A 72,089-nucleotide genomic window follows, 5' to 3' on the forward strand; every position below is an offset into this window, starting at 1 on the left:
TCGGTGGCTGATAGAAATTCTCATTCATTGCCATTTGCCAAGCCAGTGTGTGAATAAGCTTTTAGAAGGGGCTCATCCCCGTTGCATGGGTTAACATAACAAGCCAACTTGCAATACAGGCAGCCTTTGTAGTACTACAACGCCCAGCATTCCCTGAGTGCACCGTCCGTGGCTGATAGAAATTCTCATTCATTGCCATTTGCCAAGCCAGTGTGTGAATAAGCTTTTAGAAGGGGCTCATCCCCGTTGCATGGGTTAAGATAACAATCCAACTTGCAATACAGGCAGCCTTTGTAGTACTACAACGCCCAGCATTCCCTGAGTGCACAGTGGCTGATAGAAATTCTCATTCATTGCCATTTGCCAAGCCAGTGTGTGAATAAGCTTTTAGAAGGGGCTCATCCCCATTGCATGGGTTAACATCCAACTTGCAATCCAGGCAGCCTTTGTAGTACTATAACGCCCAGCATTCCCCGACTGACTGGCACCTTATGAGTCACTGATTTTCCGCCAGTCCGAATAACAATTTAAAAGGGCCTAATTTCTGTCTAAGGGTTTAACCCTTTCAAGACCGAGCTCATTTTGACCTTCATGACCAGCCCCATTTTCTCAAATCTGACATGTGTCAATTTATGCGTTAATAACTCTGGAATGCTTTTGCCTATCCAAGCCATTCTGAGACTGTTTTCTCGTGACATATTGTACTTTATGTTAGTGGAAAAATTTGATCAATAAATTCATTGCTTATTTGTGAAAAACACCAAAATTTAGAGAAAATTTGCAAAAATTATGATTTTTCTCATTTTAAATGTATCTGCTTGTAAAACAGATAGTAATACCATACAAAATATTTACTATTTTACATATTCCATATGTCTACTTTATATTTGCATTGTTTTTTGAACATTATTTTATTTTTCTAGGACGTTACAAGGCTTAGAACTTTAGCAGCAATTTCTCACATTTTCAAGAAAATTTCAAAAGGCTATTTTTACAGGGGCCAGTTCAGTTCTGAAGTGGCTTTGAGGGCCTTATGTACTAGGTAGACCCCATAAATCACCCCATATTAAAAACTGCACCCCTCAAAGTATTCATAACCGCATTCAGAAAGTTTCTTAACCCTTTAGGCGCTTCACAGGAATTAAAGCAAAGTACAGGTGAAATTTACAATTTTTTTTTTTTTTGCAGAAATTCATTTGTAATTCATTTTTTTTTCTGTAACACAGAAGGTTTTACCCAAGAAATGCAACTCAATATTTATTGCCCAGATTCTGCAGTTTTTAGAAATATCCCACATGTGGCCCTAGTGCGCTAATTTACTGAAACCCTGGCCTTAGAAGCAAAGGAGCACCTAGTGGATTTTGGGGCCTCCTTTTTTTAGAATAGATTTTAGGCACCATGTCAGGTTTGAAGAGGTCTTGTGGTGCCAAAACAGTGGAAATACCACAAAAGTGAGACGGTTTTGGAAACTACACACCTCAAGGAATTTATCTAGGGGTATAGTTAGCATCTTGACCCCACAGGTCTTTTGCTATATTTATTGGAGTATGTCTGTGAAAGTAAAAATCTACTTTTTTTCTGAAAAAATATTAAAAAAAATAATATTTGCAAGGAATAAAGATTAAAAAGCACCCCAAAACTTGTAAAGCTACTTCTCCCGATTACGCCAATACCCCATATGTGGTACTAAACTGCTGTTTGAACCCACGGCAGAGCTCAGAAGGGAAGGAGCGCCATTTGGATTTTGAAGCGCAGATTTTGCTGGATTGTTTTTCAGTGCCATGTCGCGTTTGCAACGCCCTGGAGGGAGCAAAACAGTGGAATCCCCCCAAAACTGACCCCATTTTGAAAACTACACCCCTCAAGGAATTTTTCTAGGGGCATAGTTAGCATTTTGACCCCACAGTTTTTTTGCTGAATTTAGTGGAATTAGGCCGTGAAAATTAAAATCTATTTTTTTCTGAAAAAACATAGAAATGTTTAATTTTTACAATGAATAAAGTAGAAAAATCACACCAAAATTTGTAAAACAATTTGTCCTGATTTCAGCAATACACCATATGTGGTAATAAACGGCTGTTTGGACCCACGGCAGGACTCAGAAGGGAAGGAACAATATTTGGCTTTTGGAGCTCAAATTTAGCTGGAATGGTTTTCGGGTGTCATGTCGCATATGCAAAGCCCCTGAGGTACCAAAACAGTGGAAACCTCCCAAAAGTCCCTTTAGGGGACTGGAACGAGCGATCATTAGGTCGCTTGTACAATACACTGCAATACTAATGTATTGCAGTATAATGTCATTTTACAGGCTCCTGTAACAGCGCGATCGCTGTTCCTGTCCGTTAGTCCTGGGTGTCAGCTGTAATACACAGCTGACACCTGCAGCGTGTGAGCCCGCTCCATATATAATATAGATGAAAGAAATGAAAATGCGGCACTCACCCGTTTGCAAATCTTCTTTCAGAAGAAGCGCGATCTCCAGCGCGAAACAGGCTGTAACCTACAACTAGCTGTCCTCCCTGTAATGCTTTTACCCTCGCCAAGGTGACACAATAAAGTTAAGAAGATTTGCAAACGGGTGAGTGCCGCATTTTCATTTCTTTCATCTATATTATACTACAAGACCGTCTGTTTTTATGCTGAGCACCGCCCGAAGTTTGCTTAAATGGAGGAAACCCTGACTCCACTTGCATCTATCTGCCTGTTCCATGCTGTGAAGATTGAGAGTGGTGCCGACTTCCTTCTACTGTGCTTGATCCGCTCCATATATAACCCCTCGCACCACGACATGCTATTAAGTCGTGGTGCGCGAAGACATTAATGCGCAGCGGATGGTGCAAATTGAAAATTAAAATTTTCCACTGATATGCCATTTTAATGCACAATACGTTGTGCCCAGTTTGTGCCACTGAAGACAAATAACTCATACAATGTTGAGCGGGTTCTCCCGGATATAAAATATCATATATGTGGACGTAAGCTGGTGCTTGGGCACGCTGTGGGGCTCAGAAGGGAGGGAACGCCATTTGGCTTTTGGAGCGCGGATTTTGCTTGGTAACTGTTCTGTTTGGGGTTTTGCTGGTATTTCAATTTATAATGTGGGGGTATATGTAACCTGTGCGGAGAACATCAGGACATAATAAGAGGGTATAATAATGGGGTACATAAATAATAATCCGCAGATATGTGGCCGGTGTCGCACTGATAAATGGTCGCCCGATCTCATCTGCTTTTGGAACACTCTGCACATTTTGCATCGCCATATTCTGAGAGCCAGAACTGTTTTATTTTTTTCTCCAACGGAGCTGTGTAAGGGTTTATTTGTTGCGGGACAATCTGTACTTTTCATTGGTAACATTTTAGGGTATATGTGATTTTTGTTTTATCACTTTTTATTAGATTTTTTTGGCAAGCAAAGTGACAAAGAAACATAAATTCTGACAATGTTTTTTGTATTTTTTTTTTTACAGTGTTCACCGTGCGGTATAAATTAAATTTTACTTTATTCTGCGGGTCGGTACGATTACGGCGATACCATATGTATATAGGTTTTTTATGTTTTGCGGCGATTGCGCAATAAAATCACTTTTCTATAAAATTATTTATTTTTGGGGTCCCCATATTCTGAGAGCCATAATTTTTTATTTTTCTGTCAAAAAAGCGGTGTAAGGGCTTGTTTTTTGCGGGACGGGTTGTAGTTTTTATTGGTATTATTTTGGGCTACATGCGACTTTTTGATCACTTTTTATTCTATATTTTTGGAGGGTTGATGACCAAAAAATAGTGATTCTGACATAGTTTTTTAATTATTTTTTTTGCGGTGTTCACCGTGCGGGAAAAATAATATTATAGTTTTATAGTTTGGGTCGTTATGAATGCGGTGATACCAAATATGTGTACTTTTTTTAACATTTTCATTTTTTTCCAATAATAAAAGACTTATTGTAGGAAAAAAAGCATTTTTTGTTTTTGTAACTTTTATAACTTGTTTTTACACTTTTATATAAAATTTTTATTACTTTATTTTTTACTTTTTACTTTTTACTTGAAGACTGGCAGCACTGATCGCTGCTATAATACATTACACTACCTACTAGATAGTGTAACGTATTATAAACTGAGAGTCACACTGACAGGAAGCTTATGAGGACCTGCCTCCGGCTGGTTCTCATAGGCTGTCGTGCATGGCAGACCGGTTCTGCCTTATAACCGACTGCAGCACCCGCAATCGGTCCCCAGGAAAGTTTGTTGTAGCAACAAACTTTCCAGTTTGTTGCTACAACACACTTTCCCTGCGATCACATGACCGTGACCTGAATTAATCAGGTCCTGATCATATCTCCGGGACCAGAGGCAGGTGATAACAGAGCGATCCGGGTGTCAGCGCTACTCTGAGACACCTGGATCGTGCTTTTAACACCCACCGTGAATTCACGTCGGCACTGCACAGAGCCCAGCAAGTGCCGACGTGAATATACAGTGGGCGGTCGGGAAGCGGTTAATTCAACGTGCTAATTAAGTACAGCCGGTGCCTTTGGTGCTATTATACAAGTCACAGCATACACTGACTGCCACCTATTCACAGTCACTCATTTTCAGCCAGTCCAATAATATTTTATAAGGGCCTCATTCCTCTAGTAGGGGAAGGGGTTTTGATTAAACTTGCTGCACTCCAGCACAGCAGTGAAATGTCTGGTAAAAAAAAGGTTGTGAAAGGACGGTGTAGAGGAAAAAACACCCATGCCATGTCCTCTTCCAGTCCAAATGTTGGATCTGTTGGTGCCAGATTCAGTACCAGCATTTGTGGCACAAGACATGTGCCCAGTTCTACTAGTAGCAGCAGCCATGTGCCTGCTAGTAGTAGTAGCAGTATCAGCAAGCCAGACTTGTCCATCTCCTCCGGTGGGCGGGTTACTTTAGACAATACGGCCATTGTGGACTGGTTGGCTGGCTCGCGGTCATCTCAGCAGGAAAACTCTGACCATCTGGCTTCAAGCCAGGTTTCGTTGGATTCCAGATCCTCTACAGTTCCTTGGCACAGTGACAGTAGTAATATGGGTATTTCTAGCGTTCCCATTCCATCATCTATATCTTCACTCCCCCCTTCCTAGCGGGAAGCCATCTTTCCTGAGAGTCCTAAGAGACATCTCCTCGGGTGCGAAGGAAGATACTGAACGTGGTACTACCTCTTTACGGTACTCTGCTGTGTGTCAATTTTTCTGTAGCTTCCCGGAGGACGAAAACATGGCACAGTTCCGTATCTGCAAGCAGAAAGTAAGGCGTGGGCAGGGCAGCAATGTAGGAACAACCGCTCTACGTAAACACATGGAGCGGCATCACAAGGCCATGTGGGACAATCGACATGCCCCACCATCATGTACATCTAATGAAGACCCCTCTGCCGCTGCTGCTCCGAGTCCCTGTCATCTAAGTAGTAGCCAGGCCTTATCCACCATGTCGTTGTCATCATCATCATCACTGTCATCTAGTGCTCCTCCTACGTCCCGTCAGTTATCCATTACGGAATCGTTGTCCAATAAGCAAAAATATATACCCAGTCATCCACTTGTCGTGCGGCTTAATTCACACCTGGCTAAGTTGTTGGTGGTGCAGTCGCTGCCGTACCACCTGGTCGACTCCGCCGGCTTCAAGCAATTGATGGCGTGCGCTCAGCCTAGGTGGCGAATACCTAGCCGCCATTACTTCTCCAAAACAGCTGTCCCTGCCTTGCACAAGCACGTGGAGGAAAAGGTGGGCCAGTCCTTGCAATTATCTGTGTGCAGCAGGGTACATGCCACCATCGACACGTGGAGCAGCAACTATGGGCAGGGACAGTACATGTCTTTCACGGCCCACTGGGTCAATATTTTGCAGTCCGATGCACCACCGCAGCAATGCCAGGCATTACCACCTCCACGCTTGTATCTTTCTGGTTCAACTCCGGACACCAGGCGCCTACCATCCTCCTCCTCCTACTCCTCCTCCTTGCCCTCCTCAATGGAGGTCTTCCCGTCCCCGACAGGACACAGCGTATCTTCCACTCCTCCTCCCTCCTCTTTTCATAGGTGCAAGGTGAAGCGCCACAACGCTGTCTTACACCTGCTGAGCCTGGGCGATAAAAGCCACACAGGGCAGGAGCTGCTGCTGTGCATCAAGGAGGAAATTACACGCTGGCTGTCTCCTCTGAAACTCACACTAGGCAATGTTGTCTCTGATAACGGGAAGAACGTTGTGGCAGCACTGCGTCTAGGTCACCTGACACACGCTCCTTGCATGGCACATGTGATCAATCTGGTCATAACACGCTTCTTAAAGTCATATGAGGGTTTGAAGGGTGTGCTGGCCATGTCCAGGAGGGTTTGCGTTCGCTTTAGACGTTCGTATGCATTTAAGCACGCCCTCCTGGACTTGCAGCGTCAAAACAATCTCCCAGAACACAGCCTGATTTGCGACGTTCCAACATGCTGGAATTCCACCCTGCACATGTTGGACCATCTGTATGAACAGCGGAAAGCCGTGAATGATTTCCTGATGCAGCAGACGGGCAGCGTTTGGAGCCAGTGTAATTTCGAGCTCAGGCACTGGCAGCTGGTTAGAGACGCATGTTGCGTTTTGAGGCCCTTTGAAGAGGCCACACGATTTGTGAGCCGTGACGCTAGCGGAATGAACGATGTTATGCCGCTGATATTCATTATGGAGCAAACGCTCACAGCGATGATTCAGCAAAGGATGGAGGAAGGATCACATCTGGCTATGGATGTTGAGGAGGAGGAGGAGGATGAGGAAACAGGACCTGAAGAGGAGCTGGATTTGGAGATGGAATCACAGGAAGGGATAGGGGACGAGGCAGCCGCACAACATGACAGTGATGGTGATGACGAGTCTGACGACGACCTTGATAATGGACAACCATGGCAGTATGGGGCGGAGATGGAACCAACCGGGCCCTCTGAAACGCTGGCCAGGATGGCGAGCTGTATGCTTCGTTACTTGCGCGCTGACTGCCGTATTGTTAGCATGAAGCAAAGAGATGAGTACTGGATAGCCACACTTTTAGACCCTCGGTATAAAGCCAGAATGGGGGAGTTTTTTGCGCCTTCCGAGAGGGAGGCAAAATTGGCTTATTATCGAGAGAAGCTATGCAGCCAGCTTGTCACGGCTTTCAAACTGCAAACACCTGCTGCAAGCATGTCTGACCAGGGGGCCACTCTCCGCTCCCCACTGTCTCATCGTTCCACCGCCTCTGGCAGAGCTACTTCTGCAATAGGCGGCAGCAGCAGCAGCAGCAGCAGCAGCAGCAGCCAATTCAGTTTGGAAAATATGATGACAACATTTTTACATCCAATACCCCGACCTGACAGACATCGTAGTCACCAAAGGGATGTTCACCATCACCAGCACGGTGCACCTCAACAACCAGGTTCACTCGTACCTGGACTGTGCCCTTTCTCCATCAGAAATCCTGATCCCAGACCCCATGGACTTCTGGGTCAGCAGATTGGATCATTGGCAAGAACTGGCCCAGTTTGCCATGGGTGTACTGTCTTGTCCACCCTCCAGTGTAGCGTCAGAGAGGGTATTCAGCGCGGCAGGGGGCTTCGTCACCCCTAAGCGAACAAGATTGTCCGCCAACAGTTTGGAAAATCTCACGTTTATGAAAATGAATCAAGCGTGGATCGGTGAGGATTTTAAAACCCCTGTGCCTGATGCCACTGATTAGATCTGATATTGCTGCTGCTGCTGCCGCTGCCGCCTGCTACTGCCGCCTGCTACTACGGGATTCTGTCCTGTCCACTCTTTTTTTAATGTGCCGCTGTTGCTGCTGCTACTACTTCTACCACCAATCCACCCCCAGTGCCGTCTGCTACAAGCAGGCCTGCCCCACCACAGGGCTTTGTCCTGTGACTGTCCAGTGTCTTTTAATGTGCTGCTACTACTACTACTACCACCACCAGTGCTGTCCGTTGGCTACCTCTACTACCAATACACCTCCACTCCCGCCTGCTACAAGCAGGCCTGGAGGGCTTGTGAAAAGCCATTGCTTGTTGCTTTTACATCCATGTATGGATGAACCCCGGCAGGCATCTGCCAATAAAAAGGGTACATTTTTGGAGGGCTTGTGAAAAGCCATTGCTTGTTGCTTTTACATCCATGTATGGATGAACCCCGGCAGGCATCTGCCAATAAAAAGAGTACATTTTTGGAGGGCTTGTGAAAAGCCATTGCTTGTTGCTTTTACATCCATGTATGGATGAACCCCGGCAGGCATCTGCCAATAAAAATGGTTAATTTTTGTACCTTTTTTTAACAATGCATTAAGCATACAACATGCACAAGTGCAGTGGTTTCTGTTAGTTATCACCGTGTCCCATCCGTTTTCCTATAGCCATACATGTTGGCGTAACTTTGACACTAACTTTGCCTTAAAGACAGCTCAAAAGTACTTGGATACACTCATGGGTGACCTAAGAATGTTATACAGGGCTTCTAGGGCTTTTAAACAGTGTTATACACGGTTTTTAGGGGCTTTCTTGAATTACAGGTTCGGTCAAAACTAGTTCGCTCCGAATTGAACTTTTTCATGAAATTCGGCGAACCAGCCGAACCGAAGTTCATAAGTTCGCTCATCTCTAATCTTAATCATACAGACTACGCTATAGACATCCCGATAAATCAGATTAAATTGAACCTCCTTGCAGAAGAAAATACCCAATATGTATGGGAAATGGAGTCGACACCCACTGTTATACAGAATGATAAGTTAGAGTAGAAGCCATAGTTCAAAACTATTTTATTTAGGCTAGGGCTACCACAGCAACTTTGGCCGTGACACAGGTCGTGTGATTGAATATCGCTGTTTGCCCCTGAGTGCATCGCACGTAATGAAAGTCAATGTCGCCACGTTGCGACCTGCGGGCTGCTGCGACACAACAGTCACAAGAAATCCTGAATTTAATTTATATGCGATGCACGCAGAGGCAAGAAGCGTTCTTTGTCAACGGGTCCTGTGTCACGGCCAAAGTGGCTGTGTAACCCTAGCTTTATTCACATAGATACAGTCATTTCTCTGTTTTGTTATGGTGGCCATTTTTGAAACATGAAGTTCAGCCATATTAGTTGTCACTTTTGAATCAACTTCTCTGAAACTGATTGCAGTTTAGGAAAGATTTTCCTACAATCCTGTCCTTGGCTCTAAATATTCACTGAACCATAAAACGCTGGTGCAATTAAGTCCTACACTGTCAGCATAGACACGAGTGAGAGCAGTGTTCAAGGTGTTGGGGTTAGGATTGTCCAAGTTCGTAAATAAATAAGGATATTTTGTCAACTGTATCCTAATATTGAATCTTTTAGCTGTTTACACTCAGAACAGTTTACAGATATTATTACTTTTGTATCTGTTGCAATCTGTTTACAAATTAGTATTTGCAAATCAAATATTTTTTTTCTTTACAGCAACATATTCCAACTTTGAAAAATAAAAGACTGAAACACAATAAACACTGTGAGATTTGGATGACTTTACACAATGTCTCACTTTATGGCGTGCTGGAGCACCGCTAATTGATGTGTTTAAACTTTTCTTGCAAATGTCTATGGGTTTCCAAATGTAATTGGAAGGAATAAAGATATTTATGCCCCGGGGATTCTGGTATTTTAAAACTGTACATACTTGTCCTACTTAAGGTAATCAGTTCTGAATGCTGAAACCTCTACTTTCAAAGCCAACAAAAATATTAACATTGCTGCTTTCTTTTGGCTTTCTCTCCAATGGCAGGTTAGAAGTTCAGCGTAGAAGGTCAAGAAATAGGGCAATATAATTTGTAGTCTCTCTAGTTATATGATGTCCTGCAAATCTTATTTTCTATATTGTGGGTGAGTAATGTGAACCACTTTTAGATGGAAACTGGCTATTTACAACTTATATATGCCAACAAGAATATTCGTAGTAGTGAACCCACTTGGAACCAGTCCCTACATTGACTATAAACAGACTATTTTCTTGGTTTTAAATTCAACCAGAGCTTTTATTCCCTCCAGACTGAGACTCGTCAAATGAGGAGAGGTTAAGGCTAATCTATTTAAGTGTTTGTAAACTTTATTCCAACCATGTTTAACTTTGATGGTTGATCGATTTTATTAAAGTAGAGGCTGTGCCAGGTCACATTTGGTCATTCACCGACAACAGTTTAATTGTTATGTTTTGCATTTTTAAGTATGAAGTAATGGAATCTAGTCCTTGATTTCTCACTGATTAAACCTTTAGGGATATGGTTGCTCCCAGTTACCATGTAACCATTTATATTTGGTTCATAGGCTGTATCTGCATGAATTAAGTGATGGTACAAATGCAATATTCACTTCTAGTGCTATCGCACTTACATTGACACTATTAATTAAAGTAATTTGGTAGGCTAATATATGTGCTCCTCAGATAGAAAATTGCCTCTCTAGTTTTTATTTCTGTTTTTTGATAATTTTTTATTTTTATATTATTATTTTATATGTTTTAATATTTTATTTCTCTTAGCTAGAGATTTTATTAAACAGGCAATAGTACGGGTAGAGGTATATTTCCCCACTCATATGTACTGGTATATATTAATAGTGCAGGTAGAGATCTTTATCCCTAATCATTAACGTTCAGGACACTGAACTGCTTGCGTAGCTCTGCAGTCCTTGTCAGCTGCACCACATTCAGAGTGCACAGTGGCAGTATTATTAAAGCACAGTTGCAAATGTAACTACCAAGTGGCAGCCCTATTGGAGCCCACGTATCTATTAAGCCATCAAGTATCAGCCCTAATCTAGTCCATGCTATAAAAACCATACTTCCTTTTTGGCTAAGTTGAGTTAAAACTAAGTTGAAGCGGATCTGTCAGATATTTATGCTGCCCTATCTGAGAGCAGCATAAAGAAGTGACACGCTGATTTCAGCATGCTGTCACTTATATGTTAATATTAAGTAGTAATTAATTACAAAAAAGGTAGGTAAACTTTCGGCCAGGGGTGGGATTCAAATTTTTAGCAAAAGTTTCTTTGTTTTGTCTACAAAGATATACGTACCGGGGGGGGGGGGGATCACGGTGTGCCATGCCATGGGATTGGTCTAATATTCCACTGCAATATTCCAGATATATTATATATTAAAATTAACTCAATAAATATTTTTTCTATTTATCTATAATATCCTACAAACTTTCCATGCTTGTGTGACTCCCTGTCCAGAATGTTTAACTGGATTGCTACACTATGTATAACACATAAGGGAAAATGACCCGAGCGGTTGGTAGGAATCAAGGACAATATATTTACAAAAAACTGCTACCAGCAGAATAATTCCTTTAAATCCAACTGCCAATGAATAGATAAGTGTATGAGCACTCCCCCTGTCAAATTCACTCATAAGCAGTACTCACAATATACTGCATGTTGTTTATATCTAGCAATGCAATAAGAGATAGGCAGTCAGACATATAAGGTATACAAAATCCATTGAAAATTTTTCTCATATAGTCAATACATCAAATACATAGAGGGAAAGGGGGAGTGACAGGGGGAGTGCACGGGGGGGGGGGGGAGCACATATGCTGCGGCTCCGCCGTTAGTCCCCCTCAATTGGCTGCCTCTAGCGTCCGTCAGAGGGGGAGGGAGCGGTGTCCCTCCTCTCTGTGTGGTATTGGACGGAGGCGTAGTATCTTCATGATCCTCGATGGATGCAGTTACACACAGGGGGCGGACACAAGTCCTAACCCCACTGTGATGCCTCCTATGTCTGTCAGAGGGGATGGGCGACTATCTCCCTCCCCTGTAACATATCTGACAGATCGTATGATCTTAAATACACTCTGGCACAACTATGCAGTAGGGACCTGGCCGCCTGTTATATATGGCTTAGTCAGATATAGATAACTTTAATGTCAATACAAGGTGTGTGACGTGGTGGAATACACAGGGGGCGGACACATGTTGCAGCTCCGCCATTGGTACCTGCTGATTGGCTGCCTCCGGCGTCCGTCAGAGGGGATGGGAACTGAGTCTCTCCCCTCTATGTAACATTGGACGGAGGCCTGATGCGTCTCTTATTGGTCCTCGGTGTTGAGTCACCGATTGGCCTATTGAGATGTCGATCAGGCCATCCTGGGGGCCTGACCGCAATGAGGGCATACGATTGGCTGACATGATGTTCTCAACTGTTCCTCCCGGACAGCTTAAAATAGCCCAGCATTTTCGGCGCGATATCATTAAGCCCCTGAACCCCTGAGGACGCTGTATAGCACAGCGAAACATGTCGGGGGGGCTCTGATATAACCCTTTTAATCTAATATGTACCTCTGTTGCTCTCCACATATGCTAAGTGTTTGACTCGTTGGTCTGCAGCCACGAGCAACACTGGATACAATACACACACGTGGTCTAATGTGCACAGTCAGTTCTAATTCAAACGGCGGTGATGTTATTTATTTTAATTAATCAGTGTAGTCAGTCTTTTGCTCTTTAGTGGCATAATAAAATTTATTTATTTTTTTGCACATACATTTATCCATTCATTGGCAGTTGGATTTAAAGGAATTATTCTGCTGGTAGCAGTTTTTTGTAAATATACTACACTATGTATAGAATTACATAAGCATACATACCTACCTACCCACACTTGTTATATTAAACCCATTACCTATAGACCTGTACATTGAGTATCCTAAGCATGCTGAGCTCATTTAGTTACACTGTGCTCTGTCAGAAGTGCAGCATTCGCAGTTTGCCGCAAAAAATCTCCCGCCTAAAGCAGAGATACTGTGACAGTACCAAGCTCAGTACATATATACGGAACCAGAACCATGCTTAGTACAAATATACAGCACCAAAACCAAGCTCAGTACATAAATACAGCACTACAACCAAGCTTGGTAGATAACAACACAGGGAGTAGTAGAAAATGAGTCACTCACCCAAGTGGTAAAAAAATGTTTCTTTATTGTGGCATAACAAAATCAAGGAATGCTCTCCAGGGAGGACATAGCAGACAACACAGAGTTTACAGCCTGTTTCACTCTATACAGCACTTTTTCTGACCTACAAAACATGGCGCTACTAGCGTGCTTTAAATACCCAGCCTGATGCCGTTACTATGGTAACACAAACAAACACAACAGACAATACCCACTAAGCTGACCAATCAAGAGACGGTTGTCTCTTGGATCATGTGATGGCACTCTGACGTGGTGACGCCGATATGTCCATCGCACATCATTTGACGTGAGAGGAAGACGCAACACACAGATTTGCAAAGAACTCCACCCCTTGAAGCATCACCACAAAATAGCATATCTTTTATCCAATCAACCCCTAATAGTGTGAAACGAAGTCTCAGTGAAATAGGTTATAAAAGTCTCTCTGCAAGGTGGGACAAGCAGAGAAGTACATTTTTTAAAAAGTGGAGTGCTTCTTTAATAAACTGATGTATCTTGTGTGATAGCCTTCCAAAATTCAATGTTTTTGCCTGAATATTAAATTTACAATGAATACAGTTACCGCACCGGTGGTTTCCCTTTGGAATCCATTTTTCTAACCAAGTACTTTTGACTCTTTAATAGTGTGACTTGTCTGAAGGAGACGAGGGGTTTTCTGATCGCAATCTCTTTTGAGGTTGGATCCTCTTCTGTTAAGTGCCATTGTTAAGTCTAAAAATGGCATTCTTGATAGCTTGAGCCTGTGGGTTGTAGTGAAAGTGAATCTACGTTCTTTTTTCTTCTTTTTAGAAGCCCTGCTATTTGCCGAGTTTAAGATTTATTTTTGATTCTTTTTAAAGGCTCTCTCCACAGCCTTGTCTAACAGGGCGTCCAGATACCCTCTTTCTAACAACCGATTTTTAAAAACCGTAGCCTGTTCCAGGAAGATTTTGTCTGTGTCATTTATCCTACTAAGTCTTATAAACTGCTCATAAGGTATAGCTTTTTTAAGCTGTATACAATCTTTGTAGATATATACAGAAGCAGAACCAATCTCAGTACATAATACTGCTCCAGAACCAAGCTCAGTACATAAATACAGTACCAGAACCAAGCTCTGTACGTAAATAGAGCACCAGAACCAAGCTTGGTAGATATATACAGCACCAGAACAAAGCTCAGTACATAAATACAGCACCAGAACAAAGCTCAGTACATAAATACAGTACTAGAACAAAGCTCAGTACATAAATACAGTTCTAGAACCAAACTCAGTGTCACGATCACAGGGTATGTGGACCCACTAGGCTGCTTCACCGTAGCGGAGAAGCAGCTGGCATAGTCACAATCTATATAAAGTTTATAGCAGTTCGTAACACACGGGTACCTGAACTAGTCCAGACAGTGGCTGTGGCTTCAGCACGGATGGAAGTAGGTGCAGCAGGTTGCGCCAGATGTGGCGGACAGTACTAGATGTGGCAGACGACACTGGACATGGCAGAAGACACGACGTGGCAAACGACAGCAGGTGCAGTAGGGCCCAACTCCAAGACTAAAAGGCTCAGAAACGAAAACAGCACGGGATACAGGATACGGGGAACAGGGCACGGGTAACAACTGGAACGGGAAAACACTAAGGGACCATTTGCAAGACAGACTTGGGATACACTAACAACGCTCAGGCAAAGGGCAGGTCCCTTCTTATAGTCCAGGAATTTTGTGTCGTTGATAATTCTTTCACATCTTCGCACACTGGCCCTTTAAGACGGGGCACGAGCGTGCGTGCGGACCCTACGGGACACAGCGGACTGGAGCGGAAGTGAGCGCTGGCGTCTCCTAGGAAGGAGATGCGAGCCAGCGCTCACAGATCCATGGCTGCGGGTGTCGGGAGGTGAGTAAACCCAATGGCCCACATCCATACAGAATCCCCCATCTTACGCCCTCTCTTCTTGGGACCAGAGCGAGAGAGAAATACTTTAATGAGAGCAGGGGCACTGACGTTCTCTTCCGGCTCCCAGGACCTCTCCTCAGGACCAAACCCTCTGCAGTTCACCAAATAGAAAGTCCTTCCTCCTACCCTTTTGCAGTCCAGGATCTCCCTCACCTCAAATACATCAGAAGAACCACTGGGAGCAACTGTGGAACTGGAAGTCTTACTGTAGCACTTCAGGACCACTGGTTTCAGGAGGGACACATGAAAGGAGTTGGGGATTCTGAGGGTAAGAGGCAGCCGCAGCTTATAGGAGACAGGGTTTATCTGTCGCAGAATCTCAAAAGGACCGAGGAACCTGGGAGAAAACTTGTATGAAGGCACCTTCAAACGAATGTTCCGTGAGGACAGGCAGACTTTGGTACCTGGAAGATACTGAGGTGGCTCTCTTCTCTTTGTATCCACTTTTCGCTTTATGCGATTGACTGCCAGAGGACCGGGTCTGTTGCCAGATTTGCAGAAAGTCCCCAAATTCAGAGTCAGCAGCGGGTACCTGACATGTAGTCGATACAGGAAGAGGGGCTCTAGGATGTTGACTGTACACAATGTAAAACGGAGTGGAAGTGGTGGACTCGCTTGTGTGGTTGTTATACGAGAACTCGGCCCTTAGAAGAAGCTGTACCCAGTTATCATGCTGCAAGGAGATAAAGTGGCGGAGATAATTCTCCATGATCTGGTTGATCCTCTCGACTTGCCCATTGGACTGGGGGTGATAGGCTGAGGAAAAATCCAATCTCACATCCAGGAGTTGACAGAGGGCTCTCCAGAACTTTGAGGTAAATTGAACCCCCCGATCGGACACAATGTGAAGGGGCAAGCCATGCAAACGGAAGATGTGCTGGGAGCAGAAGGTAGGCCGGTCAGTGAGATAAAATGTGCCATCTTCGAGAACCGGTCCACCACCATCCAGACAGTGTGGCATCCTGCTGAGTGAGGAAGGTCTGTGACAAAGTCCATCACAATGTGCTGCCAGGGGGCATTGGGTACAGACAGAGGTTGGAGCAGGCCGGCAGGCTTGGAGTGAGTAACCTTGTTAGAAGCACACACCGTGCAGGAAGTCCACAACATCTTTGGGTAGCGTGGGCCACCAGAAAAGACGAGCAATCAGGTCCCGGGTCTTACGAACACCAGCGTGCCCAGCCAGTTTAGAGCTGTGTCCCCAGCGGAAAATTCTTCTCCTGTCTGCCAATCAAACAAAAGTCCTCCCCAAAGGGATGTCTCTAACCTGCAAAGGGTTGGCAGTGACAATGCAGGATGGGTCTATGATACTTTGAAGGGGCTCCACCGTGTCATCCATCTCAAATGACCTGGTCAGGGCATCGGCCCTCACATTCTTGTCAGCGGGACGGTAGTCGAGCACGAATTGGAAACAGGTGAAGAACAGCGACCACCTGGCTTAACGGGGATTTAGTAGTTGAGTGGACTGGAGATAGGTGAGGTTCTTGTGGTCGGTGTAGATCAAGATGGGCTTAGCTGTGCCCTCTAGAAAATTTCTCCACTTCTCCAGAGCCAATTTGATGGGCAGTAGCTCCCGATCCCCAATAGAGTAATTGCACTATGCATAAGAAAAAAGTCTAGAGTAATTGCCACATACTACTGCCTTTCCTTTGGGTCTCCCCTGGAACAGAAGTGCACCTGCACCAACATAAGTAGCGTCCACGTCCAATGAAAACTGCCGAGATACGTCTGGATGATGGAGGATCGAGGCTGAAGTGAAGGCTTTCTTGAGGCTAATAAATGTGGACTCTGCCTCTGGAGTCCACACCTTGGCGTTCACACCCTTCTTGGTAAGGGTAGAGATGGGAACTGTCAGAGATGAGAAGTTTAGAATAAACTGCCGGTAGAAATTGGCGAATCCCAGGAAATACTGTATGACACTCAGGCCTTGAAGATTTGGCCATTCCAGGACAGACTTTAGTTTCTCAGGATCCATCTTGAGACCTTGATTTGAGATTATGTAGCCCAGGTAGGGCAAAGACTTCTTTTCAAAGACGCACTTCTCCAACTTGGCATATACGCGATTCTCCCTTAGTCGCAGTAGAACCTGACGGACATGCCTCCGATGGGTCGTCAGATCTGGGGAGAAAATCATAATACCATTGAGGTATTGAACACCATCTTCCACTCGTCCCCTTGACGGGTTTGAATCAAATTATAAGCCCCATGCAAGTCTAATTTTGAAAAAATTCTGGCTCCTCGTATACGGTGAAACAGCTTGGATATAAGTGGCAACAGGTATTTGTTCTTGACCGTGATCTGGTTGAGACCACTGTAGTCAATGCAGGGTCGAAAAGATCCGTCTCTCTACTTAACGAAGAAGAACCCGGCCCCGGCCGGGGAGGAAGATTTTCATGTGAAACCCCTCTCCAAGTTCTACTTGATATAGACTGTCATGGATAAAGTCTCTGGCAAGGAGAGAGGATATACCTGTCCACGGGGAAGAGAAGCATTTGGAACCAGTTCAATGGGACAGTCATAACTCCGATGTGGAGGCAACGTCTCAGCCTCTCGCTTGCTGAAGACATCCGCAAAACTGACATACTGAGATGGTAGATCGGAGAGTGACTGAGGCAGAGGGGGCATAACAGGAGGAACTTGTGACAGGCAATGGCTATGGCATCTGGGAACCCATTGAAGAATTTCTCCGGAACTCCAGTCAAGAATCGGGGCGTGTAGGCGAAGCCATGGCAGACCCAGCAGGATAGGATTGATAGCCTTGGGTAGTAGAAGGAAGGCGATCTGCTCCGAGGAGTGAAGAGCTCTGACCCGTAGAGTCAACGGCTCCGTGATGAACATAATCGGATAGGGCAATGGTAGACCATTCACAGAGGCAACAGCCAGGGGTCTCTCCAGGAGAACTGTGGGTAGATGTAAACGATCCACTAGATCCTGCTGGATGAAATTAGCAACTGCACCGGAGTCAAGATAGGCAGAGGAGGAATATGACGTCTCCCCGGAGACGAAGGCCACAGGAATCGATAATTTGGAAGAAGTTTTAATGTTTAGGGATGTCCCACCTAGAGTTGCCTCTCCAACCAACCCTAGGTGCTGGAGTTTCCCGGTTTATGTGGGTATTGGCGCACAAAATGACCCTTAAGGCCACAATACATACACAGTCCAGAGGAGCGTCTGCGCTGCTTCTCTTGTTCGGACAACCGGACTCTGTCTATCTGCATGGGTTCTTCAGGTAGCGCACTAGGGGAAGGCAATAGTGGTCTCTGGAGTGAGGGTGCTGGTCTGTGACTCCGGCTCTCCTGTCGAATCTCTTGAGTGCGCTGCAGGATTCTCATCCAAGGTAGAAGGAAGGTCGCAGGACGCCAGTTCGTCCTTGATGTGAGAGGATATAGCATACTCCCCTACTGTGGAGCCTTCTTGCTTGAGGGTCAACAGAGTGGCTGCGGCAGAGGATGTTCGCCCCAGCTCCTCGAACATGGCACGAAAGGACTGCAAGAACAAGGCTAGACCCGAGGATACAGGTCCTTGTTGTTCCAAGATTGAGTTCGCCCATGTGAGGACCTTGCCAGCGAGGAGGGAGATGATAAACGCTACATTGGCCTCCTCGAAAGGGGAAGAGATGAGCCCGTAGCCTAAAATGAAACGTACATTGGTTAATAAATTCTCTACAGGCTCTGGGATCACGGTCATAGCGAGGAGGAAGAGGCAGAGGAACTGTGGACCTGGAACAAACAGGGAGAGCAACGGGCAGTGGCACAGCAACAGCCTCTGGAGGAACCGGAGTTGGAACAGTGAGTTGATCCAGACGGACCATGATAGTATTTACGACCTCAAGGAATTGATCCTGACATGTGCGCAGGTCATGCATCTCCGTGTGTAACTTCTAGACTGCAGTCTTGGGCTGCCCAGCGGGTTCCATGGCCTGAGCGTACTGTCACGAACATGTATGGGTGTAGCGTCAATGGCCGCGGGCCATCGGGTTTACTCACCTCCAGACGCCCGCAGCCATAGATCCGTGAGCGCTGGTCCCCCTCTCCTTCCTAGGAGAAGCCAGCGCTCACTTCCGCTCCGTTCTGATGTTGCCCGTAGGGTGCGCACTCACGCTCGTGCCTGGCCTTAAAGGGCCAGTGCGCGCACAAAGGAAATCAACTGCCATGATTTCCTGGTCTATAAGAAGGCCCCAGGCCTTCTGATCCTTGCCTAAGTATGGTTAGTGTATCCCAGTCTGTCTTGCAAATGGTCCCTTAGTGTTTCCCCGTTCCAGTTGTTACCCGTGCCCTGTTACCCGTTCCTGTATCCCGTATTGTTCTTGTTCCTGTGCCTACCAGTGTTGGAGTCGTATCTACTGCACCTGCTGTAGTTTGCCACATCCAGTGTTGTTTGCCACGTCCAGTATCGTTTGCCACGTCCAGTGTCTTCTGCCACATCCAGTTTTGTTGTGCCATGTCCAGTGTCTTCTGCCACATCGGGTACTGCCCGCCACGTCTGGCGCTACCTGCCGCACCGGCCTCCATCCGTGCTGAAGCCACAGCCACCGTCTGGATTAGTTCAGGTACCCAAGCGTTGCTATCTGCTATTGACTTTCGTGAAGACTGTGACCTGGTCAGCAGCCTCCCCGCTACGGCTGAGCGGCCTAGTGGGTTCACATACCCTGTGATCGTGACAGTACGCTCAGGCCATGGAACCCTCTGGCCAGCCCAAGACCGCAGTCCAGAAGATACAGACAGAGATGCATGACCTACGCACATTTCAGGATCAACTCCTTGAGGCTGTGAATTCTATCCTGGTCCGTCTGGATTTACTCACTGTTCCACCCCCGGTTCTTCCTCCTGAAGCGGTTGCTGTGCCACTGCCCGTTGCTCCTCCTGTTTGTTCCGGATCCACAGTTCCTCTGCCTCTTCCTCCTTGCTACGACGGTGATCCCAGAGCATGTGGAGGATTTCTTAATCAATGCACGTTTCATTTTAGGCTGCGGCCTCATCTCTTCCCCTCCGAGGAGGCCAAAGTGGAGTTTATTATCTCCCTCCTCGCTGGCAAGGCCCTCGCATGGGCGAACCCAATCTTGGCGCCACAAGGACCTGTAGCCTCGGACCTAGCCTTGTTCTTGCAGTCCTTTCGTGCAGTGTTCAAGGAGCCGGGTCGAACATCCTCTGCCGCAGCCACTCTGTTGACCCTCAAGCAAGAGGGCTCCACAGTAGGGGAGTATGCTATCTCCTTCCGTACCCTAGCAGCCGAGCTCGCATGGAACAATGAGGCACTGGTGGCGACCTTCTGGCAGGGACTGTCCTCTCACATCAAGGACAAACTGGCGGCCCCTGATCTTCCTTCTACCTTGGAAGCCCACATCCTGTTAGCCACCCGGGTTGATATGAGAATCCGGGAGCGCACTCAAGAGGTTCGACAGGAGAGCCGGGCCCACAGACCAGCACCCTCAGTCCAGAGACCACTATTGTCTTCCCCTAGTGTGCTACCTGAAGAACCCATGCAGGTAGACAGAGTCCGGTTATCTGAAGAGGAGAATCAGCGCAGACGCTCCTCTGGACTATGTATGTATTGTGGCCTTAAGGGTCATTTTGTGCGCCAATGCCCACAGAAACTGGGAAACTCCAGTACCTAGGGTGGGTTGGAGAGGCAACTCTAGGTGGAACGTCTCCAAATGTTAAAAGCTCTTCCAGATTATAGATTCTTGTGGCCATTGTCTCCGGAGAAACGTCATCCTTCCTCCACCTATCTTGACTCTGGAGCGGCTGCTAATTTCATCCAGCAGGATCTAGTGGATCGTTTACGTCTACCCACAGTCCATCTGGAGAGACCTCTGGCTGTTGCCTCTGTGAATGGTCTACCATTGCCTGATCCGATTATGCTCATCACGGAGCCGTTGACACTACGGGTCGGAGCTCTTTACTTAGAACAGATCACCTTCCTGGTACTACCTAAAGCTATCAATCCTATCCTGCTGGGTCTGCCATGGCTCCGCCTACATGCCCCGGTCCTTGACTGGAATTCCGGAGAGGTTCTTCAATGGGATCCCAGATGCCATAGCCATTGACTGTCACAAGTCCGTCCTGTTATGCCCCCTCTGCCTCAATCACTCTCCGGTCTACCATCTCAGTATGCCAGTTTTGCGGATGTCCTCTGCAAACGAGAGGCTGAGACGTTGCCTCCACATCGGAATTATGACTGTCCCATTGAACTGGTTCCTAATGCTTCTCTTCCCCCGTGGACGAGTATATCCTCTCTCCTTGCCAGAGACTTTATCCTTGTCAGCCTATATCAAGGAGAACTTGGAGAGGGGTTTTATTTGAAAATCTTACTCCCTGGCTGGGGCAGGCTTCTTCTTCGTTAAGAAGAGAGATGGATCTCTTCGACCCTGCATGCATTACCATGGTCTCAACCAGATCACGGTCAAGAACAAATACCCGTTGCCACTTATATCCGAGCTGTTTGATCGCATACGAGGAGCCAAAATTTTTTCCAAGCTAGATCTGTGGGGGGCTTATAATCTAACCCTGATTCGCCAGGGTGACGAATGGAAGGCGGCATTTAACACCCGCGATGGGCACTACGAATACTTAGTGATACCCTTACTTACCTAGTGATACCCTTACTGTGTAACGCTCCCGCAGTATTTCAGGAATTCGTCAATGATATTTTCCGAGATCTCCTCTATATGTGTGTTGTAGTTTATCTCGATGATATTTCGATTTTCTCCCCAGATCCGATGACCCATTGGAGGCATGTCCGTCAAGTTCTTCTGCGACTAGGAGAGAATCGCTTATATGCCAAGTTGGAGAAATGAGTCTTTGAAAATAAGTTTTTGCCCTTCCTGGGCTACGTCATCTCGGATCAAGGTCTTAAGATGGACCCTGAGAAACTAAAGTCTGTCCTGGAGTGCCCACGTCCTCAAGGCCTAAGGGCCATACAACGGTTCCTGGGATTCGCCAATTTCTAGCGGCAGTTTATTTTCCGAACTTTTCATCTCTGACGGCTCCCATCTCTACCCTTACCAAGAAGGGTGTGAACGCCAAGGTGTGGACTCCAGAGGCAGAGTCCGCATTCATTAGCCTCAAGAAAGCCTTCACTTTAGCTTCGATCCTCCATCACCCTGACATATCTCGGCAGTTCTCACTGGAAGTGGATGCTTCCTCTATTGGTGCAGGTGCACTTCTGTTCCAGGGGAGCTCCAAAGGAAAGGCAGTAGTATGTGGCTACTACTCAAGACTTTTTTCTTCTGCTGAGCGCAATTACCCTATTGGAGATCGGGAGCTACTGGTCATCAAATTGGCTCTGGAGGAGTGGAGACATTTTCTAGAAGGCGCAGCTCACCCCAACTTGATCTACACCGACCACAAGAACCTTACCTACCTTCAGTCCGCTCAAAGACTGAATTCTCGTCAAGCCAGGTGGTCGCTGTTCTTCACCCGTTTCCAGTTTCTGCTCCACTACCGTCCCGCTGACAAGAATGTGATGGCCGATGCCCTGTCTAGATCGTTTGAGACGAAAGACATGGTGGAGTCCCTTCAGACTATCATAGACCCATCCTGCATTGTCACCGCTAATCCTCTGCAGATTAGAGACATCTCTCAGGGGAGAACTTTTGTTCGGTTGGCAGACAAGAGAAGAATTCTCCGCTGGGGACACAGTTCTAAACTGGCTGGGCACGCTGGTGTCCGTAAAACCCAAGACCTGATTGCTCGTCACTACTCTTGACCCACGCTACCTAAAGATGTTCTGGACTTTGTCTCTTCTTGCACGATGTGTGCCTCTAACAAAGTTACTCACTCTAAGCCTGCCGGCCTGCTTTAACCTCTGCCTGTACCCAATGCCCCTTGGCAGCACATTGTAATGGACTTTGTCACAGACCTTCCTCCCTGAGCAGGATGCAACACCATCTGGGTGGTGGTGGAACGGTTCTCTAAGTTGGCACATTTTATCCCGCTGACCGGCCTACCTTCTGCTCCCCGACTGGCGAGTCTCTTCATTCAACACATCTTTCGCTTGCATGGCTTGCCTCTTCACATTGTGTCCGACCGTGGGGTTAAGTTTACCTCTAAGTTCTGGAGAGCCCTCTGTAAACTCCTGGAGGTGAGTTTGGACTTTTCCTCAGCCTATCACCCCCAGTCCAATGGGCAAGTTGAGAGAAACAACCAGATCATGGAGAATTATCTCCACCACTTCATCTCTTCACAGCACAATAACAGGGTACAGCTTCTTCCATGTGCCGAGTTCTCATACAACAACCACACAAGTGAGTCCACCACTTCCACTCCATTTCATATTGTATACAGTCAACATCCTAGAGTCCCTCTTCCTGTGTTGACTTCATCTCAGGTACCCACTGCTGACTCTGCATATGGGGACTTCCTGCAAATCTGGCAACAGACCCGGTCCTCTATTTTGCTGGCAGTAGATCGCATGAAGCGAAATGCAGTACCTCAGTATCTTCCGGGGACTAAAGTCTGGCTGTCCTCTCGAAACATTTGCTTGAAGGTACCCTCATACAAGTTTGCTCCTAGGTTTCTTGGTCCTTTGTGAGATTCTGCAACAAATTAACCCTGTCTCCTATAAGCTGCGGCTGCCTCCTACCCTCAGAATCCCCAACTCCTTCCATGTGTCCCTCCTGAAACCAGTGGTCCTGAACCGCTACAGCAAGACTTCTAGTTCCCTAGTTGCTCCCAGCGGTCCTTCTGCTGTATTCGAGGTAAAGGAGATCCTGGACTGCAAAAGGGTAGGAGGAAGGACTTTCTATTTGGTGGACTGGAGAGGGTTTGGTCCTGAGGAGAGGTCCTGGGAGCCAGAAGAGAACCTCAGTGCTCCTGCTCTTATTAAAAAGTTCCTCTCTCGCTCTGGCCCCAAGAAGAGGGGGCGTAAACTGTAGCATCCATGGCTGCGGGCCGTCGGGTTTACTCACCTCCCGACACCCGCAGCCATGGATCCGTGAGCGCTGGTCCCCATCTCCTTCCTAGGAGACGCCAGCGCTCACTTTCGCTCTGTTCTGCTGTGTCCCATAGGGTGCCCGCGCACGCTCGTCCCCGACCTTAAAGGGCCAGCGCGCGCACAAAGGAAATCGTCATCATCAACTGCCATGATTTCCTGGTCTGTAAGAAGGCCCCAGGCCTTCTGATCCTTGCCTGAGCATTGTTAGTCTATCCCAGTCTGTCTTGCAAATGGTCCCTTAGTGTTTCCCCATTCCAGTTGCCCTGTATCCCGTATTGTTCTTGTTCCTGTGCCTACCAGTGTTGGAGTTTTGTCTACTGCACCTGCTGTCGTTTGCCACGTCCAGTGTTGTTTGCCACGTCCAGTGTTGTTCTGCCACGTCCAGTGTTGTTCTGCCACTTCCAGTGTTGTTCTGCCACGTCCAGTGTCTTCTGCCACATCGGATACTGCCCGCCACTTCTGGCGCTACCTGCCGCACCGGCCTCCATCCGTGCTGAAGCCACAGCCACCGTTTGGAATAGTTCAGGTACCCAAGCGTTGCTATCTGCTATTGACTTTCATGTAGACTGTGACCTGGTCAGCTGCCTCCCCGCTACGGCGGAGCGGCCTAGTGGGTCCACATACCCTGTGATCGTGACAATGGGTATGTGGACCCACTAGGCCGCTCCGCTGTAGCAGAGTGGCAGCTGGCCTAATTATAGTCTATATAAAAGTCTATAGCAGTTCGTAACACACGAGTACCTGAACTAGTCCAGACAGCGGCTGTGGCTTCAGCACAGATGGAGGTAGGCGCAGCAGGTTGCACCAGACGTGGCGGACAGTACTATATGTGGCAGATGACACTGGACAAGTCCAGGAATAATGTGTAGTTGTTGATGATCATTGTTTCACATGTGCGCGCGCTGGCCCTTTAAGACCGGGCACTAGTGTGCGCGAGCACCCTACGGGACACCGCGCACCGGAGCGGAAGTGAGCGCTGGTGTCTCCTATGAAGGAGATGCGAGCCAGCACTCACAGATCCATGGCTGCGGGCGTTGGGAGGTGAGTAAACTCAGTACATAAATACAGTACTAGAACAAAGCTCAGTACAAAAATACAGCACCAGAACAAAGCACAGTATACAAATACTCACCAGAGCAGGGCTCAGTAAATAAATAGAACACCAAAACCAAGCTCAGTACATAAATACAGCACCAGAACAAATCACAATACATAAAAACAGCACCAGAACCAAGCTTAGTACATAAATACAGTACTAGAACCAAGCGCAGTACAAAAATACAGCACCAGAACAAAGAACAGTATATAAATACTCACCAGAGCAGGGCTCAGTACATAAATAGAATACCAGAACAAAGCTCAGTACATAAATACAGCACCAGAACAAAGCTCAGTACATATAATACCAGCACAAATGCAGTTCAGTACAGAGATTATTTGCAAATTCAGGTTAGCCCCTGCCATATAAGTGTCCCAGTGGCCTTAACAAATGTAAGGATAAGTTGGGAGTTGTTTCACAAAAAAGAATGCCTTCACCCGTCATCTCCCTGCAGATAATACAGCTACTATAGTACAGATCAGTCAGAAGGAGAATAAATATTTACATTCAGTGATTTACAGGTGACATATTCTCAGATCCTAGTCGTTCTATTTCTCTTCTCCATTCGGTCCAGACCTCCATGACGACTACTCTCGGCCATGATCCATTTCTGCAGTTTGCAACTCAGATGATTTCAGCTCCTCACTTTTCCAACATTTTCGCACCTATAAACTAAGATAAACTTCTCATGGTGCCGCACACTATGCACCTAAATATTATAGTACCACACGCTGCGCCCCAGAATACACTGTCCCCTGCATACAATTGTTTCAAACACTGTAAAGTAAAGCACCACACACAGTGCCCCATGCAGATAGTGCCACATATAGAGTCCCCTGTAGATAGTGCCCCACATAGAGCCCCCTGTATATAGTGCCCCTCATAAAGCCCCCTGTATATAGTGCCCCTCATAAAGCCCCCTGTAGATAGTGCCCCTCATAAAGCCCCCTGTAGATAGTGCCCCTCATAAAGCCCCCTGTAAATAGTGCCACTAACACTGCCCACAGAAAAAAAAAAGAAAATTTATATACTCACCTGCCCCCATTCCCACACTATTTTCCAGTACTGCTGGCCTTTTCTCTTCTGAACAAGCCTGCTCCAGTGGAATAACGCAGATACAGACAGATAGAGTGGAGGGGGACAGGTTCTGTATCCCGCTTCTACCCGGTTCCGCAAACCGGTTGTAATTTTGTCAACCGGTTCGGGAGAACCGGTTGGATACCACCCATGCTCATGGCCAGGGCTGGCATCAGCACCCGGAGAACTCGGGCACATGCCGGGGCCCACTACCCTGGGGGGGGGCCCACTCGGCCACCTGGCGCTGATGCTGCCGTCGTCACGACATCACTGTCCATATATGGACTGTGATGTCAGGAGGAGAGAAGGCGTCCCAGGCAGAGTGCTAGAAGTGGTTCTGCTCTGGGACTCCATCTCTGGGGAAGCCCCTGCATCGCTGTCCATATATGGACAGTGTTGTCAGAAGCAGAGCAGTGTCCCAGGCTGAGTTCTAGTAGTGCTCTGCCCGGGACTTTGACTCTTGGGTCGCCCCTGACATCACTAGGCGTATATGGACAGTGATTTCAGGAGGTTCCCCAGAGCAGGAGTACAGGAGCAGAACCTTTACTAGCGCTCTGCTCGAGACTTTAGCTTTGCTCCGGACATGTCTGGCACTATCAGGGAGGGGGGCTGTGTGGCACTACCTGGGAGGAGGGGGCTGGGTGGCACTACCTGGGATGGGGGCTGTAGGGCACTACCCGGGAGAGGGGCTGTGTGGCACTACCTGGGAGGAGGGGGCTGTGTGGCACTACCTGGGAGGGGGGAGCTGTGTGGCACTACCTGGGAGGGGGGGGGGCTGTGTAGCACTATCTGCAGAGGGCACTAAATTTATGGGGAACAAACTGGGGGCACAAACTGGGGGCCTAACTTTATGAGGGCATAAACAGGGCTTAACGTCTATATGGGGGCAAAAAGTGCAGTTTTCTGCCATTTTACTGCCGTCATGAGTTCCCCCACAAAGGGGCCTACTAAGTATGTGTGTTGCCCAAGGGCCCACATAAGCCTGGAGACGACCCTGCTCATGGCACACCTAACGTCGCAAGTATGAGTTAAAGAATATTCATATACTCACGCTTCCCTCGCCCACCAGTAATAAAGATTGAAAAGTGACTATCAGCAGCTGGAGGGAGGAATGATGAATCAATGAATATACTTGGACTCATACTAGCTTTGCCGGCAGCGTGCTGCAAGTTTAAGTTCTATATACACAATAACTACTTAACATTATCTATTAAATGACAGCATGCTGAAATCAGCGCATCTGTCACTTCTTTATGGTGCCTGCAGGCAGGGCAGAATAAATATCTGGCCGATTCAATAGTTATAATGACTTTAATGTTGACTGCAGGCTCTTAATGTACAAAAGCTTGTTTAACACATTCTTCTAGTACATAATAATGTATAATTGTATGTGACATGCAGCTATATAAATAATTTTTTATAAAAATAAATATGTAATGTTATTAACTTATGCATAGAACTGGTTCCCAAGATCCAAGGTCTGTAGCCTTTTTTCTGCTAATAGACTCTGCTTCATACAGTTCACAATGTGTAGTTACCTTTTTGCTAGTGAAAAGCAGGGCATCATCAGAATTTATTGTCCCCTAAATAGTAAAATGGTCTTGACCAGAACGCACTCCTTCTTCCTGCAGTCCGGCCTCCTGGGATGACGTTTCATCCCATGCGACTGCTGCAGCCAATCACAGGCTGCAGCGTCACATGGCCTGCAACGTCATCGTAGGAGGCCAGAGCGGACGTCAAAGGAGGGAGGGAGTAAGTATGAGCGTTTTTTTTTTCAGTGGAACTGCTGTCCGAAAAACCGCACCACGATGTGGTACGATATTTCGGAGTAAAGGTGCTGCGGGTTCCAGGTTGGATAAGCTGCATGATTTTTGCGCAGCGTATTCGACCCGTGGGAACCCGGCCTTAAGGTGTAAAAGAACTTTATCCTAGTGAACGGATGAATGGCTAAACATTAATGACATCTTGGAAGTATGGGCTCATTCTTCTGTACCTATACGGGTCTATGGTTGATTTTAAAACTACAATACACTGCACTGTTCTGTATTGTCACAACATATCACGAGCCTAATCAGTAGTTAGTTTTTCTATCTCCATTATAACATTTTTGAAAAGTTAGAATGCCACAATGGAATTTAACTAATTTCCCACGGGCTCTATAGTTGCCTCAGTATTATTACCTATGGACCTTAACGTTTATGTGCTGTGTTTCTGGCAAAAAGTGCTCACATCCTGTTATATGAGCAAACATTGACACGGAGAATGATGTGGAATTATTATTAGTCTGTTGTGAGTTAGTAGAGTTACTTAATTTAAATGACACCGTTTTCTGTGAAGTGATATATGAAGTAGTATCATGGGAAAAAAAAAGTTTTATCACTAAATGTGATGTCTTCTGTGTCATGTGTCCTTCTGGCATATCAGTCTATTAAACTGGTGTACTGCCAAAATGTGATCTTTTCCCACAAAACCAAATCAGAAATAAATGTCAAAAACGAAACAAACTTTTTAAACTTAGGAAAACCTGCATGTTAAAGGATCACTTACAAGATCACTTAATACGATAAAAGGAGGAATTATTGTTAGATTGTGGGAAGCGCACACACGCACACATACACATGCACCAGAGGCGGACACAGACAGCAGAGGGCCCGGTGCAAAGAATATGCTTGGACCCCCCATAACCTAACCACACCCGCGCATATAAAACTATACAAATCTATATTGCACATTTTATTACTAGTTTAAAACACAATTAACAAACATAAATAATGCAAATAATGTTAGTGAATAATAACATCACACCATAAGCACATAGTGACTGAATAATACCCCCATACTGTTACTGAATAATACTTCCACACCATGACCACATAGTGACTGAATAATACCACCATACTGTTACTGAATAATACCACTACAAAATAACCACATAGTGACTGAGTAAAATACCCCCATACAGCTATTGAATAATACCACCACACCCTAACCACAAAGTGACTGAATAATACCCCATACTGTTACTGAATAATACCACCACACCATAATCACATAGTGACTGAATAATACCCCATACTGTTACTGAATAAAAAACGCTATACAAAACCAATATTACCATAATATAGTGAGCATAAAGTGGTAGATGGCAGTTATACACAGGAGCTCTGCAAACCATATAAGTAATTTCAGCAGATTTATATCTAGTGACTCACATGTGATGTTTCCTCTGATTAAAGTCGTTCACTTTCCCTCTTCTTCTCCATCAGACCCAGACCAGTTTGACAACTTGTTCCAGCCATGACTTCTCTGCAGAATTTGACACACAGACATCTTGCTTTCTCGCATTTCCAGCATACCCCATCCTCTAAACAAACTCGTAATCCACAGTGCCCCAGATGGTAATCATGATCCCTCAGTGCTCGACACAATAAAAGTGCCCCATCAGTAACGTGCCCCCTTTGTGCCCCCACAGTAATAATACCCTCTTTGTGCCCCCTTGTATATAGCGCCACAGCATCCCCTGTAGATAGCACCACACAACCATCCGCTTGTATATTGTGCCATATAGCTCCCCCTTTGTAGATAGTGCCACGCAGCCACCTTCTTGTATGTAGTACCATCCAGCCCCCTTGTATATAGTGCCACATAGCCCACCTTTGTATGTAGTGAAACACAGCTCCCCTCTTGTTTATAGTGACACACAGCTCCCCCTCCCCTTGTATATAGTGTCACACAGCTCCCCCATGTATATAGTGCCACACAGCTCCCCATCCCCTTGTATATAGTGCCACACAGCCCTCTTCCGCTTGTATATAGTGCCACACAGCTCCTCCCTCCCCTTGTATATAGTGCCACTCAACAGGCACTATATACAAGGGACTGCTGAATGACAAGGGATCTGAGGACGCAGATACAATTAAATGTGGCTGTCGCTAGCACCGTGGCCCCCTCTGGTGCTAGTGACACTACCGGGCATGAGGGGGCCCATAAATGTTATATGCCAGGCGGCGCGGGCCTCCTTATGCCTCCAGCATGGGGGCCCAGAGAGGATGGGGGCCCTGTGCCGATCTATGCGCACAGCGTTTAGCGCAGCTGAGTGGGCCCCCTCTGGGCGCCTGTGCAGCTGAACCGGCTGCACCAGCGATATATCCGCCCCTGACATGCACACTATATATATATATATATATATATATATATATACCGTGTTTCCCCGATAGTAAGACACACCCGATTGTAAGACATATCGGGGGTTTCAGGGGGGTCGGCTAATATAAGCCGTACCCCGAAAGTAAGACATATGTCTTACTTTCGGAGAAACACGGGGGTATTGGCGCCTCCTGCCCACTTCCGCGCCGCCCCCTCTCCATACGTCACCGCGCCGTCCTGTGATGGCGCGGGTACTGAGACTGTACCCACGCGATCAGCGGCAGGAGCACGGCTGTTATACACAGCCTGGCTCCTGCTGCAACTGCCGGAATCGAAGCGCGCGCCGATTCCGGCAGTTTAACCCATTAAATGCCGCTGTCAATAGTGACAGCGGCATTTAATGTGTTTGACAGAGGGGGGAACTCCCTCTGTCACCCGATCGGCGCCCCCGCAAACAAATCGCGGGTCGCCGTCGGGTTTCCATGACAGCCGGGGGTCTAACAAAGACCCCCAGGTCTGCCTTCAGCATCTGCCTGTTAGGCGATGCCGGAGGCATGACCTAATAGGTTGCCTGTCAGTTTTACACTGACAGGCAATAATGCTTCGGTATACTAAGTATACCAAAGCATTATATATGCGATCGGCACATCGCATAGTGAAGTCCCCTGGTGGGACTAAAAAAAAAAATGTAAAACAGTTAAATAAAGTTTGTGAAAAAAAAAATAATAATAATTCGACAATTTTTTTCCAATATAAGACATACCCCGAAAGTAAGACATAGTGGGGCTTTTGGGGATAAAAAGAAAGTAAGACACTGTCTTACTTTCGGGGAAACACGGTATATATTTATATTGTGGCCTCGTTAGCGTCAGACAGGTAGACCACAAGTGGGTTTTTATGTAACAGTACAGAGTTTTATTCACAGCAAATTAAACAGGGTGTTTTTCCAGCAACAAATAACCGAAGTTCGTTGATCACCCAGGAACCATTCAGTTTCTGGCAATAATATTCCAGTTCAGAAGAGCCCACCAGATGCGGCCCTTCAACTTCATGCAGCTCACACGCAACACTCTCTACTGCCCAAGGCAGTTGGTCTTCTTTCACTAAACTAGGAGCCCCATCTGGACTCCAAGTCAGACAGGGGATAATCCTGGAGTGTAGTACGGGAGTGGAAATTTTTCTTATCCTACAGCCACTCCCATATTCAGACCCTAAAATTCAGTTCTTAATACAACCTGCTTGGTAACCTACATGTTGCTCACTGCCACATGCTCTTTGATTTATGCCAATGAGAGTAGCAGTCTCAGTGGCACATACCTGCCATCCAGCACTTTGCCTGCTGGCTGCTTAAAAACATAAAAATAAAATAATAATAAAAAAATAAATTATTTTTTTAAAATATATATACAGTGAAGGAAATAAGTATTTGATCCCTTGCTGATTTTGTAAGTTTGCCCACTGTCAAAGACATGAACAGTCTAGAATTTTTAGGCTAGGTTAATTTTACCAGTGAGAGATAGATTATATATATAAAAAAAACAGAAAATCACATTGTCAAAATTATATATATTTATTTGCATTGTGCACAGAGAAATAAGTATTTGATCCCTTTGGCAAACAAGACTTAATACTTGGTGGCAAAACCCTTGTTGGCAAGCACAGCAGTCAGACGTTTTTTGTAGTTGAAGATCTGGTTTGCACACATGTTAGATGGAATTTTGGCCCACTCCTCTTTGCAGATCATCTGTAAATCATTAAAGGAACAGTGTCACCACAATTTTTTTTTTCATGTCAGTTTAATGTTAGTATTTTATTAAAAACGTTTTTATTTATTTGTGTGTTTGTGTCTTACTTTTTTCTATTTTTTCACTTTTTCTTCCTTATGGGGGCTGCCATTTTTTTTTCCATTTCTGTATGTGTCATTAACGACACATACAGACATGGAATACGGCTACCACAGTCCCATAGGGACTGCGAACGGGTCCCGTCCCATCCACTTCTGTGTACGCCGTCTGTGTGGGAACTGCGCATGCGCCGCTCCCACACAGTCCAATTTGAAATGCGCGCCGTCCGGCGCCATTTTCCTGTGGACCGGAAGTCGCGGCCGGACAGTAAGATTACTACTTCCGGTCGCGGCTTCCGGACTTGTGCACTTGGACCAGCGGCAGCAGACGGAGCGGACGGGCCTGAGGGAGCCGCGGTGGCAGGAGCAGGTAAGAGATTTCTATGTATGTTCGTATTTGTGTGTGTTTACTACTGTATGTAAACCTACTACACTGTGTGTTAGCTCAAAAAATGGCGACACACAGTGTAGGAGGTTAGACCGTTCAATCCCCTCGTTTATCCCGGCACTAGCCAGGATAAAGGAGGGGGGGATTCTCAGAGCTCACTAGAGCGAGTGCTTTTTTCCCAATTTTGCAGCAAAAAGCAATGTGGTTGCTTTACCGCATGCAATGCTGCAATTTTGGGAATAGCTCCATCTAGTGACCAGCAATGGGAAATATTATAAATTAGAATCTAATTTATAATATTTCCTGACTCGTGAAAAAAATTTGAACAATGTTTAAACACCTACACACTAAATGTTTAATTAAAAAAAAAAAACATGTTTTGCTGGCAACACATTCCCTTTAAGACTTCGAGGCTGTCGCTTGGCAACTCGGATCTTCAGCTCCCTCCATAAGTTTTCGATGGGATTAAGGTCTGGAGACTGGCTAGGCTACTCCATGACCTTAATGTGCTTCTTTTTGAGCCACTCCTTTGTTGCCTTGGCTGTATGTTTCGGGTCATTGTCGTGCTGGAAGACCCAGCCACGAGCCATTTTTAATGTCCTGGTGGAGGGAAGGAGGTTGTCACTCAGGATTTGACGGTACATGGCTCCATCCATTCTCCCATTGATGCGGTGAAGTAGTCCTGTGCCCTTAGCAGAGAAACACCCCCAAAACATAATGTTTCCACCTCCATGCTTGACAGTGGGGACAGTGTTCTTTGGGTCATAGGCAGCATTTCTCTTCCTCCAAACACGGCGAGTTGAGTTAATGCCAAAGAGCTCAATTTTAGTCTCATCTGACCACAGCACCTTCTCCCAATCACTCTCAGAATCATCCAGATGTTCATTTGCATACTTCAGACGGGCCTGTACATGTGCCTTCTTGAGCAGGGTGACCTTGCGGGCACTTCAGGATTTTAATCCATTACGGCGTAATGTGTTACCAATGGTTTTCTTGGTGACTGTGGTCCCAGCTGCCTTGAGATCATTAACAAGTTCCCCCCGTGTAGTTTTCGGCTGAGCTCTCACCTTCCTCAGGATCAAGGATACCCCACGAGGTGAGATTTTGCATGGAGCCCCAGATCAATGTCGATTGACAGTCATTTTGTATGTCTTCCATTTTCTTACTATTGCACCAACAGTTGTCTCCTTCTCACCCAGCGTCTTACTTATGGGTTTGTAGCCCATTCCAGCCTTGTGCAGGTCTATGATCTTGTCCCTGACATCCTTAGAAAGCTCTTTGGTCTTGCCCATGTTGTAGAGGTTAGAGTCAGACTGATTAATTGAGTCTGTGGACAGGAGTCTTTTATACAGGCGACCATTTAAGACAGCTGTCTTTAATGCAGGCACCAAGTTGATTTGGAGCGTGTAACTGGTCTGGAGGAGTATGAACTCTTAATGGTTGGTAGGGGATTAAATATTTATTTCTCTGTGCACAATGCAAATAAATATATATAATTTTGACTATGTGATTTTCTTTTATTTTTTTTTTTTATATATAATCTATCTCTCACTGGTAAAATTAACCTAGCCTAAAAATTCTAGACTGTTCATGTGTTTGACAGTGGGCAAACTTACAAAATCAGCAAGGGATCAAATACTTATTTCCTTCACTATATATATATATATATATATATATATATATATATATATATATATATACAAAACACACAAGGAAGTATTGTAAGTAGATTCAGCGGTAATGCATATTTGTTTATATATATATAGTGTTTTAGGTGGCATTGGTGTTCGCAGAGTGCTGTTGCCATTTTCTTGTGTACTATCTATCTATCTATCTATCTATCTATCTATCTATCTATCTATCTATCTATCTATCTATCTATCTATCTATCTATCTATCTATCTATCTATCTATCTATCTATCTATCTATCTATCTATCTATCTATCTATCTATCTATCTATCTATCTATCTATCTATCTATCTATCTATCTATCTATCTATCTATCTATCTATCTATCTATCTATCTATCTATCTATCCATCCATCCATCTATCAATCGACACACACCACTATATGCAGTCCCAAAGCTTTATTCAGTTAGCATTTATTTTAGGTTGCTACTATTTACCATATGGTTCGCAAATGCAAAAACCTCCTTATGTTCCAGCCTCTCCAAAGTCTCTCTTGCATCTTGTCAGACCTGGACAAAAATGTATTTGGCAATGGAGATAGATGCTTCTACCTCTGACAAGGACATAATAATTGAAATAATTCCAATCATTTATTGTCCTCACCGTCCAATGTGGAAGATCTTGCTTGCTTTACCGCACGCTGTATACAAATTACATTTGCTGAGCCCAAAGCACTCCCCTCCACAGTTTGATTGATGTCTATCTGTCTTCACTATCATACAAGCAGAGCCGTAGAGGGGAGGGGAATGGTTAGAGCTCTAGATGCTGTACACTTTCTAATTCAGCGGACATGAAAACCTTATTTGCATACTGCGCACGGCGGAATAAAATATATTTTTTGCCCTGATGAAAGCCCAAAGATCTTCCACACTGGTATGTCGCTGTTCCTTTACCCTATCGCTAACGAGCAGTGTTAGCCGTTTTTGTTTTCTAGCCTCAAGTCTGATGATAGACTTTAAGGTTTGTTTCAAGAAAAGAAACTCCCCTATGGCAGAATTTTTTTTTTTAGAACTAATTAACACAAAATATTACAGCTGCAGCAAAAGTTTTTACATATTCTCCTCACACTAGTAAGACTGAGATTTGGAAAATTTGACTTTGTAGTCTCAATCGACAGGACACTAGTGAATGAGATATGTTGAGAGTTAGTTCTCACAATGTTGGCTATTCCTAGGATATCTGAAGTAGCAAATGTTGCCCTCTTGTGCTTCACGTTGTTCTAGGCTTAGAAAGACAACATGACTGTACACAATCACATCAGAGTCGAGGCTATAAGCAAGTTAAATACTGTATTTTATAAAAACAAATATATATATATTTTTTTAAAGGACGGTTGACTTTATTGGTTCTAAGGATCAATCACCAATTCCAACTCTGAGGACAATTGAGGAGAAGTCAAGTTACAATTGTAGCACGCTCCTCACACTCCCAAGCAGACCAAGCTCATTAGCAGAAGAACCGAATACAGTGATTATTTCTAATTTGTCTCTAGGGCTTTGTTCACATCTGCAATAGGGCTCCGTTCCGACATTCCGTTTGAGCTTTCTGTCGGAACGGAGCCCTGACAGACACAAACGGAAACCGTAGGTTTCCATTTGCATCACCATTGATTTCAATGGTGACGGATCTGGATCCAATGCTTTCCATTTGTCTCCGTTGTTCAAGGGTTCCGTCGTTTTGCGGAATCAATAGCGTAGTCGACTAAGGGAGATGTCCTGCCGACAATGATAATATTTTAGTTTTAAAAAAATGATACGATCAGCAGATTAACGAGTATTTGCTCGTTCATCTGCTGATTGATGCCGTGTTTACACAGACGTTGCTACCGCTTTAGCATCCATAGCAGTAGTTATGCCGTCTCCTAGATAGGAGCTCCCACTAGAATAAGAATCAAGAGTGTTGGCAACGCTCTGGCCGGGGATTCCACTCCTGGAGGAGCCATGATGGCAGCGTCAGCATCCGGTGGCCAAGTGGGCACCCCTAGGGTAGTGGGCCCTGACACTTGCCCGGATTCAATGGGTGCTGACACCGGCCCTGGACACACCCACCAGACAAGCTACACCCTAAGGGTCAGTTCGCTAATTACGTAAATACTGCAGATTTTCCGCAACGGAATTTGTTGCAAAAAATCTGCAGCAAATACAGTAGCAGCAAAGTGGATGAGATAGAACAAATCTCATCCACACGCTGCATAAATGCTGAGCAGAAAAAACGCCCAGAAATTGACATGCGGTGCAGAATTTTATTCAGTATGTCAATTGTATTTGTGTAAACGCTGCTTATTTGTTGAGAGTTTTCCCCATTGAATTCAATGGTTAAGTAAATCCCGCAACAAATAGCAGTTGTTGCGTTTTTTTTTGCGGCGGGCTCGCAGCGATTTCGCTGCAAAAAACACAACTCATAAAAAAGCAAAAATCTTATACTTATCCAGAAGTCTGTGTTTCTTCCTCCAGGGCGACCTCCACGGATGTCGTTTCATCCCATGTGACCGCTGCAGCCAATCACAGTATGTAGCGGCGGTCACATGGGATGAAACGTCATCCCAGGAGTGATGACGTTTCCAATGTGCTGTCTCCAATATATATACACACAAAACATGTGGGGGGGGGGGGGGGGCAAAACATATTTATTGGGGCTATTGCCCCTGAAGTTTTAAGACCTTAGCAATACCCCTGGCTGCTAGCGCTGCGTCAATAAATCACTTAGGAGACCCGACAATTCAGCTTAGAGCTGCGGACCGTTGGCCATGAAGAGGCGTTGGGGGGCCCAAGAAGAACTTCTGCACCGGGGCCTGTGAGCCTTTAGCTACGCCCCTGACTGTAAATATAAAAGCACTGAACAAAAGTCTAAAGCTTAAGAGGTTCCTCATGGAAAATTTCTCAGATTTAAAATTCCTTTTAGAGGGAAACTCCTTTTTAATAAAAATAGAGCGAAATGCTATTGCATCCCTATATTTTTTCTCATGTCTGTGGTTTTTCACATTTGCTTAGATAACATTAAATATGTAGAATATTTCAAGTGTTTTCTTATAATGCGTTCACAAGATATTACCTCTTATTTTGGAACCCAGATTCATTATAAATATGTAAAAAAAAGAAGCTGTCTGTAATGTCCGTGGCCGCAGCCACGAGTCGGCAAGCGCTGGCCCCAGCCTCCTCCTCAGGAGACGCCAGCGCTTGCATCCACTCACCTCCGCCGGAGCCCTCAGGGTGCGGGCGCACGCTCGTCCCCGCTCTTAAAGGGGCAGCGCGCGCACCGGACATCTTGAACGACCTTTGACCCGTGAGTACCCTGGGCTATAAGAGGGGTCCAGCCCCCTAGTTCGATGCCTTGCAAATGGTCCCTTAGTGTTTCCCGTTCCTGTTGTTACCCATACCTTATTCCCCGTTCCTGTTTCCTGTGCTTTGCCCTAGTATCTAGTCGTGCCACATCCTTTGTCATCTGCCACGTCCAGAGGAATCTGCCACGTCCTGTGTCATCTGCCACATCCAGAGGAATCTGCCAAGTCCGGAGGAATCTGCCACGTCCTGTGTCATCTGCCACATCTGGAGGAATCCGCCACGTCCTGTGTCATCTGCCACGTCTGGAGGAATCTGCCACGTCCTGTGTCATCCGCCACGTCCGGAGAAATCCGCCACGTCCTGTGTTATCTGCCACGTCCGGAGGAATCTGCCACGTCTGGCGCAACTTGCGGCTCCTGTGTCATCCGCCACGTTTGGCGCCATCTGCTGCACCCATCTCATCTGTGCCAGAGCTGCGGCTACCATCTGGACTATTCAGGTACCCTTGTGCGGGACATTGTATTTCTGGGGTGTCCTGTTGTTTGGCCAGCTGCCTCCCCGCTGCGGCAGTACGGCCTAGTGGCTCCACTAACCCGCTCCGTGACACTGTCCTTGTCTCCATACATATCTTTCCGAATGGGCCATTCTCCTAAACATTATTGCAGAGATTAATAACAGGTTAGGAGGAATGAGGTTCAAAACTCTGTGCTCAGAATTTTTGAACTCACTGAGGTGGGTATTAGCCAGGAACATCATTGTTATAGTACAATATTTCTCAGCAAGGCCTCCTAGACGGTATATACACATCAATATTGAAGTTCACCTAAGCTAAAAATATCTGCTGTTTCTAAAAATTTCTTAGACCCGGTGGTAGATCTTTTTGCTTTAGAGACAATTTACCAATGCTGGTGTTTACAGCATAACATGGTAAGAGGGGCGTAAGGGCCCGTAGATAGGTGAGACTGCCACAGGGACTGCAGAGGATGGGGTGAACCCACAGTTTTACCAAGGGATTTAAAGTTGGGGTTTAACCGGGGAGCAGGGTTGCCAACCGTCTATAAATTTACGGACAGTCCACAAAAAAATGGGTGTTTTTTTCTGACGTCTGTAGCGTCCGGCAGAAAAAAGCACCATCTGGGATTTTTCTTTATTCCCCCGGAACTTTGGACTGCGCATGTGCCAAAATGTACATGCACAGTGCAAGGGCCGCGGCCTGGCATATTTTCAGATTCCGCTTGACAGCTGAATCTGAAAATATGCTGCCTAGTGAGGTCAGTGCCTGGAGTGGACCAATCCACGTCAGCGACATGAGGTCAGGTGACTCAGGTCAGATGACTGGACTGGTCCACTCCTGGGCCGTTACCGACCCCAGCCAGAAAAGGACCTCCGTCGCATGACCTCCTTGGTGAGTCACGTTAGGAAAAGCGGAGAGTGGTAGCGGTAGGCTACCACTACCGCTCTCCACTCTGTTTGCTGTGTGGAGCTATTTATAAAGGGGGAGCTGTGAAGTGCTATTTACAAGGTGGGGGGGGGGGGGGGCTGTGTGGAGCTATCTACAAGAGGGGCAATGTGGAGCTGTTTACAAGGGGGGCAGTGTGGAGCTATCTACAAGGGGGGCAGTGTGGAGCTATCTACAAGGGGCAGTGTGGAGCTGTTTACAAGGGGGGCAGTGTGAAGGTATTTAAAAGGGGGGCAGTGTGGAGCTATTTACAAAGGGGGGCAGTGTGGAGCTATTGACAAAGGCGACAGTGTGGAGCTATTTACAAGGGGGAGCTGTACAGCGCTATTTACTAGGGGGGCAGTGTGGTGCTATTTACAAGGGGCGGCAGTGTGGAGCTATCTACAAGGGGGGGGGGGCAGTGTGGAGCTATCTACAAGGGGGCAGTGTGGAGCTGTTTACAAGGAGGGCAGTGTGGAGCTACTTACAAGGAGTGACAGTGTGGAGCTATTTTCAAGGGGGGCAGTGTGGAGCTATTTAAAGCCTGGGCAGTGTGGAGCTATTTACAAGGGGGAGCTGTGCAGCGCTATTTGCAAGGGGGGCAGTGTGGTGCTATTTATAAGGGGGGGCTGTGTGGACCTATTTACAAGGGGGGCAGTGTGGGACTATTTACAAGGGGGTCTGTGTGGCACTATCTACAAGGGGGGGGGGGGGTTGTGTGGTGCTATCTAAAAGGTGGTGCTGTGTGTGGTGCTATGTACAGGGGGCACAAAGTGGGCACGGTTACTGATGGGGCTTTTTTATTGGTTCGAGCACTAAGGGATCATTATTAAAGTCTGGGACATTGTGGATTACGAGTTTGATTAGAGGATGGAGTATAGGTGTGGAGGGTGCTAGAAAAATTCTGCAAAGACGAGTCGTGGCTGGAATAAGTCGTCACAGCGGTCTGGGCCAGATGGAGAAAAAAGGGAAAGTGAACGACTAAACAGAGAAAATATCACCTAATTTAGCGGGGGGAAAGCTACAGGCGAGGCTGTGATCGGTGAGCCCCCCCCCGTTGGAACAATGCACACTGCACAGGCAATAATTTAGTAATGTGTCCGTAAAAATTTTGGTCTGGCCGTGATTTTTAGCTCAGTTGTCCAGAAATTTCTGAAGTGGAGGTTGGCAACCCTGCCGGGGAGTAGAGTCTAAGGCGACCACAGGTATTAACCCTTTAATCCCTATACAGGAATCTGGATTTTGCTGCTGAGGAACACCAGGTTTCTTCCCCCGGAGTAGTCTCCCTTGGCGATGACCGACGTGAAAACATGTGTGGTACAGAAATAACAGGCGGTATGCAAAGTCAGGTATAGCAAAAGTCGGCACGCTGCAGACAGGCACTGACAGTTGGTAGAACACAATGTCAGGGCAGGCAGCAGAAGTTCATCACAGATAACAAGCAAGAGGTTAGAGCAGGCAAGATTAGTCAATGGTAAAGGTAGAGGTCAATTATTGGAAATCCAAGCAAATTATAGCGCGGGGTATCACTAGCAAGCTACAGAACTAATTGCTCAGGCAATGTGTCCAGAAAAGGAAGGTCCCTTTATACCCAGGGAAAGCTAGGATTTATAGAAGCCAGGAAAGGAGGTGAGAATCAGCGGCGTGGGAGGCTGCCAGCAACAGAACCCGGAGGAGAGGAGTAGCACTGGCCAGGAGCTAGAAGACGCTAGGTTCTGCTAAGTATAAGACGGCAGGAAGCGGCAGCTGTAAAAAAAAGTGGGATAGGTGATAATTATATGATGGTTGGGACCCCCGCCGATCGCGAGAAGGGGAGTTCCAAACCCCTATTCCGCCTCTCTACTCAACTGCAATAAGGAGGACATTGAATGGTGTGCGGCTGCCGCTCTATTCAAAGTCTATAAGAATGACGGATAGCGCTCAGCTGTTTCCTTTATTTTCATAGACATTGAATTGAACAGCGGGCACAAGCTCGACTGCCGCTCCGTTTAAGCCTCTCACTACGAGGGGTGCAGTGAGGAGGAATGAGGAGTTTAGGACCCCCGTTGTCACGATTGGCAGGGGTCCCAGCAATCCGAATATTATCACCTATCTTGTGGATAGGTTATAATTGTCAATTCAGGGAATGCCTCCTTAGAGAATGCCTGGAAGGCAGATTCCTTTTCCTTAAAGGGGTTTTCCAGCTTCTGACAACTTGTGACCTATCTACTGGATAGGTAATCAGTACATGATCTGTGGGTGTCTGACACCTGGGCCCTGCACAGATCAGCTGGTCCGGTGCCTCCGTGCACCGGACATACAAGCCAGAAGCAGTTGGCTCCGGCCACGGAATAGTGGCAGAGATGCAGTACTGCAGCTCTGCTCCTATTCAAGTGAATAGGATTGGAACTGCAGTTCTGCAGCACGGCCGCTATGCTATGTACGGAACCAACTGCTTCCGGGCTCCGTACATAGCATTATGTGCCACAACATCCGGAGCCCGCAAGCCACCGGAGCGGCTTATTGGTGCGGAGTCCAGGTGTCGGACACGCACCGATGACATACTGATGACCTATCCTGTGGATAGGTCATCAGTTGTCAGAAGGTGGACAACCCCTTCAACCATACCACAGATGGACTTATGTCTTAGCCCCTCTATCATTTTGAGCTGAAGTCTTACAAATGATCTTGCAGTACCAAGATATGGATATAGCAATTATATATCAGTAAAGCTTTCCAATTCTTGGTACCCCAATCTAGAAGTGTTGCTGGTAGCACAGAAGTTCCCATTGGCACTGACAGCAGGTTTTATTTCCAATAGAGCCAAAGACCTCTTATTTGAACATTTCAAGTTAATGTAACTATTGACCCCTCTAGATTTTTTACATTTCGTTCCCTGTTTTCATAATTAAACAATTAAATAAGATTAATATTTAGATATCAGAAGCTTATTTCCTACTTCCAGCTAAAATGTTGACAGAAAAACCACAGATGACCAGAGCAAACAGATAGGACTAGAAAAATGACAATTATAAAGCAAGACATGAAAGGATGATCCTGTGTTGTTATGATTCTTGCTCACTACATGAGATAAAGAGAATATTTATGTATTAGTTAATTGTTAAAGGGCAGAATAGTGTTTTCTCCTTGGATGTTCTTTTCCCCTTTTCCCAGAACAGCTGTTATGATTGTAAAAAAACATCGTACCCAGAAACAGTCATTTTTACTTGTCCTGTTGTTAACTCTTACCACCATTTCTGTCGGCAGTTATGTATCAGTTAGGAAAAAGACCGCCTCTTCCTTCCAAATTTTGCACTGTAGTCTGCTGAAACTTTAGACCTAAAAAAGGATGTTTTATTACTGTGTATTGGAGAACACCCTGACGAGCCTCCTAGCACATATGCTCTTTCTGGGGGTGACTATCCTTGCCCTAGATGAAACATGGCCATACAGATGTGTCCACCCCTACTTTTTCTTGAAGTTCGTTAAGTTATACATTTTGTTATGATACCAATTCAATACAATATTGTGCCATAAACGTATACTTTTTTAACATCCGTCAGGGGCATCTGTAACAGCCATCCAGTATAAAAAAGTATACGTTAAACGTACAAATGTTTTTAACATGGGAGTCTATGGGCGACGCATGGCCGGCGCATACCTCTGAAGGAGCCATCTGTCGCCCATATACTCCCATGATAAAAAAAGTATAAATTTTTAATTACATGTTTGTTTAACATTTCACGCCATACATCTTGTGTTATCTCGGATTTTCAGAGAAAGTAAGGAAGGATACGTCTGTATATTCATGCAAATGCCACCTTTGAGCTCCGTCTGCAGTCTTCTGCTGTATATTTTTTTTGTTTTTGACTTGATACGGCAACCTGTCTAGAATCAGAGATTTCTAAGAGGTGTTACAGTAGGTTCTTATCCTTTTAGAGCAGCAATTTATGAAGCTTCATAGCAGTAGACATTTACATTAAATCCAAGTCCTGTTTCTTGTTACGTGTTCTGTGCACAGAGATTTTCCATATTATAATTTAAGAAGTGAATAACATAAATATACACCTTGTATGCTCTGACACATTTTTTTAAATGCCCATAAAAATGAAATTCAAATATTCTGCCCTATCTTTGTGCTAAACGTCTCTCTATCCCTTTATAAATCTGTCTTGTAGGAACACAACCAAAAAAGCTATAGTTAGTTTTCAATTACAATTATTTACTACATAAAAGTTATTTTTACTGTGATGTTATAATAGATATACAGAGGATAAAATAATCACTTCAGGGGTCTAAAATTGATGGAACAAATGCAGCCCTTCAGTATTCAGAAAGTATTTGCACATCTGCCTATGTATTGCATTATGCCTTATTGCTAGAGATGCCTATATTTTTTGTATTCGTGAAACACTTGGCTATTACTGAACTAGTGGTCAAAGCATAAGATAACTGGATGACTTTACAGACATTGATTGTAGATTCCCTCTCTGTGGTCCACTTCCTACTGCTCCCTTTAAATGACAGACAATATATATAAATGTATATATATACCTAACCAGATTACACCATTTGAAGAGACCACATTTTTATTGTCCCCCGGACCCTGCCCAAGAGGAACACAACCCATATAAATAGGTCGTTTACAGCCTAATCTTATTCTGGGGATCTTATATCCGATATGCCCCATTCTCATAATTAGAGATGAGCGAACTTATGAAAAGTTCGATAATATAACCGAAAAGCACAGCATGGATCTAAAGCGGTTCAAAATAAAGTAACATAAGTACGGGACATCGAGAATGCAAAAACGGCTGATAACATCGAGCAGCTCAAAACAATAGCTAGGCACTTCCGACTACACCATGCCTGTAACTCAAAGATGCTTAAAATCAGGGGCATTGACCACATTAATCTTGGTATGCGTGGGGGTGACCTTAAAAAACGTTTACTACAGCGTGAGTGCAAATGGATATGGAGACTTCAAACCATGTACCCCGCAGGTCTCAATGAGACCGCAGGATATTCATCATTTCTCTGACTGTCAGCAGCTTTTAATGGTGTTGGAGTTCTTTTGTTATTTTTCATATAGGATCCTGTGTGTTTACATGATTTTATAATTTTTTATTTATTTACAGATTAGATCTTTGATGCGATTCTGTATTTCATGATTCGGATTCCTTGTTTTCCACTTTTTGTGATGCCAGTATATTTTTCCATCGACTTCGTTCACTCGTGATGCGCAGCGACCAGCTAATATACAGTCTTCATTTATATTTGTGTGTGTCATCTCGGCTTTGCGTTTATTTTTTGTCAATACAACAATCAGTGTTATGTCCTATGCACCTTTTAACTAATTTTGTCAAAAGATGTTAAATTAAATTAAACTTTATTATGTCACTTTGCACTTTTTTCATATTACTTATCCTTAGTTGTATACATATACATATTAAATTATTTATCTTTTTTTCACTGCACACTGTTTATCTATTGGATTTATTACCCACTCTATTTATTGTCACTATCTTTCACCCACTCTTCATTCATTTACTTACTTACCTTCACACACACACACACACACACACACACACACACACACACACACACACACACACACACACACACACACACACACACACACACACACACATTCTTTCATTAATATTTTTCATCTTCATTATTTTCTCACTCATTCTTAATTCATTTAATTTATTTTATTTTTATTTTTTCACTCATGTAGCATTTATTTTCTTGCATCTCTCACTCAGGCACTGTTGTTCAGTGCATCTGTTCTCCCTTACGATTTATTATAATCTATTCAGTACAATTTTTCTGATTATACAACTATTTCACTCCATTCATGCTTTTTCATGCTGTCTTTTGTCACAGCATTATATTTCACCCAATTTGTTAGTTTACATGTGTATTATATTCACATATATGTTACTTACTGACGTCTTGAATCATCCGGCTTCACGGCCAATTTTGTATATACTGGCGTATCCTGGGTTACTTACCCTCTCGCTGCGTCGCTCCCTTTGATTGGTGAATGGGTGCCCGGCCTCCGTTCCGCCCTCATGACGCGCCGGGTTCCGGATTCACGTGACCGCGTCTCTTGACGCGATGACGTGCATCCGGTCCTGGCCTCTCGTGATTGGCGTTTCTGGTAGGTGCGGCCACCACTTTCACCACGAGGTAAGCGACCGGTAAATATGTAGCGATACATGTATTATCACATGTTTATACTTGGGTTTTCCCTTCTTATTCTATGATTGGCTGGTTCATCCCTATATATAGTGGTACATACATCATTCAAATGCTACCCCCAGACGAAGGCAGTTGCGCCGAAACGCGCGTTGGGGCAGACATATCGCCGTGCATTTATCTGGTTGGTCAATGGGTATGTGCTTCATTATCATACATTTTTTTGTATTCATTCACTAATGTTATCCATTCATGGTACTACTTTTGTACCTTAGAGTATATACTTTTTCTCTAATTACTTTATCTGACACACATTTGTAGTCAGTTATATTTACTTATATTTATGCATTTACGTACCCTTATCATCAGATCATACCATTTGGTTTTCACCATTGCTCGTCTACTTTAGACGTTACCTTTCTTGTATATTGTATGGCGTGTTAGTCTTTTTTAACCTGTTGGTTTATGGATTCTTTTTATTATTATGTATTTACGTGTCATTTTCATTAAAGCATTTTTTCAATTTTTCTACATGTTCTTGTTTGTTGGCATTTCTTCTCTTTTCGGTCATTTATGAAAAGTTCGGTTCGGCTGGTTCGCTGAATTTCATGAAAAAGTTCGATTCGGACCGAACTAGTTCTGACCGAACCTGTAATTCAAGAAAGCCCTTAAAAATCGTGTATAACACTGTTTAAAAGCCCTAGAAGCCCTGTATAACACTCTTAGGTCACCCATGAGTGTATCCAAGTACTTTTGAGCTGTCTTTAAGGCAAAGTTAGTGTCAAAGTTACGCCAACATGTATGGCTATAGGAAAACGGATGGGACACGGTGATAACTAACAGAAACCACTGCACTTGTGCATGTTGTATGCTTAATGCATTGTTAAAAAAGGTACAAAAATTAACCATTTTTGGCGGCAGATGCCTGCCAGGGTTCATACATATAAGGTGGTAAAAGAAGAAGCAATGGCTTTTGACAAGCCCTCAAAAAGTTACCCTTTATGGTGGCAGATGCCTGCCGGGGTTCATCCATACATGGATGTAAAAGCAACAAGCAATGGCTTTTCACAAGCCCTCCAAAAATTTACCCTTTTTATTGGCAGATGCCTGCCGGGGTTCATCCATACATGGATGTGAAAGCAACAAGCAATGGCTTTTCACAAGCCCTCCAGGCCTGCTTGTAGCAGACGGCAGTGGAGGTGTATTGGTGGTAGTAGAGGTAGCCAACGGACAGCAAGGGTGGTGGTAGTAGTAGTAGCAGCGCATTAAAAGAGACTGGACAGTCACAGGACAAAGCCCTGTGGTGGGGCAGGCCTCAGGCCTGCTTGTAGCAGACGGCAGTGGAGGTGTATTGGTGGTAGTAGAGGTAGCCAACAGACAGCATGGGTGGTGGTAGTAGTAGTAGTAGCAGCACATTAAGACAGACTGGACAGTCACAGACAAAGCCCTGTGGTGGGGCAGGCCTGCTTGTAGCAGACGGCAGTGAAGGTGTATTGGTGGTAGTAGAGGTAGCCAACAGACAGCACAGGTGGTTTTAGTAGTAGTAGTAGTAGTAGTAGTAGTAGTAGTAGTAGCAGCACATTAAAACAGACTGGACAGTCACAGACAAAGCCCTGTGGTGGGGCAGGCCTGCTTGTAGCAGACGGCAGTGGAGGTGTATTGGTGGTAGTTAAAGGTAGCCAACAGACAGCACGGGTGGTGGTAGTAGTAGTAGTAGTAGTAGTAGCAGCACATTAAAACAGACTGGACAGTCACAGACAAAGCCCTGTGTTGGGGCAGGCCTGCTTGTAGCAGACGGCAGTGGAGGTGTATTGGTGGTAGTAGAGGTAGCCAACGGACAACAAGGGTGGTGGTAGTAGTAGTAGTAGCAGCACATTAAAAGACACTGGACAGTCACAGGACAAAGCCCTGTGGTGGGGAAGGCCTCAGGCCTGCTTGTAGCAGACGGCAGTGGAGGTGTATTGGTGGTAGTAGAGGTAGCCAACAGACAGCACGGGTGGTGGTAGTAGTAGTAGTAGCAGCACATTAAAACAGACTGAACAGTCACAGAAAAAGCCCTATGGTGGGGCAGGCCTGCTTGTAGCAGACGGCAGTGAAGGTGTATTGGTGGTAGTAGAGGTAGCCAACAGACCACACAGGTGGTTTTAGTAGTAGTAGTAGCAGCACATTAAAACAGACTGGACAGTCACAGACAAAGCCCTGTGGTGGGGCAGGCCTGCTTGTAGCAGACGGCAGTGGAGGTGTATTGGTGGTAGTAGAGGTAGCCAACAGACAGCACGGGTGGTGGTAGTAGTAGTAGTAGTAGTAGTAGTAGCAGCACATTAAAACAGACTGGACAGTCACAGACAAAGCCCTGTGTTGGGGCAGGCCTGCTTGTAGCAGACGGCAGTTGAGGTGTATTGGTGGTAGTAGAGGTAGCCAACGGACAGCAAGGGTGGTGGTAGTAGTAGTAGTAGCAGCACATTAAAAGACACTGGACAGTCACAGGACAAAGCCCTGTGGTGGGGCAGGCCTGCTTGTAGCAGACGGCACTGGGGGTGGATTGGTGATAGAAGTAGTAGCAGCACCAACAGCGGCACATTAAAAAAAGAGTGGACAGGACAGAATCCCGTAGTAGCAGGCGGCAGTAGCAGGCGGCAGCAGCAGCAGCAATGTCAGATCTAATCAGTGGCATCAGGCACAGGGGTTTTAAAATCCTCACCGATCCACGCTTGATTCATTTTCAGAAACGTGAGATTTTCCAAGCTGTTGGCGGACAATCTTGTTCGCTTAGGAGTGACGAAGCCCCCTGCCACGCTGAATACCCTCTCTGACGCTACACTGGAGGGTGGACAAGACAGTACACCCATGGCAAACTGGGCCAGTACTTGCCAATGATCCAATCTGCTGACCCAGAAGTCCATGGGGTCTGGGATCCGGATTTCTGATGGAGAAAGGGCACAGTCCAGGTACGAGTGAACCTGGTTGTTTAGGTGCTGGTGATGGTGAACATCCCTTTGGTGACTACGATGTGTGTCAGGTCGGGGTATTGGATGTAAAAATGTTGTCATCATATTTTCCAAACTGAATTGGCTGCTGCTGCTGCCGCCTATTGCAGAGGTAGCTCTGCCAGAGGCGGTGGAACGATGAGACAGTGGGGAGCGGAGAGTGGCCCCCCGGTCAGACACGCTTGCAGCAGGTGTTTGCCGTTTGAAAGCCGTGACAAGCTGGCTGCATAGCTTCTCTCGATAATAAGCCAATTTTGCCTCCCTCTCGGAAGGCGCAAAAAACTCCCCCATTCTGGCTTTATACCGAGGGTCTAAAAGTGTGGCTATCCAGTACTCATCTCTTTGCTTCATACTAACAATACGACAGTCAGCGCGCAAGTAACGAAGCATACAGCTCGCCATCCTGGCCAGCGTTTCAGAGGGCCCGGTTGGTTCCATCACCGCCCCATACTGCCATGGTTGTCCATCATCAAGGTCATCGTCAGACTCGTCATCATCACCATTACTGTCATGTTGTGCGGCTGCCTCGTCCCCTATCCCTTCCTGTGATTCCATCTCCAAATCCAGCTTCTCTTCAGGTCCTGTTTCCTCATCCTCATCCTCCTCCTCCTCCTCCTCAACATCCATAGCCAGATGTGATCCTTCCTCCATCCTTTGCTGAATCATCGCTGTGAGCGTTTGCTCCATAATGAATATCAGCGGCATAACATTGTTCATTCCGCTAGCGTCACGGCTCACAAATCGTGTGGCCTCTTCAAAGGGCCTCAAAACGCGACATGCCTCTCTAACCAGCTGCCAGTGCCTGAGCTCGAAATTGCACTGGCTCCAAACGCTGCCCATCTGCTGCATCAGGAAATCATTCACGGCTTTCCGCTGTTCGTACAGACGGTCCAACATGTGCAGGCTGGAATTCCAGCGTGCTGGAACGTCGCAAATCAGGCTGTGTTCTGGGAGATTGTTTCGACGCTGCAAGTCCAGGAGGGCGTGCTTAAATGCATACGAACATCTAAAGCGAACGCAAACCCTCCTGGACATGGCCAGCACACCCTTCAAACCAACATATGACTTTAAGAAGCGTGTTATGACCAGATTGATCACATGTGCCATGCAAGGAGCGTGTGTCAGGTGACCTAGACGCAGTGCAGCCACAACGTTCTTCACGTTATCAGAGACAACATTGCCCAGTTTGAGTTTCAGAGGAGACAGCCAGCGTGCGATTTCCTCCTTGATGCACAGCAGCAGCTCCTGCCCTGTGTGGCTTTTCTTGCCCAGGCTCAGCAGGTGTAAGACAGCGTTGTGGCGCTTCACCTTGCACCTATGAAAAGAGGAGGGAGGAGGAGTGGAAGATACGCTGTGTCCTGTCGGGGACGGGAAGACCTCCATTGAGGAGGGCAAGGAGGAGGAGGAGGAGTAGGAGGAGGAGGATGGTAGGCGCCTGGTGTCCGGAGTTGAACCAGAAAGATACAAGCGTGGAGGTGGTAATGCCTGGCATTGCTGCGGTGGTGCATCGGACTGCAAAATATTGACCCAGTGGGCCGTGAAAGACATGTACTGTCCCTGCCCATAGTTGCTGCTCCACGTGTCGACGGTGGCATGTACCCTGCTGCACACGGATAATTGCAAGGACTGGCACACCTTTTCCTCCACGTGCTTGTGCAAGGCAGGGACAGCTGTTTTGGAGAAGTAATGGCGGCTAGGTATTCGCCACCTATGCTGAGCGCACACCATCAATTGCTTGAAGCCGGCGGAGTCGACCAGGTGGTACGGCAGCGACTGCACCACCAACAACTTAGCCAGGTGTGAATTAAGCCGCACGACAAGTGGATGACTGGGTATATATTGTTGCTTATTGGACAACGATTCCGTAATGGATAACTGACGGGACGTAGGAGGAGCACTAGATGACAGTGATGATGATGACAACGAGATGGTGGATAAGGCCTGGCTACTGCTTAGATGACAGGGACTCGGAGCAGCAGCAGCAGCAGCGGCAGAGGGGTCTTCATTAGATGTACATGATGGTGGGGCATGTCGATTGTCCCACATGGCCTTGTGATGCCGCTCCATGTGTTTACGTAGAGCGGTAGTTCCTACATTGCTGCCCTGCCCACGCCTTACTTTCTGATACGGCACTGTGCCATGTTTTCGTCCTCCGGGAAGGTACAGAAAAATTGCCACACGGCAGAGTACCGTAAAGAGGTAGTACCACGTCCACCACCACCACCACCACCACCCGAGCTTGCCCCTTGTCTGGCAGGCTTTTTTCGGAAGCCTACACCAGTAGCAGCAGTGTCGCCGTCACCGACTCCTGAGCTGACCCTACCGCTGCAACGTTTTGCAGATTGACTTTTGCACCCTACCTCGGCTTGGCTGTTTATCACTGCCAGTGCCACCACTACTACCCTCCTCCTCTGACGCCGTCATCACCTCGTCACCTGGTTCCCACGTCCTGTCTAAAACAACATCATCATAGCCCTCCTCATCATCCACGCCACTTCTGTCACTGTGTTGTGAATCATGGCGGGCTCCATGCCCCCCCTCATTACTGCATCTGCCACCACGGCTACCACCAACACCCCCACTACCACAGCTATGCGTCTCGGACACTGCTTCCACCACCACCGCCGCAACACACTCCGTTGGCTGACTCGTGGAAAACAAATCATCATCACTATGTTGTTCAGTATCTTCCTTCGCACCCGAGGAGATGTCTCTTAGGACTCTCAGGAAAGATGACTTCCCGCTAGGAAGGGGGAGTGAAGACATAGATGATGGAATGGAAATGCTAGAAATACCCATATTACTACTGTCACTGTGCCAAGGAACTGTAGAGGATCAGGAATCCAACGAAACCTGGCTTGAAGCCAGATCGTCAGAGTCTTCCTGCTGAGATGAACGCGAGCCAGCCAACCAGTCCACAATGGCCGTATTGTCTAAAGTAACCCACCCACAGGAGGAGATGGACAAGTCTGGCTTGCTGATACTGCTACTACTACCAGCAGGCACATGGCTGCTGCTACTAGTAGAACTGGGCACATGTCTTATGTCACAAGTGCTGGTACTGGGTCTGGCACCAACAGATCCAACATTTGGACTGGAAGAGGACATGGCATGGGTGTTTTTTCCTCTACCCCGTCCTTTCACAACCTTTTTTTTTACCAGACATTTCACTGCTGTGCTGGAGTGCAGCAAGTTGAATCAAAACCCCTTCCCCTACTAGAGGAATGAGGCCCTTATAAAATATTATTGGACTGGCTGAAAATGAGTGACTGTGAATAGGTGGCAGTCAGTGTATGCTGTGACTTGTATAATAGCACCAAAGGCCCCGGTTGTACTTTATTAGCACGTTGAATTAAACCCTTACACAGAAATGAGGCCCTTTTAAATTGTTATTCGGACTGGCGGAAAATCAGTGACTCATAAGGTGCCAGTCAGTCGGGGAATGCTGGGCGTTATAGTACTACAAAGGCTGCCTGGATTGCAAGTTGGATGTTAACCCATGCAACGGGGATGAGCCCCTTCTAAAAGCTTATTCACACACTGGCTTGGCAAATGGCCTTGAATGAGAATTTCTATCAGCCACTGTGCACTCAGGGAATGCTGGGCGTTGTAGTACTACAAATGCTGCCTGGATTGCAAGTTGGATTGTTAACCCATGTAACGGGGATGAGCCCCTTCTAAAAGCTTATTCACACACTGGCTTGGCAAATGGCAATGAATGAGAATTTCTATCAGCCACGGTGCACTCAGGGAAAGCTGGGCGTTGTAGTACTACAGCTGCCTGCCTAGATTGCAAGTTGGATGTTAACCCATGCAACGGGGATGAGCCCCTTCTAAAAGCTTATTCACACACTGGCTTGGCAAATGGCAATGAATGAGAATTTCTATCAGCCACTGTGCACTCAGGGAATGCTGGGCGTTGTAGTACTACAAAGGCTGCCTGGATTGCAAGTTGGATTGTTAACCCATGTAACGGGGATGAGCCCCTTCTAAAAGCTTATTCACACACTGGCTTGGCAAATGGCAATGAAGGAGAATTTCTATCAGCCACGGTGCACTCAGGGAATGCTGGGCGTTGTAGTACTACAGCTGCCTGCCTGGATTGCAAGTTGGATTGTTAACCCATGCAACGGGGATAAGCCCCTTCTAAAAGCTTATTCACACACTGGCTTGGCAAATGGCAATGAATGAGAATTTCTATCAGCCACTGTGCACTAAGGGAATGCTGGGTGTTGTAGTACTACAAAGGCTGCCTGGATTGCAAATTGGATTGTTAACCCATGCAACGGGGATGAGCCCCTTCTAAAAGCTTATTCACACACTGGCTTGGCAAATGGCCTTGAATGAGAATTTCTATCAGCCACTGTGCACTCAGGGAATGCTGGGCGTTGTAGTACTACAGCTGCCTGCCTGGATTGCAAGTTGGATGTTAACCCATGCAACGGGGATGAGCCCCTTATAAAAGCTTCTTCACACACTGGCTTGGCAAATGGAGAATTTGTATTGCAATTTGGATGTTGATTGTTGAGAGTAGAGTAGACTCCCGCTGTAGTGGATGAGCCCCTTCGATTGCTGGATTCCTGGCTTTTAGATTCCTAAAGCTTTCCCTTACTGCACAGAGATGCTATCCCTACAGCTCCTGTCTCTAAAATGGCCGCTGAGCTCCGTGCATAGACTATTATTGCAGGCTTGAGCCCGCCCCTATGCTGCCTCCCGATTGGCTGGGAGAGCCGTTTGCAAGGCATTATGGGGTAGCCTGATGTCAGGTGATATTTTGAAATCCTCCATTTTACATCTAACATGTGGCAGGCACCAAAATGTAGCCGGGTTCGGTCAAAACGGGTTCGGCCGAACCCGGTGAATGTCCGGATTCGCTGCGAACCGAACTTTTCACGATGTTCGGACCGAAACCGGGTTCGGTTGTCCCGGTTCGCTCATCTCTGCTCATAATAATCCACATCATTTGTTTTGTCTTTAAAGACCTCCTCTATTCTTACCTGTTGTTACAGTATGACAAATCAACAAAACAAAACTGACAATATGTAAGGGCTGCCGCTCCCTGCCACCATCGTATACCTCCTGGATCTTGATGTCTTCTGGCCAGCGCTACTCCGATGCCACTGACGCTGATCTCCTGGTCTGGCTTCTGTGACTCCTAGTGACCCAGCTTTCCCTGGGTATAAAGGGACCTCCCTTTTCTGGACACATTGCCTGAGTAATTAGGTTCCTAGCTTGCTAGTAATGTACTGCACTATACTTTGTTGGATTTCTTGTGATTGACCGCTGCCTATACCGTTGACTATTCTTGCCTACTGCCTGCCCTAAACTCTTGCTTGTTATCCGTGATGAACCTCTGCTGCCTGCCCTGACCTTTTGCTTTACCAACCGTGAGTGCCTGTCTGCTGGTTACCCTGACTTTTGCGATTCCTTATTTTGCATACTGTCTGCTATTTCTATACCACACCTGTTTACGTCAACTGTCACCAAGGAAGATTACTCCGGGGATATCAACCTGGGGTTCCCCAGCAGCGTAGTCCAGATCCTGACCCCCCTCTTCTTATTTCTGTCCTGCAAAACTCCTCCCACTCTCTTGTTACCAGCCTTAAACCTGGCCACCGACTCCTACTTCAACCTCTGTCATTGAACCCCTACGCTATTCCTGCGGGACGCTTCAAGACTTACTGTTTCTCTAAAGCTATCATGAAGGCAGCTTAGTTACATGAAGATAGAAGGAAGTCGTTTTCTGATGTTTCAACTAAAAAGGTCAATTTCACTCAAAGACTAAAATTTGCGTTTTAAGATGGGATCATTTAAAACTTTACAAAGCCACTATATTAATAACAGTGTTTAGAACCAGAGACATGTTATCCGTGTGGCAATCTACAGTAATCATATGCCTTGTATGTATAAAGTGGAAAGAGTATAATCAACTATTGCATCGATAGGATTCTATTATATAGTGAACTGCTGTTGTTTTAATATGTAGGCACTTTTCATCATGTAAATGAATTGTTTGGCAAAAATAATGTGGAACCCCTTCCAAGCGAGTTTGGTCAATTTAGCCGAACTTATTGCTCACAGGTGTACAATTCAATGCGGCAATGCCATCTCTATTGGCAAACACTGTAGTATGAATTGTATTGAAGAACTCGTTGCCTTTTAACATGACTCTGCCATAGACCCTGCTATTGTTTCCCAGTCAACTATAAGTGTTGTTCACATGGTTCATTCACACAGGTATTACAGATCCATGTTGACAGATCTGTAATATGGTGTTATAGTATGGCGTGGACTTGTGACGTACGGAGGCAGAGGGACAGAGGTTTTTCCTTACAGATTTTGTACAAGTCCATGAGAATAAAATTGTTGCACGCCCCTTCAAATGCTGTATTAGAGTAGCACCATACGCCACCATGCAGAGTGCCTATGGATGGCGCTGTACAGGATCCATACACACAACACTCAATACGGCTTTCCAAAATGCATCGTTTTTAAAAGTTTTTATTTTTGCTATCAATAAACAGAACATAGGAAAAAACAGTTATACAGCATGGCAATGAGTTGTCAGCTGCAAGAAGAAAGAGTCCCAAACTGCATCTTGAGGTAAAGTCATAGATTATGTTTCCATGGATAAACTGCCAGTTCTATCGTTCCTATACAGTAAGTAAATCTAGCCCTGGATATACAGTATATACAGATACTTTTTACAAACTAGCAGCAGAAATACAAATATTAGAAAACTAAGGCTAAGATCACACTGAGGTTTTTGACGAGTTTTTTGATGCGGAAACTGCGCCAAAAAACTCGGCAAAAATGGTCAGAAAATGCCTCCCATTGATTTCAATGGGAGGCGGAGGCGTCTTGACATGCCCTATCTTCGGGCGTTTACGCCTCTGACCTCCCATTGACTTCAATTGGAGGCAGAGAAAGCGTATTTCGCAGCGTTTTATGCCCACGGCGCTCAATGGCCCCGGGCGAAAAACGCAGCGAAAATCGGCGTGCAGGGAGAGGAAAATCTGCCTCAAGCTTCCAAACGGAATTTTGAGGCAGAAACTCCGCCTGCAAAATAATCCATGTGAACATACCCTAAGAATCCCTTCATTACATTACGCGTTTTTGTTGCAAATATTTTAAATATTGCAGTTTTTTGTGATTTTCTAAATTGTTTTGGACATGTTGCTGCGACACTTCTGACTAGTAGATAATTAAACACACCATCCATCTATGAGTGATCACTGAATGATAACTACTTGAAAGTTAGTTACAGGAATCTGTGGGATCTAACTAGAGACTATTTAATGGCTTAACAATTTATCCGATCAAAGAAATCACTGAAGCTTCAGAAAGATACAAATGCCAACAGGGATAAAACATGAAAGATGGATTATATCCGTCAAGCTTTCAGTTGTGGGTCAGGACTGTCCCAATTGTTTTTCTAATTTCCATTCCTTTGAATTGTGTTTTCAATAGAATGCACTTGGCTAGTCACTAACTGGATTCATTACGAAACAAAACACGATAAAATAGACACAATGGCATGTTTCAGAAAGCAGTGTTGTATTGTAATCCTTAGCAACCTATGACACAGCAGCTGTTCTGACTCCAGAAGACGCTATGATCCTTGTGTTTTACTTACATTGGAGGGACGTCAACCTGGAAATTAGTCATGTGCTGGGCAAGCCAAATAAATAGTTAACTGTTTAATAAACTAGATACAAATACTTCCCAATGTACTTTAGAAACAACAGCCCCGAGCACAATATGTTCATACAATACATTTACAGTGCAGTTGTCCTCCTGCGGTATTTTGTGATAACAGCCAGATGTGGAATGTTAGCAAATGGGAATTTTTGAAATTCCCATTCACACATTAAATCTTTTTTCCTTTAAGTTTTTGCGGCAGATTAGAGCATGTTTCATTTTTTTTTTAATCCAAGCTTGCTCTATGTATATGTTTTGTTGCATTTTTCCCTAGTGACTTAAATGGGAAAAAGTTTTTAACTGCACCCCTATCACCTGTGTGTAGTCTGGGCTTTCTTAAGCCTGGCTTAACATGTAGCAATTATTACTATTACGTGACCATATGATAGGATTTGATCTAAATGGAAAATTTCAAGATCCAGTCTTTATTTTCAGATATTTTTCAGATCTAGTCTCTATGAACACTACTCTAGAAAGTATACAATTTTGCTGTCTTCCTATCTCTGCATATAAATAGAGAAATCAGACTGGCATAATAATTATCCAGACCTCCATATGGTTAGAACTAAGATTTCTCACTGTTAGCCCAGATGAAAGCGTATCATATAATACAAATGAATGGAGCCCATTTTACAAAGTCTATTTTAGTTATTCATGATGACTAAACTCACTGTCAGGGTATGTTCACACAAAATTCCGCCTCCCATTCATTATAGTGTGAGTCGAACGCTTAATTTTCCCGCTAGCTGTTTATTTCAGCTAGCGGGAAAAAGAAGCGTCCTGCTCGATCTTCGGGTGGATTCCGGCTGAACCTCCATTTGACGTCAATGGGAGGGAGGAATCTTCCTGCCGTCGGCAGGATCCGCCATGCAAAATCCACCATGTGATCTAGCCCTAAGGGTGTGTGTAGTTACATAAGGGTACCAAATATTTCCACAAGTCAAAATAGCAAGTCACTTGTCTGCTGCAGATTTTGTATTTTGGAATACACATAAGATCCGGTTTGTAAACCTCCAGTGTTTGTTCAGGTGCAGCTAACTACAGCATGCTTTGTGTATGGCTAGAGAGGTTGTATATCTGTGTGCTATGTGTGGGTGGGAGTTAGAATGGAATGAGAATTAAGTAAAGAATTAAGGACAGGTATCGTTTCCTTCAGTGTTTGTTATTGTATTTAAGCAGCTTATCAAATGTCATCAACAGGTTGTATTATTGTCATTTTGTTGTGTTTTGTATAATTTAAGTCTTTATATTTTAATTCATTTTTACCGATGTCAAACTGTCAGATGGCCTAATGATCAGTTATTTACTTTACAGTGCAACCGGTTGTTTCTTAGATCAACTCAGATAATTCAAGTGTCCAAATTGGCCAACAGGTTACTAACAGACACAGGGTCTGTGGATGCGAGTATATTTATTCCCATGTCAAATTATGATAATATAGAAGCTAGATACTCTACCCATGTTAGAAGTAGGCTTAAATAGGTCAGTTGAAAGCTACAGCAGATATTACATTTCTATTTGTTGATCCCATCGATTTTGGCAGGATTCTTCTACAATCCATTGCCTGAGGGGACTGCAGTAGACAGAGAGAGTAGTTTGTTGTAAGAGTGTGATATGAGGTTTAAATGAGACAGCAAAGTCAAATCTTACCCCTAAGCAGAATGTTTGGAGTAAATGGTGTGGTTGGGAGTTGTCGAAAGCGATTATTAGGGTATGTTCACACGGTAGCAGGCTTTTACGTCTGAAAAGACAGACTGTTTTGAGGAGAAAACAGCTGCCTCGTTTCAGACGTAAATGCTCCTCCTCGCATTTTCTCTGACAGCCGTAAATTTTGAGCTGTGCTTCATTGAGTTCAATGAAGAACGGCTCAAATTACGTCTGAAAGAAGTGCCCTGCACTTCTTTTGACGAGGCTGTATTTTTACGCGTTGTCGTTTGACAGCTGTCAAACGACGACGCGTAAATGACAGGTCGTCTGCACAGTACGTCGGCAAACCGATTCAGATGAATGGGCAGATGTTTGCCGACGTATTGTAGCCCTATTTTCAGACGTAAAATGAGGCATAATACGCCTCGTTTACGTCTGAAAATAGGTCGTGTGAACCCAGCCTTAGGTTAGGTTGGAGAGGGGAAAGGAATGGAGCAAAAAGTTCTTAGTTTTGTCCATGTTAAATTTGAGGAAGAGGCAGGATAGAAGAAAATGACAGACAGAAGAAAAAAAGGGATATTAGCGTATTATGTAGAGGCTGTGAGATAGATTCTAATGTCTTATAGATCTTAATAAAAACATAATGAATTAATTAGTTCGCCAAGACCAGAAATGTAGATCTAGGGGACCAAGGATTGCACTCGCAGATTGCAAGGATAGAACACTGACACAGCGCAAAGGGAGAAGATTATGTGGGAGTGGGAGACACTAAATGTCTATTTACAAAAATATGAAGACATTCAAGATAGTACCACACTGTTGTCATCTCAAGAAGTGATCATTTGGCAGAGAGAGAGAGAGAGAGAGAGTGTAGAGTGAAAATGGAGAGGGCTGAGAGGAAAAGTTAAGTTTTCTTTTTTGATTATTGGCATTACAACCAGATGTTTGAATGAGGAGGCGAAGATGCCAGCAGACATGGATAGGTTAAAGAATGATCTTGAGGCAGATAAGAACAATAAGGAATAACTTGGAAAGTAATAGGATTATGAGACAGGTGGTGTATCGAGACTTGCTTCTCAGATAATGGAGTAAAACCTATTAGCAAGGATGTCATAGTAGGGTTTCAGCAGACAGCTGGGTTGGTAGGTTAAAACCATATCTGACTAAGTCAATGATCACATCTGTTAGTTTGTGGACTATTTGCAGTACTATCCAATTCACATAAAAATGTATAAATTAAAAGACTTAGGGTATCTTCACATGTAGCGTAAATACTGCAGCACAATACAGTAGCTGCAAACTGGATGAAATTTGAACAAATCTCATCCACACGCTGCATAAATAATAAACGGTAAAAAACGGTCAATAACCTGCAGTGCGTTTCTTTAATCCGTAGCACGTCAATTGTATTTGCGTAATCGCTGCTTTTTCTGTTGCAGCAGATTTTCCCTATTGAGTTCAAAGGGAAGGTAAAACCTGCAACAAATAGCAGATGTTGTGGGGTTTTTTTGTCAGAAAAGCTGCGAATTAGCAGAAAAAAACGCAACTCAGAAAAAACTAAATCTTATACTTACCCAGAAAGTGCTTCCTCATCCAAGCTGGCCTCCTGGGATGACGTGTCATCCCTTGTGACCTCTGCAGTCAATCACAGGCTTCAGCGGTCACATGAGATAAAACGTTGTCCCAGGAGACCGGTCTGCAGGACGTCAGAGGGCAAGTATGTGTTTGTTTGCTTTTTATATGTGCAGTTTTCCACAGTGGACATTCTGAAGGAAAAACTGCACCACAATTTGGTGCATTTTTTCGGTCGGAATTCACTGCGGCGTCCAGGGCGGATATGCTGTTTGCTTTTATCCGCCCTATGTGAACATAGCCTTAAAGTGTCACTCACATGAAAGCTGCAGCTGATGATATCGGCAACGGAAAAAGCCAACTGTATGATGCCCAAAGACGCTGCTGCAGAGCTGTACAGCTATCATGCCAGTGACACTTTAGGTTTTTAATTATTTACATAAATGTTGTACTTTAAAATCTCCAATAGCATAGCAAGCAATGGAAATGTACCATATAAGAAAGCCCTGCCACTACGATGAGTCCTGTGGAGATTAGGTCACAACTGTGGTAAGCCCATTCCCACTTTAAACCTCCCTAGGGTTGAATGTAAGCAATATATACATTATTATGTAAAGATTTAATAAATAATGAAATGACATAATGTTTCTATATTGTTAAACAAAAAGAGATCTTTATTTATTCCAACTTATTGCATGCAATATGAGTGGTCAAGTAATTCATAACTAGTTGTAGCCGATAAATTTCATTTTTAATTTCAATTTTCTTTGACATTTTCTTATCTTTTAGTTACTTTATTTGTTAAATATAAGCTAATTACATAGCGGTCATTTTATTCATGCCTGTGAACCCAGCAATGTTCCATGGCTTCTTTCCATTATTTTTTTGAGTATTAAAATGATGTGCCATTGAACTATAATGTTTTCATGTCTGCTTTATAAACATCACTTATTAACCTCTCTCTGAAATAAATGCCAGATATTATTCTAGAAATATATATTCGGATATGAAGTTAGATATATCATATTTGCCTTGTCTGAAACACAATTCTTTTAGGTCGACAATGTAAATACATCTTAAAGCCTCTACAGACATATCAGCAGCAATTGCGTTTTTCTTTTTTTTCTATGAAATATTTTGCATACGGCCAAGAAATGAGCGTAAGCCAAGTTTGGATGAATGTGAAGGCCCAAAGCTCATGGAAAAATAGTAGGGTCTTACAAATAGACAGCATATTGAATTTATCGCAGGCATTTAGCCAAAATCTGATTAAAGTACTGAAATTAAAATCAACAAGATTTTCTGAATTCATCAAAGCTCAGACCATTTCTGTATACCAAGTATTAACATGGATTTTCAAGCAAATGCAATAATGCTAGGATAAGGTTACTAATCTTACAAACAGTACTCCTAGAAAAATACACAGTGTTCCAAAACCAGCCAGCCAAGAATTGGGTTCCCATAGAAGATACATTGGGAGACAGCCCTATAAAGAAGCTCTTGGGAGGTTACCTAGAAGAATTCCCTAATAATGAACAAGCACATAGCTAACCTTTATACAAGATAATTCAGACACATATAAGTAAAGCTTTACAATGATTTATTATGTAATAATTATTCCTACTATTGGTAATGAGGCTTCAAGTAAAAAAATTCTGTAATTAGTTATAATGTAAGAGTATGAAATCGCTTTTTAGATTAGAGCTGCACCCGCTTCTCCAACTCCTGACGATTAGCCGAAATTGTCGGGGGAGATCCGTGTAGCCGCTCATGAATATTGAAAAACCTGCTCTATGGTCTTTCCGACAATTATAAATTTGTAGTTGTTGGTGGAGATTACTTGAAGCTATGGATGTTGTTTAGAAGCAATTTCCCTTTACTAAATATAAAGTTGCTATGCTGTTCATACAAGACTCTTTTGCCAATATATACTTACCAATTACAAGCGAAAACTAACCAGGACCACTTGGGAATATTACTGTGGAATATTTGGGATTGAGATTAGTGTGTTTAGCAGTGACAGCTTGTTAAAGGGAATCTGTCACCACATTTTCTGTACCTAAACTGCCACCCTGGTGTTAAACCCGACATTAATAGGTTTCTAAAGATGTCCCTGTCTAAACTGTCCCTTGCAGCATAAAGTATAAAATTAAGTTATAAAGAAGCATGAAGATATGTAAATTACCCGATAAGAGTCATGTGAGCACTCCCGATTTCCTGATGAGGTTGTTTTTCTGATCTGTTGTCTGCAGAAAATCTTTATGTGTATGGCCACCTTAATGAAGCACTCCACTTTTTTTTATTGCACCCTCCATTTGTACATTGGGGTGCTGTGTGCAGAAATACTTACCGATCCTTGCATCTTGTCTTTTTCGAGTCCAGGGCCGCTCACGTGATCTTCCCTCTGACTGGTCTGGAGTCACTGTGCTTTTGAGTAAACCGGAACTCAGGCTCTCAATGCATTCGTATGGGAGCAAGAACGAGGTTTACTCAAAAGCACAGTGACTCTAGATCATGTCAGAATGAAGATGATGTGAGCGGCGCTGGACCTCAAAAACGACCAGATGCGGGGATCGGTAAGTATTTCTGCACACAGCACCCCACTGAAACAACAATGTACAAATGGAGGGTGCAATAAACAAGTGGAGTGCTTCTTTAAAGCTGGGCATGCACATGAAATAACTGTTGGCCAAACTTAATCTCCGCTTTTTTTTCTAAAGCCACCATAAACATACACAATTCAGACATTATTCCACTAAAATTTACAGATTTGACTGATTTTTTTTTAAGGCTGGGTTCACACGAGCACATTAACGTCCGTAATGGATGGACGTATTTCGGCCGGAAGTCCCGGACCGAACTCAGTGCAGGGAGCCGGGTTCCTAGCATCATAGTTATGTACGATGCTAGGAGTCCCTGCCTCTCCGTGGAACTACTGTCCCGTACTGAAAACATGATTACAGTACGGGACAGTTGTCCTGCAGAGAGGCAGGGACTCCTAGCATCGTACATAACTATGATGCTAGGAGCCCGGCTCCCTGCACTGAGTTCGGTCCGGGTCTTCCGGCCGAAATACGTCCGTCCATTACGGACGTTAATGTGCTCGTGTGAACCCAGCCTAATGCATATAGGCACCGTTAATCATGGTGTAAGACTAACGAGACAAATTCCATAGGGCTAGATTCACACTCAGTTTTTGATGAAGACTTAGGCCAGGATCACACCCACAGTTTTAATGGCTATGCAAACCTTCAAAAGCAATTTTTTTAAAAATAAAAATGTCAATCAGTGTGTTTTGTGCAACTTTATAATTCGTTTTTATTAAAAATTATTTTGACTTTTTGAGATACAGCTGCTCTGTGAACTTAGATATGATGGATAACAGGTGGATCCTGCATGTCAGGGACATGCAGGACCCGCTGACATTGAACCCGTCAGTCATTGAACACGGATACAGGATTCAGCGTAAGATACAGCTGCTCTGTAAAATAAAGAGAAGCTGTTTCTCAGAAAGTAAAAATACATTTTAATAAAAACTAATTATAAAGTTGCATAAAACACACTAATTGACCTTATTATTAAAGAAAAAATTGCTTTCAAAGGTGTACATAGCCTTTAATGCAGTTTTTGTGGCAGTTTTGGAGCCAAACACAGGAATGGACACAAATGAAAGGAGATGCATCAGTCTTTTCTTTTTACCTTCCTTTTGAATCCCCTTCTGGCTTTGGCTAAAAAAACGAAGCAAAAAACTGGCACAAAAACGGCATCTAAACTATGTGTGTGATCCTGGCCTTATTCTTCTTTTTTGTATCCACTTTGATTTTAGAAAACTGCTCCAAAAATCAGTGTGTGAATCAGACCTAAGGCTGGAATCACACATGCAGTTTTCGTGGCAGTTTTTGATACCGTTTTTTTTTCTTAACACAGGATACAAATTAGAAGTATACATTTTTGCTTTATACTTTTCCTTCTTTTTGGATCCACTCCTATGTTTAGCTAAAACCTTGCAAACTGATAACTGCATGTGTAAATCTAATCTAAGGCTGGCGTTTTCATTGGCATTTTTCACTGCCATGTTTTTTAGGTCCTAAAACTGTGGTCAAATGTTACTTTAAAGACTATAGTTACATTTTTAAAAGTCCACATACACAGCATTTTGACTTGTGCCATGTTGGGGGCGTTTATGTATTCAGTGGTGTTTTATTCAAAAGACAGCATGCTTTGGGGCTTAGGATTTAAACTGCATGAAAAGATGCATGTAAAAATGCCAGAGGGTTTTTTAATTGTAACGTGCTTTTAATTTTTTTAATTGTGATACATTTTAAACATATTTTTTTTCTGCCGTTTTCAATTACTTACAGAAGCCTATGGGAAAAACGCCAGAAAAAAACTCCTGTGCAAAATGTTTCAAAAAACAAACAAAAAATACTTTACATTTAAAAAACACAGTGTTTTTTATGCAGTTCAAAATGACAGACAAAAACACTATGTGAAGAAGGCCTAATGGGGATAGTAAATATAGTAAATATATATTGCTGCCACAGGTATGTTGTAAGCACTGAAAGGGTTGAACAAGACCATATTAATTTTTCTCTGTAATAAAAGTGGAGTCGTTAGAAAATCTGAAACTTGGTTAGAAATCTGTGTAGGTAAACTCAATTTGTGCATTTTTAGTACATTTTTTCACCTTTCTAGATAAGCTAGCCACTAAGAATCCTAATGTTGTAATGCATAAAAACCATAGACCTTTCTTTTTTACCAATTACACATCTGCGCGCCAAAATTACTTCAACCTAGCTGAAATGATGAAGAGAATAAATTGTTTGCCAAACCATAATGCTAGCCTTCTATGTATCCTGTATGACTCATGTAATAATGTTCTTTCAGAAGAATGTATAATATGCAAATTCACAAAGCAAAAACTAGTTTTATTTTCCATTACTGCTCAGAGTTCACATTGATCCAAAAATATTGATATTAACATATATATAGAAATACACGCACTTAGGCCTTATGCCCACTTCAATTATTTTCTTCAGGGTGCTATCCGTTTTTTTAACGGATAGCACACTGACGCATTAATTTCTATGGGGCCATTCACACTTCCATTGTTTTAACGGAACAAAGTGGCCGTTCCGATAAAAATAGAACATGTCATACTCCTGTCCGTTTTTGATGGAACAGTCTTGGCCATTCCATTCATTTGGTCCGTTGAAACAACGGATTGCACACAGAAGCATCCGTGTGCAGTCTGTGTTTCATGGATCAGTCATTAGCGGCCGTACGACGGGCAACGGATGCGTGCATGACGCCTTACACGCTTCGGCATTCTATCAATGAGGGTATTAATCATTGTCTGAGAAATGTTATGCCATGCTGAATGCACTTGGGCACACAAATCATCAAGATTGGCTGCTGGCATCTCCCTTTGCAATTGCCGACCAATGACGTCCCAGATGTGCTTGATGGGAGACAAGTCTGAAAATGCTGCAGTGCAGGCCATAGTAGCAAGTTTAGGCCACCCAGGCTGCTCCTAGTAGCACGAGCAACATGCGGTCTGGCGTTGTCCTGTTAAAAAACAGCTTCTGGGACACTTTGGAGAAATGGCCGTACCACTGGTTTTACAACCAAATCAATGTAACGCCGAGCTGTTAGTGTACCTGAAATGAAGACTAGAGGGGTTCGTGGTCTCCAGACCAATCTCCGGGACTCATTACTGAAGAGTATAGACCTCCATTCCTGCCTCCATTGCCGTCTTGCTGTGCACCATGATAGCCTTTGAGAGCAGTTGCATGTGGTCAATGGAACACCTGTAGCTGGACGTCTTGATGGTTGATGCCTTCTGATGGTTTGTTTCGACACTAGTTGCCACCCTAGGCTTGGGATGTGATGTCCAATTTCACTTGCAGTACAGAATGGATCACTATGTGCCATTCCTCCAATCAGTGGTTGACCTCCGCGCACCTCTTGCTGTCATTTCCGTTCATTGTTGTTCTCTCAACCACCAGGACACGCAACGTTGAACGGTGCCGACATCTTGGCTTAGGTGCATAGCGATTAGTTGAACTGATAAAACAAGGTCTCTTAGTTCAAGAATTCTGTCCCTCTCAGTTTGCGACAAGTGGCTATAACTGGCACGCTGACAAACAGGAGGCATCGCACAATCATCCCACACAACTTGATATGATTTTTTAGGTTTCATGGGGCTAAAGAACTTTGCTTTCACTCTGGCTTTTATTTCCCTCCCACATGCCACAGATTGGAGCTAGGTGCTTGAAAATTTCATCATTTGCAGATTATGGCGACACCTGCTACTCGATCTGCATAATCTTACAGCTCGCCCTTCTTGGTGTTGCAATTTCAATGTTTAGTGGTGTGTGTATATATATATATATATATATATATATATATATATATACACTACCGTTCAAAAGTTTAGGGTCACTTAGAAATTTCCTTATTTTTGAAAGAAAAGCACAGTTTTTTCAATGAAGATAACATTAAATTAATCAGAAATACACTCTATACATTGTTAATGTGCTAAATGACTATTCTAGCTGCAAATGTCTGGTTTTTAATGCAATATCTACATAGGTGTATAGAGGCCCATTTCCAGCAACCATCACTCCAGTGTTCTAATGGTACATTGTGTTTGCTAACTGTGTTAGAAGGCTAATGGATGATTAGAAAACACTTGAAAAACCTTGTGTAATTATGTTAGCACCGCTGTAAAAAGTTTTGCTGTTTAGAGGAGCTATAAAACTGACCTTCCTTTGAGCTGGTTGAGAATCTGGAGCATTACATTTGTGGGTTCGATTAAACTCTCAAAATGGCTAGAAAAAGAGAGCTTTCATGTGAAACTCGACAGTCTGTTCTTGTTCTTAGAAATGAAGGCTATTCCATGCGAGAAATTGCCAAGAAACTGAAGATTTCCTACAACGGTGTGTACTACTCCCTTCAGAGGACAACACAAACAGGCTCTAACCAGAGTAGAAAGAGAAGTGGGAGGCCCCGCTGCACAACTGAGCAACAAGACAAGTACATTAGAGTCTCTAGTTTGAGAAATAGACGCCTCACAGGTCCTCAAGTGGCAGCTTCATTAAATAGTACCCGCAAAACGCCAGTGTCAACGTCTACAGTGAAGAGGCAACTCCGGGATGCTGGCCTTCAGGGCAGAGTGGCAAAGAAAAAGCCATATCTGAGACTGGCTAATAAAAGGAAAAGATTAATATGGGTAAAAGCACACAGACATTGGACAGAGGAAGATTGGAAAAAAGTGTTATGGACAGACGAATCGAAGTTTGAGGTGTTTGGATCACACAGAAGAACATTTGTGAGACGCAGAACAACTGAAAAGATGCTGGAAGAGTGCCTGACGCCATCTGTCAAGCATGGTGAAGGTAATGTGATGGTCTGGGGTTGCTTTGGTGCTGGTAAAGTGGGAGATTTGTACAAGGTAAAAGGGATTTTGAATAAGGAACTTGTGGGATTGGCTTCTGGAAGCATGAGGTGAAATTTCTCCCGATTACCTCAGCAAATTAACAGCTAGAATGCCAAAGGTCTGCAATGCTGTAATTGCTGCAAATGGAGCATTCTTTGACGAAAGCAAAGTTTGAAGGAAAAAATTATTATTTCAAATAAAAATCATTATTTCTAACCTTGTCAATGCCTTGACTATATTTTCTAGTCATTTTGCAACTCATTTGATAAAATAAGTGTGAGTTTTCATGGAAAACACAAAATTGTCTGGGTGACCCCAAACTTTTGAACAGTAGTGTATATATATTTGTGTATATATGTATATATATATATATATATATATATATATATATATATATATATATATATATATATATCCCAAAGATGCTTAATCGGATTAACATCTGGGGAATTTGGAGGCCAAGTCAACACCTTGAGCACTTTGCACAGTGTGGCAGGGCATATTATTCTGCTGAAATAGGCCACTGCCATTAGAGAATACCTTTGCCATGAAGGGGTGTAATTGGTCTGCAACAATGTTTAGGTAGATGGTACTTGTCAAAGTAACATCTATATGAATGCCAGGGCCCAAGATTTCCCAGGAGAACATTGCCCAGAGCATCACATTGTCTCTGCAGGCTGGCCGCTTTCTCATAGTTCATCCTGGTGCCAACTCATCCCCAGGTGCATCCTGGTGCCATCTCATCCCCAGGTAAGCGACACACACAAGTACCCGGCATCTACAAAATGTAACAGAAAACATGATTCATCAGATCAGGCCATCTTCTTCCATTGCTCCATGGTACAGTTCTGATGATGACAAGCCCATTGTAGGTGCTTTCGGCGGTGGGCAGGGGTCAGCATGGGAACTCTGACTGGTCTGTGGCTACACAGCCCGAAATACATCAAACTTGCGATGCACTGTGTGTTCTGACACCTTTCTATCATAGTTAGCATTAACTGTTTCAGCAATTTGTGCATTTTTCCCCGCAATTTGAATACTGTATATCATTAGATGTGACACTACCATATGGTTATAATGTTCTCCTGCATGCCCAGAGCAGCGCCAGCTATAAATACAACTTTATTTGAAGCATGCCAGGAAGGAAAATAAAGGTGATCTGTGACCTGTATTAAAACACTAATGTTATGTCTTGAAGTATTTAGTAAAAACTTCAACTAGAGGTATTATTCAGGTGATGCATCATCTGAGGCAAATATTTTGATTTATTACTCTGCACTCCTAAATTCCAGGAATGATTTCCTGAGTGGTGGGTATGCCAAATGAAACATATTTTCAAAGTAAGAAGCATAGAAGTTTGGCATGAAAGTCATTAATGTGTTTGCGAATCAGGAGTCTCTGTAGAGTTCACACTATATCTTTATGTATTACACATCCTCCCAGGGTATAACTGGTTTTAACTCATTTATTAAAGATGTGCATACTCTGTTCTGTCAATACACATGCAGTGCTTGCTCTTTTGTAGCTGAAATACTTTAAAAAATGTGTTTTACCGCGGCAGTGCCAATAAAATACACATTCTTTAAATGGTTAATAAGGTTGGTACACCCACCCTACACCATACAGTTGAAAGTATGTTAGGGTTTTGTTTTAAAAAATGGTCAGGTATGCCTTGGGTTGCATGTAAGAATAGAACTGAATTGTTCATTTTCTTGCCACACTTTACTCTTCAACTTCCTATATCTTTTTTTTTTTTTCTTTTAACTGATAGGATGGTATAGAGGATTATTAACTACATTGGTTGTCACTATGAATTAGCTTCCTAGAAACTAATGACCTATTAATATTCTCAGCCTGCTCTTTCAGCAAAGAAGTGACAGTTTACAAACTTTGGCTACTGCTCTAACTTATGGTTCATTAGCATATGGACTTTTGTATGTTTTTATAAAAAAAAAATGTTATTTAAAAAAAAAAAAAATCCATCTAATTCTAGACCAACATTATTTTTTTTAATTTTCAGTTTATTTGTTAGCACATTAATATATGATATTTGTCAGAACTGGATCAAAGGATCTAACTATTAAATAAATAAAATAACAAGAAAAACAGCTCTTAGAATCAGACTTTTCACACTGGTATATAACCTTACATATATTCCATTTATTTCTTATTGGGCTATATTGATTCATGCTGCTTTTTCGGTTTGATCCCTTATGATCTGTTTAACAGATCCACAGTGATTATTGACTTTTAATGGGTCTGTAAGGATTTTTTAACTAGATTTTATATTCTAACTGTCAAAAACAATGGCAACCTCATGGAAAAGAATTAACACAATCCCAGGATTCATACTTTGTAGACAAATGGAGTTTCCTTTGTTGGTTCCACAATCAACATTGATCGCTGTACTAAAGGGGTTATATGGCCAGAATAAAAGTTTTTTTCTGTTACTTCGGTAGTCCCACTGCCGATCACAGCCATCCAACTGCGGGTGATCTTGTGGGCACAGCAGCTGTGGGAACAGGAATGTGACGTAAATATACAATATCTGGCCAAAAGTATGCATTGAGTTCAGCCTCCACTCTTATAGGAACGATTTACACAAGATTTTGCAGTCTGTCTGTAGGAATTTGCGCCCATTGAGCCAAAACAGCATTTGTGGGGTCGGTCACTAATGTTGAACGAGAAGCTTTGGCTTACAATCGGCAATGTGTTTAATGGGGTTGAGGTCAGGGATCAGACCACTTGAGTTCCTCCCCACCAAATTTGTCAAGCCATGTCTTTATGGACCTCGCTTTGTGCACAGGGGCATAGTTATGGTGGTGCAGATAAGGTTCTTTCCTAAATTGTTGCCACAAAAATGGAAGCTTTACCTTTCACTGAAAATAAGGGACCAAATCCTGAAAAATATCCCCAGATCATTATCCCTCCTCCACCAAATGTTACAATCGGCGCTATGCCAAATCCAGAACCAGCCATCAGACTGCAGGATAGTGAGACATAATTAATCACGAGTTTTCCCTGCTCCAGAGTCCAGTAGCGGCATGCTTAACGCCACTACAGCCAACGTGCGGCATTGTGCACGGTGGTGGTGATCTTAGTTTTGTGTGCAGCTGCTTTACCATGGAAACCCATTTTGTGAAGCCCCCTACGCACAGTTGTTGTTGTGCTGATACCACTTCCAGAGGCAGGTTGGAACCATGTAGTAACTGATGCGAGGATAGGTGATTGTTACGTTCCATGTTTGTCAGCACTCTGCTCCGCTCTGTGAGATTGTCTACCACTGGCAAAGGTGGCATTCTATGACCGTGCCATGTTTAAAGACACTGAGCTCTTCAAAATGTCACATGCTAATAGCAATGTTTGTCTATGGAGATTGCGTGGCTGTGTGCTTGATTTTATGCACCTGTTTGCAATGGGCGCAGCTAAGACACCTGAACTCAATTATTAGGAAAGGTGTTATACTTTTGGCTATATAGTATACAGCCTGATGCAGATTAAGAACATTACTTGTTACATAATTATTTTTTCATTATTATTTTACTAAAATACAGGTTACATGTATTCATAATTTTTTTCATCAATCAGTAGTATTTGTAAATATTTATATCCTAATATGAACTATATACTTAATACTAATATTTTATTAGGAATAAGTGACATCTTTCTCACCTTTTGGCAGCACCTAATCTCCATTTCCCTACCAGCAGGCGAGAAGCAAGGAGGGTGCGGGGTAGACATATGGAGACATCTAATTGGTTCTGAAAACACATTTCGGGCCAAACATCACAATAGGCAGAGAAATCTTGCTTGTCTGAAGGATAATCTTTTGACATCACAGATTCATTCCAGATTTCTATTATCAGTATATATAAATACAGGATTAGCAGTTCCCTCCAAAAGATGTTTTCACACAGACAATTTTTTACCGCTAGAAGTTCTTTATTTCGGATATCATAGTTCTTTTCATATGATGACATTTGAATAGAGGCATAAGCACAAGGGTGCAACTTTCTTGTCTCCTGACTGCTGAGACATGACTGCCCGGGTGCAAAATCAGACGCATCAATCTCGGCATTGAAAGGTAACTCTGGATTTGAATGAATTACAGATGTGTCCACCCATAACCTTTCTTGAATTACGTTAAGCAATACAATTTGTCATGATACTAATTCAATAAAATCTTGCGGCAGCCATTAAAAAAATGTATATTGTAACATATGCTTTTTTTTTAACATAGATGTCTATAGGCTATCAATGTATTTGTAGGAGGTATCCGTCGGAGGTATACTTTTTTTTTACATGTTTGTTTAACATCTCCCGTCCTACATCTCGGCATATGTCGAATTCAGACATAAGATACGGAAGGACACATTTTAATGAAAGCATCCTGCGCCTCAGGTGTACAAGTAAAGCAAATATTTTTCTTGGTGAGTTGAGTGATTGGTGCTATAATCTTGGAAAAGTCTCGAATTAACCTTCTATAGACGTTAGCAAAACTAATAAATCTTAGCATTTTCCTTAATTTTTTTGGGTTGGTCAATCGACAAATGCCTTGATTTTACTAGGGTCTGTATGCAGACCTTCTGGAGATATAATGTGCCCAAGAAATTGATTTATAGTCTGTTCAAACTCACATATCTCAAGTTTAAAGTGTATCTAAATGTTCTACAAACTTCTGACATGTCATAGTGACATGTCAGAAGTTTGTATTGGTGGGGGTCCAAGCACGGAGACCCCCACCAATCGCTAGAACGAAGCAGCTGAAGTGCTCGTGGGAGCGTTCAGCTGCTTTGTGTCTGTTCGGCTTTTTCAGGAAAGCCGATGTATCGGAGTACGGGCTCATAGACTTTGTATTGAGTCCGTACACAGATACATTTATTTCCGGAAAAAGCCGAACAGACACGAAGCAGCTGAGCGCTCACACGAACTCTTCAGCTGCTTCGTTCTAGCGATTGGTGGGGGTCTCCGTGCTCGGACCCACACCAATACAAACTTCTGACATGTCACTTTGACATGTCAGAAGTTTGTCGAACATTTAGCTACACTTTAATGTATTAGCAATGTTTTCGTTCCAGTATGGTGCAGACATGTTTGCGATGGTCCCAAAGATGGTCTTAAAAAATTAAATCATCCAGATAGGCTATTACAAAGTCCCTGAAACCATCATTGATAAAATGTTGGAAAGTGGCTGGAGCATTACTAAGTCCAAAAGACACTACAAGACACTCAAGGTGTCCATACAGTGTCCTGAATGCAGTTTTCCATTCAACCCCAGGACGAATTCGAACAAGTTTATATACTGCTCTTAGATTAGGCTTAGTAAATATTTTAGTATACTGTATGAAGCCTTTCAAGTAATTCTAGAATTAAAGGGAGAGGATATGAACTGTTATGTTATTAAGCTCCCTATAGTGAATGCATGGACATAAGGTGGAATGTTTCTTCTCAACAAGGAACAAAGATGCTCCAGCAGGAAATGTAGAAGCCTTTTTTTTTTTTTTTTACATTGTGAGATAATTGCTATATTAAAGAATGTATTATGTGTTTACTGTTAAAGTTCATGTATCACCTATTTTTTTTTACTATTTAAAACCATATAGTGACACAAATTATTTTTTTTCTAATCAATTTCTTATTTGTTATAGATTTTTTTAATTCTATTTTTTATACATGATTATGGGGGCAGCCATCTTTCCGGAGCTGCTGTTAGCAACATTTAGAGATATGCTTTACAGCAGCCACATGGATTATAGGAATCA

This window comes from Rhinoderma darwinii, chromosome 1 (assembly GCF_050947455.1).
Source record: "Rhinoderma darwinii isolate aRhiDar2 chromosome 1, aRhiDar2.hap1, whole genome shotgun sequence".
NCBI lineage: Eukaryota > Metazoa > Chordata > Amphibia > Anura > Rhinodermatidae > Rhinoderma > Rhinoderma darwinii.